The following is a 71,568-nucleotide window of genomic DNA, read 5'->3' on the forward strand; positions in this document are numbered from 1 at the left end:
GGTGGAGGTGTAGTAAGATGGCGCGGTGTGCACAGATGTAATGGTGAAGGTGTAGTAAGATGGCGCGGTGTGTGCAGATGTAATGGTGGAGGTGTAGTAAGATGGAGCGGTGTGCACAGATGTAATGGTGGAGGTGTAGTAAGATGGAGCGGTGTGCGCAGATGTAATGGTGGAGGTGTAGTAAGATGGAGCGGTGTGTGCAGATGTAATGGTGAAGGTGTAGTAAGATGGAGCGGTGTGCGCAGATGTAATGGTGAAGGTGTAGTAAGATGGCGCGGTGTGTGCAGATGTAATGGTGAAGGTGTAGTAAGATGGAGCGGTGTGTGCAGATGTAATGGTGGAGGTGTAGTAAGATGGAGCGGTGTGCGCAGATGTAATGGTGGAGGTGTAGTAAGATGGCGCGGTGTGCACAGATGTAATGGTGGAGGTGTAGTAAGATGGAGCGGTGTGTGCAGATGTAATGGTGAAGGTGTAGTAAGATGGAGCGGTGTGCGCAGATGTAATGGTGAAGGTGTAGTAAGATGGAGCGGTGTGCACAGATGTAATGGTGGAGGTGTAGTAAGATGGAGCGGTGTGTGCAGATGTAATGGTGGAGGTGTAGTAAGATGGCGCGGTGTGTGCAGATGTAATGGTGAAGGTGTAGTAAGATGGCGCGGTGTGTGCAGATGTAATGGTGGAGGTGTAGTAAGATGGCGCGGTGTGCACAGATGTAATGGTGGAGGTGTAGTAAGATGGAGCGGTGTGTGCAGATGTAATGGTGGAGGTGTAGTAAGATGGCGCGGTGTGTGCAGATGTAATGGTGAAGGTGTAGTAAGATGGCGCGGTGTGTGCAGATGTAATGGTGGAGGTGTAGTAAGATGGCGCGGTGTGTGCAGATGTAATGGTGGAGGTGTAGTAAGATGGCGCGGTGTGTGCAGATGTAATGGTGGAGGTGTAGTAAGATGGCGCGGTGTGTGCAGATGTAATGGTGGAGGTGTAGTAAGATGGAGCGGTGTGTGCAGATGTAATGGTGGAGGTGTAGTAAGATGGAGCGGTGTGTGCAGATGTAATGGTGGAGGTGTAGTAAGATGGCGCGGTGTGTGCAGATGTAATGGTGGAGGTGTAGTAAGATGGAGCGGTGTGTGCAGATGTAATGGTGGAGGTGTAGTAAGATGGAGCGGTGTGTGCAGATGTAATGGTGGAGGTGTAGTAAGATGGAGCGGTGTGTGCAGATGTAATGGTGGAGGTGTAGTAAGATGGCGCGGTGTGTGCAGATGTAATGGTGGAGGTGTAGTAAGATGGAGCGGTGTGCGCAGATGTAATGGTGGAGGTGTAGTAAGATGGCGCGGTGTGCACAGATGTAATGGTGAAGGTGTAGTAAGATGGCGCGGTGTGTGCAGATGTAATGGTGGAGGTGTAGTAAGATGGAGCGGTGTGCACAGATGTAATGGTGGAGGTGAAGTAAGATGGAGCGGTGTGTGCAGATGTAATGGTGGAGGTGTAGTAAGATGGAGCGGTGTGTGCAGATGTAATGGTGGAGGTGTAGTAAGATGGCGCGGTGTGTGCAGATGTAATGGTGGAGGTGTAGTAAGATGGCGCGGTGTGTGCAGATGTAATGGTGAAGGTGTAGTAAGATGGCGCGGTGTGTGCAGATGTAATGGTGAAGGTGTAGTAAGATGGAGCGGTGTGTGCAGATGTAATGGTGGAGGTGTAGTAAGATGGAGCGGTGTGTGCAGATGTAATGGTGGAGGTGTAGTAAGATGGAGCGGTGTGTGCAGATGTAATGGTGGAGGTGTAGTAAGATGGCGCGGTGTGTGCAGATGTAATGGTGGAGGTGTAGTAAGATGGAGCGGTGTGCACAGATGTAATGGTGAAGGTGTAGTAAGATGGAGCGGTGTGTGCAGATGTAATGGTGGAGGTGTAGTAAGATGGAGCGGTGTGCGCAGATGTAATGGTGGAGGTGTAGTAAGATGGCGCGGTGTGTGCAGATGTAATGGTGGAGGTGTAGTAAGATGGAGCGGTGTGTGCAGATGTAATGGTGGAGGTGTAGTAAGATGGCGCGGTGTGTGCAGATGTAATGGTGGAGGTGTAGTAAGATGGAGCGGTGTGCGCAGATGTAATGGTGGAGGTGTAGTAAGATGGCGCGGTGTGTGCAGATGTAATGGTGGAGGTGTAGTAAGATGGAGCGGTGTGTGCAGATGTAATGGTGGAGGTGTAGTAAGATGGCGCGGTGTGTGCAGATGTAATGGTGAAGGTGTAGTAAGATGGAGCGGTGTGCGCAGATGTAATGGTGGAGGTGTAGTAAGATGGCGCGGTGTGTGCAGATGTAATGGTGGAGGTGTAGTAAGATGGAGCGGTGTGTGCAGATGTAATGGTGGAGGTGTAGTAAGATGGCGCGGTGTGTGCAGATGTAATGGTGGAGGTGTAGTAAGATGGCGCGGTGTGTGCAGATGTAATGGTGGAGGTGTAGTAAGATGGAGCGGTGTGTGCAGATGTAATGGTGAAGGTGTAGTAAGATGGCGCGGTGTGTGCAGATGTAATGGTGGAGGTGTAGTAAGATGGAGCGGTGTGTGCAGATGTAATGGTGGAGGTGTAGTAAGATGGAGCGGTGTGTGCAGATGTAATGGTGGAGGTGTAGTAAGATGGAGCGGTGTGTGCAGATGTAATGGTGGAGGTGTAGTAAGATGGCGCGGTGTGTGCAGATGTAATGGTGGAGGTGTAGTAAGATGGAGCGGTGTGTGCAGATGTAATGGTGGAGGTGTAGTAAGATGGAGCGGTGTGTGCAGATGTAATGGTGGAGGTGTAGTAAGATGGAGCGGTGTGCAGATGTAATGGTGGAGGTGTAGTAAGATGGCGCGGTGTGTGCAGATGTAATGGTGGAGGTGTAGTAAGATGGAGCGGTGTGTGCAGATGTAATGGTGAAGGTGTAGTAAGATGGCGCGGTGTGTGCAGATGTAATGGTGGAGGTGTAGTAAGATGGCGCGGTGTGTGCAGATGTAATGGTGGAGGTGTAGTAAGATGGCGCGGTGTGTGCAGATGTAATGGTGGAGGTGTAGTAAGATGGAGCGGTGTGTGCAGATGTAATGGTGGAGGTGTAGTAAGATGGCGCGGTGTGTGCAGATGTAATGGTGGAGGTGTAGTAAGATGGCGCGGTGTGCACAGATGTAATGGTGGAGGTGTAGTAAGATGGCGCGGTGTGCACAGATGTAATGGTGAAGGTGTAGTAAGATGGCGCGGTGTGCACAGATGTAATGGTGGAGGTGTAGTAAGATGGCGCGGTGTGCACAGATGTAATGGTGAAGGTGTAGTAAGATGGAGCGGTGTGCGCAGATGTAATGGTGGAGGTGTAGTAAGATGGAGCTGTGTGCGCAGATGTAATGGTGGAGGTGTAGTAAGATGGCGCGGTGTGCACAGATGTAATGGTGGAGGTGTAGTAAGATGGCGCGGTGTGCACAGATGTAATGGTGAAGGTGTAGTAAGATGGAGCGGTGTGCGCAGATGTAATGGTGGAGGTGTAGTAAGATGGCGCGGTGTGCACAGATGTAATGGTGGAGGTGTAGTAAGATGGCGCGGTGTGCACAGATGTAATGGTGAAGGTGTAGTAAGATGGCGCGGTGTGCACAGATGTAATGGTGGAGGTGTAGTAAGATGGCGCGGTGTGCACAGATGTAATGGTGAAGGTGTAGTAAGATGGCGCGGTGTGCACAGATGTAATGGTGGAGGTGTAGTAAGATGGCGCGGTGTGCACAGATGTAATGGTGAAGGTGTAGTAAGATGGAGCGGTGTGTGCAGATGTAATGGTGGAGGTGTAGTAAGATGGAGCTGTGTGTGCAGATGTAATGGTGGAGGTGTAGTAAGATGGAGCGGTGTGCGCAGATGTAATGGTGGAGGTGTAGTAAGATGGCGCGGTGTGTGCAGATGTAATGGTGAAGGTGTAGTAAGATGGCGCGGTGTGCACAGATGTAATGGTGAAGGTGTAGTAAGATGGAGCGGTGTGTGCAGATGTAATGGTGGAGGTGTAGTAAGATGGAGCGGTGTGCACAGATGTAATGGTGGAGGTGTAGTAAGATGGAGCGGTGTGCACAGATGTAATGGTGGAGGTGTAGTAAGATGGAGCGGTGTGCGCAGATGTAATGGTGGAGGTGTAGTAAGATGGAGCGGTGTGCGCAGATGTAATGGTGGAGGTGTAGTAAGATGGCGCGGTGTGCACAGATGTAATGGTGGAGGTGTAGTAAGATGGAGCGGTGTGCACAGATGTAATGGTGGAGGTGTAGTAAGATGGAGCGGTGTGCACAGATGTAATGGTGGAGGTGTAGTAAGATGGAGCGGTGTGCACAGATGTAATGGTGGAGGTGTAGTAAGATGGAGCGGTGTGCACAGATGTAATGGTGGAGGTGTAGTAAGATGGAGCGGTGTGCGCAGATGTAATGGTGGAGGTGTAGTAAGATGGCGCGGTGTGCACAGATGTAATGGTGAAGGTGTAGTAAGATGGCGCGGTGTGCACAGATGTAATGGTGGAGGTGTAGTAAGATGGCGCGGTGTGTGCAGATGTAATGGTGAAGGTGTAGTAAGATGGAGCGGTGTGCACAGATGTAATGGTGAAGGTGTAGTAAGATGGCGCGGTGTGTGCAGATGTAATGGTGGAGGTGTAGTAAGATGGAGCGGTGTGCACAGATGTAATGGTGGAGGTGTAGTAAGATGGAGCGGTGTGCGCAGATGTAATGGTGGAGGTGTAGTAAGATGGAGCGGTGTGTGCAGATGTAATGGTGAAGGTGTAGTAAGATGGAGCGGTGTGCGCAGATGTAATGGTGAAGGTGTAGTAAGATGGCGCGGTGTGTGCAGATGTAATGGTGGAGGTGTAGTAAGATGGAGCGGTGTGCGCAGATGTAATGGTGGAGGTGTAGTAAGATGGCGCGGTGTGCACAGATGTAATGGTGGAGGTGTAGTAAGATGGAGCGGTGTGTGCAGATGTAATGGTGAAGGTGTAGTAAGATGGAGCGGTGTGCGCAGATGTAATGGTGAAGGTGTAGTAAGATGGAGCGGTGTGCACAGATGTAATGGTGGAGGTGTAGTAAGATGGAGCGGTGTGTGCAGATGTAATGGTGGAGGTGTAGTAAGATGGCGCGGTGTGTGCAGATGTAATGGTGAAGGTGTAGTAAGATGGCGCGGTGTGTGCAGATGTAATGGTGGAGGTGTAGTAAGATGGCGCGGTGTGCACAGATGTAATGGTGGAGGTGTAGTAAGATGGAGCGGTGTGTGCAGATGTAATGGTGGAGGTGTAGTAAGATGGCGCGGTGTGTGCAGATGTAATGGTGAAGGTGTAGTAAGATGGCGCGGTGTGTGCAGATGTAATGGTGGAGGTGTAGTAAGATGGAGCGGTGTGTGCAGATGTAATGGTGAAGGTGTAGTAAGATGGCGCGGTGTGCACAGATGTAATGGTGGAGGTGTAGTAAGATGGAGCGGTGTGTGCAGATGTAATGGTGAAGGTGTAGTAAGATGGCGCGGTGTGCACAGATGTAATGGTGGAGGTGTAGTAAGATGGCGCGGTGTGCACAGATGTAATAGTGGAGGTGTAGTAAGATGGAGCGGTGTGTGCAGATGTAATGGTGAAGGTGTAGTAAGATGGAGCGGTGTGCACAGATGTAATGGTGGAGGTGTAGTAAGATGGAGCGGTGTGTGCAGATGTAATGGTGGAGGTGTAGTAAGATGGAGCGGTGTGTGCAGATGTAATGGTGGAGGTGTAGTAAGATGGAGCGGTGTGCACAGATGTAATGGTGAAGGTGTAGTAAGATGGCGCGGTGTGTGCAGATGTAATGGTGGAGGTGTAGTAAGATGGCGCGGTGTGCACAGATGTAATGGTGGAGGTGTAGTAAGATGGAGCGGTGTGTGCAGATGTAATGGTGGAGGTGTAGTAAGATGGAGCGGTGTGCACAGATGTAATGGTGAAGGTGTAGTAAGATGGCGCGGTGTGTGCAGATGTAATGGTGGAGGTGTAGTAAGATGGAGCGGTGTGCACAGATGTAATGGTGGAGGTGTAGTAAGATGGAGCGGTGTGCGCAGATGTAATGGTGGAGGTGTAGTAAGATGGAGCGGTGTGTGCAGATGTAATGGTGAAGGTGTAGTAAGATGGAGCGGTGTGCGCAGATGTAATGGTGAAGGTGTAGTAAGATGGCGCGGTGTGTGCAGATGTAATGGTGAAGGTGTAGTAAGATGGAGCGGTGTGTGCAGATGTAATGGTGGAGGTGTAGTAAGATGGAGCGGTGTGCGCAGATGTAATGGTGGAGGTGTAGTAAGATGGCGCGGTGTGCACAGATGTAATGGTGGAGGTGTAGTAAGATGGAGCGGTGTGTGCAGATGTAATGGTGAAGGTGTAGTAAGATGGAGCGGTGTGCGCAGATGTAATGGTGAAGGTGTAGTAAGATGGAGCGGTGTGCACAGATGTAATGGTGGAGGTGTAGTAAGATGGAGCGGTGTGTGCAGATGTAATGGTGGAGGTGTAGTAAGATGGCGCGGTGTGTGCAGATGTAATGGTGAAGGTGTAGTAAGATGGCGCGGTGTGTGCAGATGTAATGGTGGAGGTGTAGTAAGATGGCGCGGTGTGCACAGATGTAATGGTGGAGGTGTAGTAAGATGGAGCGGTGTGTGCAGATGTAATGGTGGAGGTGTAGTAAGATGGCGCGGTGTGTGCAGATGTAATGGTGAAGGTGTAGTAAGATGGCGCGGTGTGTGCAGATGTAATGGTGGAGGTGTAGTAAGATGGAGCGGTGTGTGCAGATGTAATGGTGAAGGTGTAGTAAGATGGCGCGGTGTGCACAGATGTAATGGTGGAGGTGTAGTAAGATGGAGCGGTGTGTGCAGATGTAATGGTGAAGGTGTAGTAAGATGGCGCGGTGTGCACAGATGTAATGGTGGAGGTGTAGTAAGATGGCGCGGTGTGCACAGATGTAATAGTGGAGGTGTAGTAAGATGGAGCGGTGTGTGCAGATGTAATGGTGAAGGTGTAGTAAGATGGAGCGGTGTGCGCAGATGTAATGGTGAAGGTGTAGTAAGATGGAGCGGTGTGCACAGATGTAATGGTGGAGGTGTAGTAAGATGGAGCGGTGTGTGCAGATGTAATGGTGGAGGTGTAGTAAGATGGCGCGGTGTGTGCAGATGTAATGGTGGAGGTGTAGTAAGATGGAGCGGTGAGCGCAGATGTAATGGTGGAGGTGTAGTAAGATGGCGCGGTGTGTGCAGATGTAATGGTGAAGGTGTAGTAAGATGGCGCGGTGTGCACAGATGTAATGGTGGAGGTGTAGTAAGATGGAGCGGTGTGTGCAGATGTAATGGTGAAGGTGTAGTAAGATGGAGCGGTGTGTGCAGATGTAATGGTGGAGGTGTAGTAAGATGGAGCGGTGTGTGCAGATGTAATGGTGGAGGTGTAGTAAGATGGAGCGGTGTGTGCAGATGTAATGGTGAAGGTGTAGTAAGATGGCGCGGTGTGCACAGATGTAATGGTGGAGGTGTAGTAAGATGGAGCGGTGTGTGCAGATGTAATGGTGAAGGTGTAGTAAGATGGCGCGGTGTGTGCAGATGTAATGGTGAAGGTGTAGTAAGATGGCGCGGTGTGCACAGATGTAATGGTGAAGGTGTAGTAAGATGGCGCGGTGTGCACAGATGTAATGGTGGAGGTGTAGTAAGATGGAGCGGTGTGTGCAGATGTAATGGTGAAGGTATAGTAAGATGGCGCGGTGTGCACAGATGTAATGGTGAAGGTGTAGTAAGATGGCGCGGTGTGCACAGATGTAATGGTGGAGGTGTAGTAAGATGGAGCGGTGTGCGCAGATGTAATGGTGGAGGTGTAGTAAGATGGCGCGGTGTGCACAGATGTAATGGTGGAGGTGTAGTAAGATGGCGCGGTGTGCACAGATGTAATGGTGGAGGTGTAGTAAGATGGAGCGGTGTGTGCAGATGTAATGGTGGAGGTGTAGTAAGATGGCGCGGTGTGTGCAGATGTAATGGTGGAGGTGTAGTAAGATGGCGCGGTGTGTGCAGATGTAATGGTGGAGGTGTAGTAAGATGGAGCGGTGTGCGCAGATGTAATGGTGGAGGTGTAGTAAGATGGAGCGGTGTGTGCAGATGTAATGGTGGAGGTGTAGTAAGATGGCGCGGTGTGCACAGATGTAATGGTGGAGGTGTAGTAAGATGGAGCGGTGTGTGCAGATGTAATGGTGGAGGTGTAGTAAGATGGCGCGGTGTGTGCAGATGTAATGGTGGAGGTGTAGTAAGATGGAGCGGTGTGTGCAGATGTAATGGTGGAGGTGTAGTAAGATGGCGCGGTGTGCACAGATGTAATGGTGGAGGTGTAGTAAGATGGAGCGGTGTGTGCAGATGTAATGGTGGAGGTGTAGTAAGATGGCGCGGTGTGTGCAGATGTAATGGTGGAGGTGTAGTAAGATGGAGCGGTGTGTGCAGATGTAATGGTGGAGGTGTAGTAAGATGGCGCGGTGTGCACAGATGTAATGGTGGAGGTGTAGTAAGATGGAGCGGTGTGTGCAGATGTAATGGTGGAGGTGTAGTAAGATGGAGCGGTGTGCACAGATGTAATGATGGAGGTGTAGTAAGATGGAGCGGTGTGTGCAGATGTAATGGTGGAGGTGTAGTAAGATGGCGCGGTGTGTGCAGATGTAATGGTGGAGGTGTAGTAAGATGGAGCGGTGTGTGCAGATGTAATGGTGGAGGTGTAGTAAGATGGCGCGGTGTGCACAGATGTAATGGTGGAGGTGTAGTAAGATGGAGCGGTGTGTGCAGATGTAATGGTGGAGGTGTAGTAAGATGGCGCGGTGTGTGCAGATGTAATGGTGGAGGTGTAGTAAGATGGAGCGGTGTGTGCAGATGTAATGGTGGAGGTGTAGTAAGATGGCGCGGTGTGCACAGATGTAATGGTGGAGGTGTAGTAAGATGGAGCGGTGTGTGCAGATGTAATGGTGGAGGTGTAGTAAGATGGCGCGGTGTGTGCAGATGTAATGGTGGAGGTGTAGTAAGATGGAGCGGTGTGCGCAGATGTAATAGTGGAGGTGTAGTAAGATGGAGCGGTGTGTGCAGATGTAATGGTGGAGGTGTAGTGAGATGGCGCGGTGTGTGCAGATATAATGGTGGATGTGTAGTGAGATGGAGCGGTGTGTGCAGATGTAATGGTGGAGGTGTAGTAAGATGGCGCGGTGTGTGCAGATATAATGGTGGATGTGTAGTGAGATGGAGCGGTGTGTGCAGATGTAATGGTGGAGGTGTAGTAAGATGGAGCGGTGTGTGCAGATGTAATGGTGGAGGTGTAGTGAGATGGCGCGGTGTGTGCAGATGTAATGGTGGAGGTGTAGTAAGATGGAGCGGTGTGTGCAGATGTAATAGTGGAGGTGTAGTAAGATGGCGCGGTGTCTGCAGATGTAATAGTGGAGGTGTAGTAAGATGGAGCGGTGTGTGCAGATGTAATGGTGGAGGTGTAGTAAGATGGAGCGGTGTGTGCAGATGTAATGGTGGAGGTGTAGTAAGATGGCGCGGTGTCTGCAGATGTAATAGTGGAGGTGTAGTAAGATGGCGCGGTGTCTGCAGATGTAATAGTGGAGGTGTAGTAAGATGGAGCGGTGTGTGCAGATGTAATGGTGGAGGTGTAGTAAGATGGAGCGGTGTGTGCAGATGTAATGGTGGAGGTGTAGTAAGATGGAGCGGTGTGTGCAGATATAATGGTGGAGGTGTAGTAAGATGGAGCGGTGTGTGCAGATGTAATGGTGGAGGTGTAGTAAGATGGAGCGGTGTGTGCAGATGTAATGGTGGAGGTGTAGTAAGATGGCGCGGTGTCTGCAGATGTAATAGTGGAGGTGTAGTAAGATGGCGCGGTGTCTGCAGATGTAATAGTGGAGGTGTAGTAAGATGGCGCGGTGTCTGCAGATGTAATAGTGGAGGTGTAGTAAGATGGCGCGGTGTCTGCAGATGTAATGGTGGAGGTGTAGTAAGATGGAGCGGTGTGTGCAGATGTAATGGTGGAGGTGTAGTAAGATGGAGCGGTGTGTGCAGATGTAATGGTGGAGGTGTAGTAAGATGGAGCGGTGTGTGCAGATATAATGGTGGAGGTGTAGTAAGATGGAGCGGTGTGTGCAGATGTAATGGTGGAGGTGTAGTGAGATGGCGCGGTGTGTGCAGATGTAATAGTGGAGGTGTAGTAAGATGGAGCGGTGTGTGCAGATGTAATAGTGGAGGTGTAGTAAGATGGCGCGGTGTCTGCAGATGTAATAGTGGAGGTGTAGTAAGATGGAGCGGTGTGTGCAGATGTAATGGTGGAGGTGTAGTAAGATGGAGCGGTGTGTGCAGATGTAATGGTGGAGGTGTAGTAAGATGGAGCGGTGTGTGCAGATGTAATGGTGGAGGTGTAGTAAGATGGAGCGGTGTGTGCAGATGTAATGGTGGATGTGTAGTGAGATGGAGCGGTGTGTGCAGATATAATGGTGGAGGTGTAGTAAGATGGAGCGGTGTGTGCAGATGTAATGGTGGAGGTGTAGTAAGATGGCGCGGTGTGTGCAGATGTAATGGTGGAGGTGTAGTAAGATGGCGCGGTGTGCGCAGATGTAATGGTGGAGGTGTAGTGAGATGGCGCGGTGTGCACAGATGTAATGGTGGAGGTGTAGTAAGATGGAGCGGTGTGCGCAGATGTAATGGTGGAGGTGTAGTGAGATGGCGCGGTGTGCACAGATGTAATGGTGGAGGTGTAGTAAGATGGAGCGGTGTGTGCAGATGTAATGGTGGAGGTGTAGTAAGATGGAGCGGTGTGTGCAGATGTAATGGTGGAGGTGTAGTAAGATGGAGCGGTGTGTGCAGATATAATGGTGGAGGTGTAGTAAGATGGAGCGGTGTGTGCAGATGTAATGGTGGAGGTGTAGTGAGATGGCGCGGTGTGTGCAGATGTAATAGTGGAGGTGTAGTAAGATGGAGCGGTGTGTGCAGATGTAATAGTGGAGGTGTAGTAAGATGGCGCGGTGTCTGCAGATGTAATAGTGGAGGTGTAGTAAGATGGAGCGGTGTGTGCAGATGTAATGGTGGAGGTGTAGTAAGATGGAGCGGTGTGTGCAGATGTAATGGTGGAGGTGTAGTAAGATGGAGCGGTGTGTGCAGATGTAATGGTGGAGGTGTAGTAAGATGGAGCGGTGTGTGCAGATGTAATGGTGGAGGTGTAGTAAGATGGAGCGGTGTGTGCAGATGTAATGGTGGATGTGTAGTGAGATGGAGCGGTGTGTGCAGATATAATGGTGGAGGTGTAGTAAGATGGAGCGGTGTGTGCAGATGTAATGGTGGAGGTGTAGTAAGATGGCGCGGTGTGTGCAGATGTAATGGTGGAGGTGTAGTAAGATGGCGCGGTGTGCGCAGATGTAATGGTGGAGGTGTAGTGAGATGGCGCGGTGTGCACAGATGTAATGGTGGAGGTGTAGTAAGATGGCGCGGTGTGCGCAGATGTAATGGTGGAGGTGTAGTGAGATGGCGCGGTGTGCACAGATGTAATGGTGGAGGTGTAGTAAGATGGAGCTGTGTGTGCAGATGTAATGGTGGAGGTGTAGTAAGATGGAGCGGTGTGTGCAGATGTAATGGTGGAGGTGTAGTAAGATGGCGCGGTGTGTGCAGATGTAATGGTGGAGGTGTAGTAAGATGGCGCGGTGTGCGCAGATGTAATGGTGGAGGTGTAGTGAGATGGCGCGGTGTGCACAGATGTAATGGTGGAGGTGTAGTAAGATGGAGCTGTGTGTGCAGATGTAATGGTGGAGGTGTAGTAAGATGGCGCGGTGTGTGCAGATGTAATGGTGGAGGTGTAGTAAGATGGCGCGGTGTGCGCAGATGTAATGGTGGAGGTGTAGTGAGATGGCGCGGTGTGCACAGATGTAATGGTGGAGGTGTAGTAAGATGGAGCGGTGTGCGCAGATGTAATGGTGGAGGTGTAGTAAGATGGTGCGGTGTGTGCAGATGTAATGGTGGAGGTGTAGTAAGATGGAGCGGTGTGTGCAGATGTAATGGTGGAGGTGTAGTAAGATGGAGCGGTGTGTGCAGATGTAATGGTGGAGGTGTAGTAAGATGGAGCGGTGTGTGCAGATATAATGGTGGAGGTGTAGTAAGATGGAGCGGTGTGTGCAGATGTAATGGTGGAGGTGTAGTGAGATGGCGCGGTGTGTGCAGATATAATGGTGGAGGTGTAGTAAGATGGAGCGGTGTGTGCAGATGTAATGGTGGAGGTGTAGTAAGATGGAGCGGTGTGTGCAGATGTAATGGTGGAGGTGTAGTAAGATGGAGCGGTGTGTGCAGATATAATGGTGGAGGTGTAGTAAGATGGAGCGGTGTGTGCAGATGTAATGGTGGAGGTGTAGTAAGATGGCGCGGTGTGTGCAGATGTAATGGTGGAGGTGTAGTGAGATGGCGCGGTGTGTGCAGATGTAATAGTGGAGGTGTAGTAAGATGGAGCGGTGTGTGCAGATGTAATAGTGGAGGTGTAGTAAGATGGCGCGGTGTCTGCAGATGTAATGGTGGAGGTGTAGTAAGATGGAGCGGTGTGTGCAGATGTAATGGTGGAGGTGTAGTAAGATGGCGCGGTGTGCGCAGATGTAATGGTGGAGGTGTAGTAAGATGGAGCGGTGTGTGCAGATGTAATGGTGGAGGTGTAGTAAGATGGCGCGGTGTGCGCAGATGTAATGGTGGAGGTGTAGTAAGATGGCGCCCGCCGTGGTGACGTAGGACGTAGAGCGTGTGACGCAAACTGAGCCGCAGTGATCGGATCATCGGAGCCTTCGCCATGTACCGGACACCTCGGCGCCGCGCTCTCTCCCCGGACCCTCCGGCCCTGTACCGGGACAGTCCTCGCTCTCCGGAGGAGCGCTCCTGGTCCCGAGGCCACTCCCCCGCCCGCATACACCGCTCTCCCCTCAGGCGCAGCCGCTCACCTGACAGAAGAGGCCGCTCCCGCTCCAGACCTCGGGGACGGTCGCGCTCCAAGTCCCGGAGCCGTGCAGGCCGCTCCCGCTCCAGGCCCCGCCGCTCCCGCTCCAGGCCCCGCCGCTCCCGCTCCAGGCCCCGCCGCTCCCGCTCCAGGCCCCGCCGCTCCCCGTCCCCACAGCCCCAGCTCCGCTCCCCGGATGATGAGTACCGCCGTGAGGTGAGAGGCCGGGGGGCTGTGCAGTCATCTACTCGGGGAAGGGGATCCGGCTCTGCGCCCGTACGCTGCGTGGGATCCGGCTCTGCGCCCGTACGCTGCGTGGGATCCGGCTCTGCGCCCGTACGCTGCGTGGGATCCGGCTCTGCGCCCGTACGCTGCGTGGGATCCGGCTCTGCGCCCGTACGCTGCGTGGGATCCGGCTCTGCGCCCGTACGCTGCGTGGGATCCGGCTCTGCGCCCGTACGCTGCGTGGGATCCGGCTCTGCGCCCGTACGCTGCGTGGGATCCGGCTCTGCGCCCGTACGCTGCGTGGGATCCGGCTCTGCGCCCGTACGCTCCGTGGGATCCGGCTCTGCGCCCGTACGCTGCGTGGGATCCGGCTCTGCGCCCGCACGCTGCGTGGGATCCGGCTCTGCGCCCGGGCGCTGCGTGGGATCCGGCTCTGCGCCCGGGCGCTGCGTGGGATCCGGCTCTGCGCCCGCGCGCTGCGTGGGATCCGGCTCTGCGCCCGCGCGCTGCGTGGGATCCGGCTCTGCGCCCGCGCGCTGCGTGGGATCCGGCTCTGCGCCCGCGCGCTGCGTGGGATCCGGCTCTGCGCCCGCGCGCTGCGTGGGATCCGGCTCTGCGCCCGCGCGCTGCGTGGGATCCGGCTCTGCGCCCGCACACTTGCTGTCTCTTCCTTTTCTCTCCTGGAGATTACTTTGCTCTTTCCTCCTCTTGTTTTCAGCGTCGTCGCTCCCCCACTCTTCGCTCCAGTCCGGGCAGGGATCTCCGCACTTCTGGGCGCCGGGCTCAGGGCAGCCCACCGAAGCACGACAGGTAGGTGTGAGACCATTGGGTGGGGAGGTGCGGTCCATGCTGCTGCGCAGTCAGAGGCAGCCATTACAGCGGGGGGGACATTGTACTGGTGCATGGTCACATTGTGACACCGTTCTCGTCGATATGGTTACGGCACGTTGTGACACCGGTCCCCTCGTCGGTACGGTTACGGCAAGTTGTGACACCGGTCCCCTCGTCGGTACGGTTACGGCACGTTGTGACACCGGTCCCCTCGTCGGTACGGTTACGGCACGTTGTGACACCGGTCCCCTCGTCGGTACGGTTACGGCACGTTGTGACACCGGTCCCCTCGTCGGTACGGTTACGGCACGTTGTGACACCGGTCCCCTCGTCGGTACGGTTACGGCACGTTGTGACACCGGTCCCCTCGTCGGTACGGTTACGGCACGTTGTGACACCGGTCCCCTCGTCGGTACGGTTACGGCACGTTGTGACACCGGTCCCCTCGTCGGTACGGTTACGGCACGTTGTGACACCGATCCCCTCGTCGGTACGGTTACGGCACGTTGTGACACCGATCCCCTCGTCGGTACGGTTACGGCACGTTGTGACACCGATCCCCTCGTCGGTACGGTTACGGCACGTTGTGACACCGATCCCCTCGTCGGTACGGTTACGGCACGTTGTGACACCGATCCCCTCGTCGGTACGGTTACGGCACGTTGTGACACCGGTCCCCTCGTCGGTACGGTTACGGCACGTTGTGACACCGGTCCCCTCGTCGGTACGGTTACGGCACGTTGTGACACCGGTCCCCTCGTCGGTACGGTTACGGCACGTTGTGACACCGGTCCCCTCGTCGGTACGGTTACTGTTGTGAATTCGCTTTCTGGCCTACCTCTGATTACTAGTGAAGGTAGTGGAGCTGGTCAAATTGACAGAGGGTTTGCAAGTTCTCTTTCTGGGCTCCCTCTGGTGGTTGCTGGAGGTAGTGGAGCTGATCTGACTGACAGAGGCTTGGCACCTAATAATGAGGACAACAATTGGAGCTCTGGGGTTTCAGATTGGGATTTAAGACAGCCGACTCCCTCTATCCCTGCTGGTGAGTTTCTTCCTGCCTCCTGAGGTCTTAGTTTCCAGCTCAGTCCCTGCATGCTCAGCTAAGTGTTCATTTGTTATTCTGTTCACATTTGATCTGGTTTTGTCTATCTCAGTTTTGTGCGGGTCAGCCAGCTCCGGCTGGGGCTGTGCTGAATCACCGTCCATATGTTACTCCTTGTGCCAGTTTGTTTTTGTCCCTTATTAGATTGGCCTCTTTTTGCTTTGCTTTCAGAATATACCAGAGTCGTGTTGGACATTTTTGTAGGGTTTTGCGTGATTGCAGACAGTGCCTTTCCTTTCCTGTCCTTTCTAGTTCGTGTGGGCCCCATCGTTTGCTCAGCCTATTTTCCTACCTGCGTTTGTGTTTTCATCATGTCTCACTGATAATACATGTTGGGGGCTGTCTATTCCTTTGGGGTTTGCTCTGGGGCAGTTTAGATTTCCCCTTTCTTGCTTTAGGCTTATCTAGTCCTCCGGCTGTGCCGAGGCGCCTAGGATCATCGTAGGTACGCTCCACAGCAGCTGCCAGTTGTGTGGATAGGATTAGGGGTCTGCAATCTGCTTAGTTACCAACCTCACTGGTTTTCTGTGGCTTAGCTTGGGCCTGCTATCCTCCTCGGTGACCCAGTCATAACAGGTTATGGCACATTGTGACACCGTTCTTCTTGTCTTATGGTTACGGCACATTGTGACACCGTTCTCGTCTGTATGGTTATGGCAAAATGTGACACCGTTCCTCTCATCGGTATGGTTATGGCACATTGTGACACCGTTCCTCTCGTCGGCATGGTTATGGCACATTGTGACACCGTTCCTCTCGTCGTTATGGCACATTGTGACACCGTTCCTCTTGTCGTTACGGCACATTGTGACACCGTTCCTCTTGTCGTTACGGCACATTGTGACACCGTTCCTCTTGTCGTTACGGCACATTGTGACACCGTTCCTCTTGTCGTTACGGCACATTGTGACACCGTTCCTCTTGTCGTTACGGCACATTGTGACACCGTTCCTCTTGTCGTTACGGCACATTGTGACACCGTTCCTCTTGTCGTTACGGCACATTGTGACACCGTTCCTCTTGTCGTTACGGCACATTGTGACACCGTTCCTCTTGTCGTTACGGCACATTGTGACACCGTTCCTCTTGTCGTTACGGCACATTGTGACACCGTTCCTCTTGTCGTTACGGCACATTGTGACACCGTTCCTCTTGTCGTTTCGGCACATTGTGACACCGTTCCTCTTGTCGTTACGGCACATTGTGACACCGTTCCTCTTGTCGTTACGGCACATTGTGACACCGTTCCTCTTGTCGTTACGGCACATTGTGACACCGTTCCTCTTGTCGTTACGGCACATTGTGACACCGTTCCTCTTGTCGTTACGGCACATTGTGACACCGTTCCTCTTGTCGTTACGGCACATTGTGACACCGTTCCTCTTGTCGTTACGGCACATTGTGACACCGTTCCTCTTGTCGTTACGGCACATTGTGACACCGTTCCTCTTGTCGTTACGGCACATTGTGACACCGTTCCTCTTGTCGTTACGGCACATTGTGACACCGTTCCTCTTGTCGTTACGGCACATTGTGACACCGTTCCTCTTGTCGTTACGGCACATTGTGACACCGTTCCTCTTGTCGTTACGGCACATTGTGACACCGTTCCTCTTGTCGTTACGGCACATTGTGACACCGTTCCTCTTGTCGTTACGGCACATTGTGACACCGTTCCTCTTGTCGTTACGGCACATTGTGACACCGTTCCTCTTGTCGTTACGGCACATTGTGACACCGTTCCTCTTGTCGTTACGGCACATTGTGACACCGTTCCTCTTGTCGTTACGGCACATTGTGACACCGTTCCTCTTGTCGTTACGGCACATTGTGACACCGTTCCTCTTGTCGTTACGGCACATTGTGACACCGTTCCTCTTGTCGTTACGGCACATTGTGACACCGTTCCTCTTGTCGTTACGGCACATTGTGACACCGTTCCTCTTGTCGTTACGGCACATTGTGACACCGTTCCTCTTGTCGTTACGGCACATTGTGACACCGTTCCTCTTGTCGTTACGGCACATTGTGACACCGTTCCTCTTGTCGTTACGGCACATTGTGACACCGTTCCTCTTGTCGTTACGGCACATTGTGACACCGTTCCTCTTGTCGTTACGGCACATTGTGACACCGTTCCTCTTGTCGTTACGGCACATTGTGACACCGTTCCTCTCGTCGTTACGGCACATTGTGACACCGTTCCTCTCGTCGTTACGGCACATTGTGACACCGTTCCTCTCGTCGTTACGGCACATTGTGACACCGTTCCTCTCGTCGTTACGGCACATTGTGACACCGTTCCTCTCGTCGTTACGGCACGTTGTGACACCGTTCCTCTCGTCGTTACGGCACGTTGTGACACCGTTCCTCTCGTCGTTACGGCACGTTGTGACACCGTTCCTCTCGTCGTTACGGCACGTTGTGACACCGTTCCCCTCGTCGTTACGGCACGTTGTGACACCGTTCCCCTCGTCGTTACGGCACGTTGTGACACCGTTCCCCTCGTCGTTACGGCACGTTGTGACACCGTTCCCCTCGTCGTTACGGCACGTTGTGACACCGTTCCCCTCGTCGTTACGGCACGTTGTGACACCGTTCCCCTCGTCGTTACGGCACGTTGTGACACCGTTCCCCTCGTCGTTACGGCACGTTGTGACACCGTTCCCCTCGTCGTTACGGCACGTTGTGACACCGTTCCCCTCGTCGTTACGGCACGTTGTGACACCGTTCCCCTCGTCGTTACGGCACGTTGTGACACCGTTCCCCTCGTCGTTACGGCACGTTGTGACACCGTTCCCCTCGTCGTTACGGCACGTTGTGACACCGGTCCCCTCGTCGGTACGGTTACGGCACGTTGTGACACCGGTCCCCCTCGTCGGAACGGTTACGGCACATTGTGACACCGTTCTTCCTCTATGTTGACGTTGTAGTTAAATTCTTCAGTAAAATGGCGCTGGAGTCACCACATGCGCATCCTGTGATATCTGCTGCAATTTTGTTGAAGACACAGTCTGCGAATTCGCATATATGGTGGTGTCTTCAATAAAATGGCTTTGGTGATTACGGTATGCGCATGTGTCGACTCCAGCGCCGTTTTATTGAAGTAATGTACTAGAACAGTGACCAAGCGAACCTTTTAGAGACTGAGTGCCGAAACTGCAACCCAAAACCCACTTATGTATCGTGAAGTGCCAACACTGGGGGCAGCAGAGAGCAGGCAGGGGCAACAAAGTACAGCCACAGACAGGAGCAGGGGTGCCAGACTGCAGATAAAAAGCAATATGCCCCCCCATCCTGGTATATGCCCCCTGTGGTGATACAGGGGAGGGGTGTCGGTGGGTGCTCTTGTCCATTGGCTTGAGACCGCATGGACCAGGGATCGTCCCACTGCATGCCTGCTCTGCTTTTACCGTAGACATAACGCTACTCAGACAACACAGGGTGAGGACAAAAGTGTGGCTATGCTTTATTGAACCACGAAACAGGCAGATAACACACAGAACAGTCCCAGCTCAGTACCCAAGATGGTGACATTACAGGGTCTCACCCTTCCCTGAGTCGCCGGGATAATGGCGGCTGTGACTTCAGAGCTTCCAGGGCCGACTGCCCCACCTGTGGCACGCACAGAGAGGAGGTAACGACAGTGTAGGAAGATGACCGTCCATTGAGGTACAAGGCCAGGTGACCGGAGGGTCACAACCTGGCTTCTCCACAAACGTATCTATGGCGCTCATGCAAATGATGGGTCCAAATCCTGACTATCCCAAACGTATCCATGGAGTCGCGATGGTCAGTGGAGCAGATCCCCTAAGCTGGAACCCTGTAAAGTGACAACACAACCAAAGCTGACTCAGGCTGTGTGCACACGGTGCGGATTCTGCTGCGTTTCCGCAGACATGGTACAGTACCATGTTACCCTATGGCTTTTCAAAACCACTGTGCTCACGCTGCAGTTTTTTCTGTGCGGTTTTGCTGCAGTTTACAAACCGCAGCATGTCAATTGTTTGGCCGGTTTCACACCTTTAACATAGTAGAGGTGTGAAACCGCAGGGCAAAACCGCAGGTCACTTTACCTGCGGATCCGCGTGGAAAAACCCGCCGGTGAATCTGCAGCGTGTGCACATAGCCTCACTGTCCTTCACCCCATTGGCTTCTGCAAGGACCAAAATGCTTCCTGCGCAAACTCGTGCTGCCCGCGGTTGGTTTCTGACCCGATAAAAGCTTGGTAACGGACCAAGCTCAAATCCAACGAGGAACTGGTGGCAGCATACCGTCCTGGTGTTACTGGGGGATCCTGGCAGTGACGGATTGGAGGTTTATGTTTATATTCCCGCCCTCATTGCAGAGTGCCCCAATAACCAGTACATGACAAGGCAGCCTCTCCGGTGACTACTTATCCTAGGTGCAGTTCCCTGACTGACCTGAGGGTAAGGGGGCACCAGAGAGCTGCAAGTTCCTAACTGGAATCTAAAAGGGGTTTCCCTGACAAACGTTAATAAAGTTAACCATTTAAGTGCCCAGTACTTAAATTTCTCTGCATGCAAAGTGAAATTAAGAAAAAAAAAAAAAGTGTTCACCGCTCTGTTGTCACCAGGGCCGTGGGGTCTGTAGAAAATGCACCCACTCCAACTCCTATCATATATAACACATTGGGTGCAGGCTGTGCTGTAAAGGTTTCTATAATAATTGGTGAAAAGTCCTGAAATATTCCTGATCTCAGCTGTTAGAGGAGATGAATCTGTGCAGCACTTTATACACATGCTCAGTAGTGACCAGGGCAGTACAGTGTTATACCCCAGAGCTGCACTTTATGCTCATGCTCAGTAGTGGCCAGGGCTGTGCAGTGTTATACCCCAGAGCTGCACTTTATGCTCATGCTCAGTAGTGACCGGGGCTGTACAGTGTTATACCCGAGCTGCACTTTATGCACATGCTCAGTAGTGACCGGGGCTGTACAGTGTTATACCCCAGAGCTGCACTTTATGCTCATGCTCAGTAGTGACCGGGGCTGTACAGTGTTATACCCGAGCTGCACTTTATGCACATGCTCAGTATTGACCGGGGCTGTGCAGTGTTATACCCCAGAGCTGCACTTTATGCACATGCTCAGTAGTGACCAGGGCTGTGCAGTGTTACACCCCAGAGCTGCACTTTATGCTCTTGCTCAGTAGTGACCAGAGCTGTGCAGTGTTATACCCCAGAGCTGCACTTTATGCTCATGCTCAGTAGTGACCAGGGCTGTGCAGTGTTATACCCCAGAGCTGCACTTTATGCTCTTGCTCAGTAGTGACCAGAGCTGTGCAGTGTTATACCCCAGAGCTGCACTTTATGCACATGCTCAGTAGTGACCAGGGCTGTGCAGTGTTACACCCCAGAGCTGCACTTTATGCTCTTGCTCAGTAGTGACCAGAGCTGTGCAGTGTTATACCCCAGAGCTGCACTTTATGCTCTTGCTCAGTAGTGACCAGGGCTGTGCAGTGTTATACCCCAGAGCTGCACTTTATGCTCATGCTCAGTAGTGACCAGAGCTGTGCAGTGTTATACCCCAGAGCTGCACTTTATGCTCATGCTTAGTAGTGACCAGGGCTGTGCAGTGTTATACCCCAGAGCTGCACTTTATGCTCATGCTCAATAGTGACCGATGCTGTGCAGTATTATACCCCAGAGCTGCACTTTATGCATATGCTCAGTAGTGACCAGGTGTCAGGGATCCTATTTTACGATCCTACCTTCAGTTCCTGTTGTGGAACTTGCAGCTCTCTAGCGCCCTCCTTACCATCAGGTCTGTCATGGAACTACACCTAGGTTAAGTAGTCGCCGGAAAGGCTGCCTCGTCGTGTACTGACTATTGGCGCTCTGCAGGGAGGGCGGTATGTATATTCCCAGTCCCAAGCAGGAAATACACATGTAAAACCTCCATTCCGTCCCTGCCAGAATCTACCAAATACCCCAGAACACACTTTGCTGCCACCACCTCCTAGTTTTGATATTAAAATCAATATCAGGTCAGGAGTCAACTCAACAGTAGCGCAGTTTTAGCACAGAGGACGTGGCAATACTTTTAGAGCAAGGAAACTGAAGCTAGTCAATTTTTAGTTTTACTCCACAAAAGATAGGCAGTGTTTACAAAAATATAAAAAGATGTTACAAAAGAGACAATTACAATATATACAGGCAATTACAAAATAACAATAAATTAATAGAAGGAACTTACATATTTCCGTCAATGGCACGCCATGTGGAGTAGGGGGAGGGGACCTTCCCAGAGTGGCAGGTCAAAATGCACAGCTTGCTACAGCTGGTCCCCAGTCAGAATGACAGAAAGGCACTCTCCTAATTGGGCTTCATAGCCTTATACTCTGTTGGGTGTGGGCCAAGCTATGGCATGCACTTCCCTTTTCAAAAGTTAATAATACTTATAAGTGTTATAACTCTGGGCGCGAGGCTCGTAGGATGATGGCAGGACTGAGATTTTTCATATTTCGAAATTACCGTTCTTTCGATACCAAACATGAACCACCTGCGGGATAGTGGACGTCGGGACCTCTTTTCTCGACTCTGGATAGGTGCCAAAGCTTCAAAACCCACCTGTGGATAGCTCTAACCCTGCAGAAATAGCTTCCTGCTTCTATGAATATTCTGTGCCATTATATTTGATCAGAGAGACATAAAGGAACCATGTGCTTTTAGACAAAGGCTGGTTTCTAACCCTCCGTCAGGAACAATGGATCTGACTGGCGCAGCTCTTCTACTTTCATTTCTCCCTTCTCACCAGATTTTCAGGAAACCCCCTCCCTCTAGATAGTCTCCTGGCTCTAGCTGCTGTGTGAAACCTGATACCACAGTTGGTCTGCAGAGCTTCAGGAAGGAAGATATAGCTGTGCTGGCTTCTCAGGCTCATTGGTCCCGAACACATCACACTTTATAAGGTTGGTATGTAATGTTTTTAGTCATTACTATTGTTTATTTAGCTTGTTTTATGAATGGATAGAGAAAGGTTTGTGGATATTTCATATAAATAAGGCAGATTTTCTTACAAATGAAAGTGTGCTTCTCAGGCACATTGTTCCCTAATGCATATTCTCTCTCTTGCTTCAGATTATCTTCTGAAATGGAGAAGAAAATGTATGATCTTTCAAAACCCCATCATGTTGAGAAAGTGGGAAACATGATGATGATGCAGACCCCACAATGAATGAGGATTTTGAAGAAAGTGAGATTGATTCTCATGATGAGGTGGAAGTCTGTGAACTAAATTCTGAAACAGAGCAAGATGGTGACAGTGATGAGGAGGAAGAAGATATAGAAGCTTATTATATGGGAAACGATAAAAAAAACAAATGGAACAAGAATCCACCCATAAAAAAACGTATGGAACCTCATAACATTATCACTCACCTTCCTGCAGTTATGGGAACAGCACGAAATGCAAAAAATGCAGCTGAATGCTGGAATACTTTTTCACAGATGACATTCTGGACTCTATTGTCATATACACTAATCAATATATAGACAATATAAAGCACAAGTTCATCTGTGACAGAATCCTGAAGCCCACGGATGAAATCGAGCTGCGTGCAGTTTTTGGATTATTATACCTTGCAGGTGCTTATAGGGCAAATCGGCAAAGTTTGGAGGAACTTTGGGGTATAGAAAGTGATGGAATTGAAAAATTTAGCCTTATGTCTCTAAAAGGATTCAAGATTCCAATTCGTTGCGTTCGGTTTGATGACAGAACTACCCGAACCGAACGTAAAACATATGACCGGCTTGCTCCAATTCGTGATGTATTCCAAAAATTTGTGGAAAACTGTAAGATAAACTATCGCCCTGGGGCAAATGTCACAACTGACGAAATGCTCCCTGGTTTTCGTGGCAGATGCGCATTTCGTCAATGCATACCATCAAAACCTAGCAAATACGGAATAAAAATGTATGCCCTTGTTCAGGGCTGTGGAGTCGGAGTTAGTTTTGGTCGGAGTCGGTAAAAATGTACCGACTCCAGCTTTAAAAAAAAATGTATTAATATTTCATAATTGAACTTTCATATGAATTTTATAAATGTTACTCAGATATACATGTTCTATCAAACTATGAACAACAGTGATAAGCAGTTCTGCTGGAGATAGAGACATTTCTTACTTCTTGTGTGTCACTGTTCTCCACTGCCCTTATCTAATCTTATACTTGGTTAACCTCATGCTGCCCCAACCCCCCTACTTACAATGTATGAAACTGAAAGTGAAAATGTGTTGCAAATTCTTAGTAGTAAAGCTCCTCCTCTAGACTAGATCATACTAGGTGTGCGTCTTCCAAGCATCTCACAGCTGCCTTCTACTCAGAAGAGGAAGACTGTAAGAAGTATTATCCTTTTAACAAACTTTGCATCAGTTAACTGTGAGCACATGAGGAATAATAACAGTATTACTGACCACTATATCAGTTGTACGACCTGGCAATAATTTTGTACAATTGTTTTTAGGAAAAACAATTGTCATTTGGATTGTGAATGCAGAATGAAAAACCTGAGAATGTCAAAGAAGCATCACATTAAATCAGCTGTATTTGAACATTTCACCATCACTCAAGATAGAAAACATTATGTCTGTCAGTGTATGACAAATGATCCAGACGAAAACAAATGCTGTGAAGCCAAGATGAGTGCATATTCAGGCAAAGATAAAAATGCTCCTACCAGAGCTTCTAATCTAAAGAGACACTTACAGCGCTTTCATCCAGAAGTACTGAAAGCAGTGGATGAGAAAGACTGCATCCAAACCAATGAACCAGTGCCCAGCTCTTCCAGCCAAACAAAGGAGCAGAGAACTTTGCAGCCATCAGTTGCAAGATATTTTGTCAGTGACAAAGTTACTGTGACAATGACAGTAGATACATTTAAAAAACAGATCATAGAGCTTGTTGTAAAGGATAGTGTGCCTATTTCATTATTTTCACGACCAGCTTTTGTGTCTGAATGGGGAAATGGCCCGCAAGCTTGGTGTTTCTCTGGAGAGAGAGTATTAGAAAATTAGTAATCGAAGAAGCTTTTAAACAAAAGGAAGAACTTAAAAAAACTCTCAAGGGACGCTTTCTGTTTCTTAAAATGGATGCCTGCACACGTCACAGAGTGAACTATTTTGCCATCAATGTCCGATTTGTTTGTGACAAAAATGGAATAGTTACCAAGACATTGGCAGTAAAAGACACCAAAGCTCATCACACCAGTGAGTTTCTCCAGGTCTTGGTGGAAAAGGTTCTGCAAGACTATGAACTTAAAAAAGAGCAAGTTCTTTCTGTCGTAACTGACAATGTTTCAAATATGATAAGTCCTATTAAGCTAATGAATGAGAGTAATGATGGTGACCAGCAGCTAGAAGAACATTCTGGGTCCACAGACACAGAAATGTTTGAAGTAGAGGAACACAGTATTGTAACTGAGGAGCAAACTGAAGTTGCTTCAGATGAACAGCAACATGATAGTTTAGATGATCTTGTTGAAACTGTGTCAATATGTTCTTTCATTCATCACATGCGCTGTGTTGTGCATACGCTACAGCTGGCTATAAGAGACAGTCTGCAAGAAGGACATGCTGCTGCACTGATTGGCAAGGTGAGAAAATTAGGGGTTCTGGCAACAGTAGCCAAAGTTGACTCAATTTTGAAGAGACGTGCTGGAAAAGGGGCAATTATTGATCAAGCCACACGATGGGGCAGTACTTAATGATTCAGCGCTTGGTTGAACTGAAAACCTTTCTTGTAGACATGGCTAACCCTCAACTGACGCTAAATGAAAGTCAGTGGAATCAGGTGACTGAGCTGGAAAAATTGCTAGAGCACCCATTTACAGTGACTAAAAAATTACAAGCAGAGGACTTAACTCCAGGTATTTTCTTAAAGGGCAGCACGGTGGCTCAGTGGTTAGCGCTGCAGCCTTGCAGCGCTGGGGTCCTGGGTTCGAATCCCACCAAGGACAACATCTGCAAGGAGTTTGTATGTTCTCCCCGTGTTTGCGTGGGTTTCCTCCGGGTACTCCGGTTTCCTCCCACACTTTAAAGACATACTGATAGGGAATTTAGATTGTGAGCCCCATCGGGGACAGTGATGAAATGTGTGCAAACTGTGAAGCGTTGTGGAATATGTTAGCGCTATATAAAAATAAAGATTATTATTATTAAAGGAGTGGAAGAACCTGATGTTTCGCCTGTCCCAAAGAGGAGGGTTAATTGCAAGTGGCATTGCTACATCAATGAAACGGAGAGAGGAGCTACTATTACAAAATAACATTCTTTTGGCAGCTGTTTATGTAAACCCAATGCATCGGATTCTTCTAGATGATCAACAGCTAAGTAAAGGAAAAGAAGCTCTGTTTGAAATAGCAGTAAGGATGAAAGGGTTGCAGAACAGTCAGGAGGAACAAGAAGAATTTGGTCGTCCTGCCACATCTTCACCCTCATCATCAACTGATGAAGAATTTAATTTCGAAAAATATTTGGATCACAAGGACCGTGCAAAGCGTTCCCGCATAGAAGAAGAGTCATCCCCATCAAGGAACACAGCCAGTACATTTCAGCAGAATTTTTCATGTGCACTAAAAGAAATTGAGAAATTTGACCGTTCATCAAAAATAACAGCGCAACAAGCGATTCCTCTGTATCCTGACATTGTCAGAGATGTTGCCCGAGTGGTTACTGCTTTGCCACCAACACAAGTTAGTGTAGAGAGGTTGTTCTCTGCTCTCAAAATAATTAGATCAGATTTGAGGGCATCCATGAAGGAGGATCTGACAGAGGCAATACTTTCTCTGAGGACAAATTTATAGATTTCTTCTTATTAACTGCATAAAAGTGTTTATTGCATATTTACTTACAGTTTAGAAAAGTTTATAAAAGTTATTTGCTATATTCTAATTGTATTCTAATAAATGTAGTTTTTGCTCTAAGTGGTCTGATTACTTATATGATGGTGAGAAACTGAATAAGCACGATGTTTAATATTTTACAGCAGTAAATTTGTTATGAATTGGCCATTTATGAAGGAGTCGGAGCCTGATAAAATCCAGGAGTCGGAGTCGCAACTGTGGCTTACCGACTCCACAGCCCTGCACTTGTTGATGCCAGTAAGACCGACACATACAACCTTGAAATTTATGCTGGAAAACAGCCAGATGGTCCTTACTGTGTCAGCAACAAGCCCACTGATGTTGTGAAAATGTCTGAGCCCTTATTTGGATCAGGTCGCAATATAACTGCTGATAATTGGTTTTCAAATTGTGATCTTATTGATTATCTGAAAACGCAGAAGCTTTCATATGTCGGAACTGTAAGAAAAAATAAAAAAGAATTGCCGCCACAGCTTGTTACTGTGACAGGGAGAAAACAGTGCAGCAGTATGTTTGCATTCCATGATGGAAAGGTTTTGGTTTCCTATGTACCATGCGGAAAAAAAATGTACTTCTCTCAATGCTTCATAATGATGATGCCATCGATCCTAAATCTGAAGCACAACAAAAACCAGAGATTATTACATTTTATAATGAAACCAAAGGGGGTGTTGATGCAGCTGATCAGATGTGCTCAACTTTCAGCGTCAGCAGAAACACCAAGCGCTGGCCAATGGTCATATTTTTCGCTATGCTAAATTTGGGTGGTATAAATTCACAAATCATTTACCTTGAAAACCAGCTTGAACCACTCCGTAGACGACTGTACCTGAAAAAATTGGCCCATGAACTAATGCTTGGAGAGCTACGCAGGAGAAGTATGAAAACCATCGGTATCCCCTCTGGCATTCAAGTTAGGCTCAAAAGATTCCGCCCAGATATTGATACTGAAAATCCAACACCTGTACCACCTCCCAAAAGAAGGAGATGCACCACCTGCACCATGGAAAGCGGGAACAGAAGGCTTTCTAATTATGAATGTCTCAAATGTCATCATGCAATCTGCCTGACACATGCAAACATGTATTGCAATTCTTGCTCTTTGCTTTCCAAGTGCTTTTTCTGGGGAACCTTCAGGATCTAATTCAGATTAATTCTGTGTGTAATATTATTCTAGGTGCCTAGAAAATGTTTTTGTGCCAAAATTTTCTCTTTTTAATAGCCGTTACTTGATATCATTGGGGGCTATTTGGGAGTTTTGAAATTTGTGTATATCAAAGTTATTACTTTTATGTTGAGTAAATGGGTTTGTTTTGCACCTGATAATGTGTAGTCTCTTTTATTACATCCCTATGAAGGTCTCTGATCACTTTTAGATCACTGAAATTGAGAAAATTAGATATTCTAGGCATTTTTCTAGCCTGCGCTTGACAGGCACATTGTTCCATTACGAGTTAGTGCGAATATTGTTCCTGACGGAGGGTTAATCACTCCACATTCCTGAGGGAGGGGTGAGGAGAATCACACACCTTCCTGAGGGAGGGGGAAAGAGGGAGAATTACACAGGCACACTGAGGGGGCATGCAGCTATGAAGGAGGGGGTGAAGCTGCACTGTGGGTCGTTGCTGTAGCATGTCTTTGGCAAAACTAAGGAGATGTAGCAGAGCTCTATATGTGTGATTAGAGCAAATAAAAAAAGGTCATATTCCTGACACCAGGGCTGTGCAGTATTATACACCAGAGCTGCACTTTATGCACATGCTCAGTAGTGCCCGGTGCTGTGGAGTTGGAGGTTTGGCTTACCGACTCCACAGCCCTGGCAGCCACTATGTCCAGCTTGGCGTATAACATTGGGTGAAAGGTGCTCGTTATGGGGTTTAATTGATGTACAGCCGCTATTGTTAAAGGGGTTCTGTATGGGAAGGTTGGCTGCTCCAATGAGGTGACATCTGCTGATGGTGCTGGGTACTGTCAGGTATGTGTGGAGGTGATGTTACCACTGCCGCTCACCTCTCCGTGCTACATGATAGGTACCAGACCTCCCCTGTAACCTATAACTGCCCAGTGTGGTTGGATGGTTCAAGCCTCCCAGCATTCACTGCTCTTGGGTGCTGCAGGTTTTTGTTCTTTCCATGTTCCTGCAGCACATCACCATATTTACACATACTGTTATGTAAGTGATTAATTCGCAGCTTGCTGACTGTTTCCACCCATTGGCAGGAGATTTCACACTGTAAAATGACAGTTGCCCAGAAATTCCACAGATGGGGAGATAGAATTCAGAGCTGCAGGCAATGGCCGATAGCTGGGAACTGTAGATGATGTTCCCTGGTGCGGCACAGTGAGAGCTGCCCACATGCAGTCATGGTGTGCTTGTTGTTCCAGGTCCGGTGATGTGAAGCTATTGGGCAATGATTCCTCCTTACGTAGCTGCTCTCGGAACTTGCACGCTTCATCTCTGACCATGCCCAAGAAGTCCATCCTGAAGAAACGTCAAGATGTGGAGTCCCCCAGCTCTGACCAGTCTCCTCAGGTGCGTGTTGCCACTACTTCTGTGTCCTCCCAAGAGCCGGGTTATGGGTTTGAGCCCCAGAGGTTCATTGGTAGCTTTTTTTTTTTTTTTTTTTTTTTTTTTTTTTTTGCTTCTGACCGTATGTTGCCTCTGGCCTCATACTGTGGACTCTGCGCACAGTTTAGTGTTCTGGCCTGAGGTTGTGGGGCCCCTTGCTACAGACTCTCCACTAACGTCTTTGTCTTCCGGGGTTAGGATTTATGGCTCCATTCTGCCGACTCTTCGCTCACTTCTCTGTCCTCTGGGGTGACATGGTGGGGCTCCCATACTGCTGACTTTCGGTGCATTTCTCTGTCCTCCGCCCTGAGGTTGTGGATCCCCCATACTTTTGGCTCTCCTCTAACGTCTTTGTCCTCTGGGGTGAGGATGTATGGCTCCATTCTGCCGACTCTTCACTCACTTCTCTGAGGTGATGGGCTCCTGTACTGTTCACTCTGCTCATGTGTTATTTCCATATTTTTCCAGGTTGACATGCTCTTGAGCAGTAAAGATGGGACAAGTGTGAGTTCTGTGGGGGCAGGGAAGATCACAGAGAAGAGTAACCTGACCACAGAAAGCTCCCTCTCTATGGTGGTGAAGATGGGTCTCTTCACACCCAGCGCCTCCAACTCTTCTGCTTTAGCAGCTGCAGCACAGGGACCGGAGGTTCCTCTTCCACATGGCACTACCCCACTTACGGTAGTGCCGACAAACTGGACACTAAGCAGAAGTGCAGATTTTGTGGTGAAACCAAATGTCACAAGTAAAATCCCTCCATGTGATCCAAAGGACAGCTCCACTATAGGAAACCTTTTTACCAAGAGCTCCCCTAAATCTCAGACTGCCCCGTCAGGTGATGGGAATGTCTCCCCTAAGAAGGCAGCAGCTGATGTGGCAGGCAGCGTCTTGTTGCCTCATAACCAGGATTGCAAATTGTCTTCTCTCCTAAGTAAATCTCCAGATATCAAACAGTGCGGATCTGCCGAGATTGATGATGAGGAGCGTTTCCTATATGGAGACGAGAAGGCAGAGCAGAAAAAAGTTCAATCTGACCAAACGGCCTCCACTCCACCAGTCAAGAGCTCCGCGAACAAGCAAGAGTTTGAGAAGATCCACGACCTACTGAAGACCATTGGCCTGGATATTGGTGTTGCTGAAATCGGGAAACTTGCCATCAGAACACAAGAGCGGCTTCATGGGAAGAAAATGGCACCTAAGATAACGCAGCCTACAACTGAGCAGCCACAGAGCGGGCCCATGGTCAACTCTGCTGAGCTCAAAGCTAAAGTGTCTGAACCCAAAGAGCCTGAACCTCAAGTCAAAGCAGAAAGGAAAGAAGAAACCGCAATGAAGACTGAGCCAGTTGTAAAACCAGTCGCTAAAGAACCATCCCCCCCTGTGATGCTGCCGAGCCCGGCCCCCATCCCTGAAGAGAATCCTCAGCTTATTTTGAGTAAGCCATTACCCAAAGATACAATTGCAGCACCGAAAGTAGAGGTCCCTGTTCAGCTGCCCATCCCCTGCTCTGTGTCCGAACCCACACTTACTCCAATAAGTCCCTCACAAATCCCGATCTATCCTCCATACCCACATTCCCCAATGGTCTCTGCATATAGCATGCCACCTAGCTACAATCCCTATACTCCCTATGTGTCGTATCCCACATCCAGCTGGACTATGTACTCAGCAGTGCCCCCCCAACCACCACCCGCACACATGCCGCCACCTCATATAAGTGTCCCTGTCAGTGCACCCGCCACAGTGTACAACCCCCGCAGCAACCTGCGTGTCATTGAAACCACTGAAGATCTTACCGAGGCCAAAGCCACTGTCAAAACAGATGCCAAACCCGCAACTTCATTAGCAACGATGCTGGCAGAACGGGAAGCCGACCGCAAAAATAAAGAAGCTGAGAAAATGAAAGTAAGTCAGACCGCATCCCCGGGACATGCAGCCGCATAAAGACTGCAGTGTTCCTCCTTCACCTTGCATTTTCTTAGCTCTTGGGGTCATAGCTCCAGTCATCCAGCAGGGTTTTGTGAGAAACCTACAGTGTGTGCAGTCTTTTCATTTACTATCCCATAGTGATGTAATACCTGTAAACCTCATATCAATATAACCACGACCCAATGGTGTGACTGATAGGCGCAGCCTTCACCTGCTTCCCATCCACCATCATTGTTCATCCTGATTCATAGTATTTCAGCACTGATGTGAAGCCTGACCCATGCGAGAAGAGGAAGTGTAACCATAGTAGGTACCTCAGAGTGCGCCTTTCCTCTTATAGACACCCAGAAATGGATGAATAGGAGAGGAAGGTCATGGACCAACATACAGACTGTCTTGTGATGCTTCTGCTGTATGATAGTGAGCGCATGGGTGGCTACCAGACGTGTGATCCTTCTTCTGTGTGATAGTGAGCGGGTCAATGCCGACCAGACTTGTGATCCTTCTGCTGTGCAATGGTGAGCGGGTCAGTGCCGACCAGACGTGTGATCCTTCTGCTGTATGTTAGTGAGCGGGTCAGTGCCGACCAGACGTGTGATCCTTCTGCTGTGTGATAGTGAGCGGGTCAGTGCCGACCAGACGTGTGATCCTTCTGCTGTGTGATAGTGAGCGGGTCAGTGCCGACCAGACGTGTGATCTTTCTGCTGTGTGATAGTGAGCGCGTCAATGCCGACCAGACGTGTGATCCTTCTGCTGTATGATAGTGAGCGCGTCAATGCCGACCAGACGTGTGATACTTCTGCTGTGTGATAGTGAGCGGGTCAGTGCTGACCAGACGTGTGATCCTTCTGCTGTGTGATAGTGAGCGGGTCAATGCCGACCAGACGTGTGATCCTTCTGCTGTATGATAGTGAGCGCGTCAATGCCGACCAGACGTGTGATACTTCTGCTGTGTGATAGTGAGCGGGTCAGTGCTGACCAGACGTGTGATCCTTCTGCTGTGTGATAGTGAGCGGGTCAGTGCCGACCAGACGTGTGATCCTTCTGCTGTGTGATAGTGAGCGGGTCAGTGCCGACCAGACGTGTGATACTTCTGCTGTGTGATAGTGAGCGGGTCAGTGCTGACCAGACGTGTGATCCTTCTGCTGTGTGATAGTGAGCGGGTCAGTGCCGACCAGACGTGTGATCCTTCTGCTGTGTGATAGTGAGCGGGTCAATGCCGACCAGACGTGTGATCCTTCTGCTGTGATAGTGAGCGGGTCAGTGCCGATCAGACGTGTGATCCTTCTGCTGTGTGATAGTGAGCGGGTCAGTGCCGACCAGACGTGTGATCCTTCTGCTGTGTGATAGTGAGCGGGTCAGTGCCGACCAGAAGTGTGATCCTTCTGCTGTGTGATAGTGAGCGGGTCAATGCCGACCAGACGTGTGATCCTTCTGCTGTGTGATAGTGAGCGGGTCAGTGCCGACCAGAACGTGTGATCCTTCTGCTGTGTGATAGTGAGCGGGTCAGTGCCGACCAGACGTGTGATCCGTCTGCTGTGTGATAGTGAGCGGGTCAATGCCGACCAGACGTGTGATCCTTCTGCTGTGTGATAGTGAGCGGGGGTCAATGCTGACCAGACGAGTGATCCTTCTGCTGTGATAGTGAGCGGGTCAGTGCCGACCAGACGTGTGATCCTTCTGCTGTATGATAGTGAGCGGGCACTGACCAGACGTGTGATCCGTCTGCTGTGTGATAGTGAGCGGGTCAGTGCCGACCAGACGTGTGATCCGTCTGCTGTGTGATAGTGAGCGGGTCAGTGCCGACCAGACGTGTGATCCGTCTGCTGTGTGATAGTGAGCGGGTCAGTGCCGACCAGACGTGTGATCCGTCTGCTGTGTGATAGTGAGCGGGTCAGTGCCGACCAGACGTGTGATCCGTCTGCTGTGTGATAGTGAGCGGGTCAGTGCCGACCAGACGTGTGATCCTTCTGCTGTGTGATAGTGAGCGGGTTAGTGCCGACCAGACGTGTGATCCTTCTGCTGTGTGATAGTGAGCGGGTCAATGCCGACCAGACGTGTGATCCTTCTGCTGTGTGATAGTGAGCGGGTCAGTGCCGACCAGACGTGTGATCCTTCTGCTGTACGATAGCGAGCGGGTGAGTGCCGAGCAGACTTGTGACCACGGTGTGATGTACGATAGCGAGCGGGTCAGTGCGGAGCAGACTTGTGACCACGGTGTGATGTACGATAGCGAGCGGGTCAGTGCCGAGCAGACTTGTGACCACGGTGTGATGTACGATAGCGAGCGGGTCAGTGCGGAGCAGACTTGTGACCACGGTGTGATTTACGATAGCGAGTGTTCTAAATTTTTGACCTGTATGAATATGCTATTGAACAAGCCAAGAGCTAATAGTTGGCTGAGTGATTCACATCGCCCCTTGTATGACAGATGTGCTACTGAAAACGTAATGCTATTGGGGACAGAACCATTAAACAGCATTCTGTCACCATACCTTATCGGCCAGTATGAACAGGTGCCTAAACGGAGCGCTCATTGAAATGCATGTGGTCGATCAGCTCTTGTTATGGGCAAAAATCTACAGTGGAAATGGACAAGAAATGCTTATAGTAATGTTCCTGGCAGAAGTCGGGCCGTGCGTCTGCTGTTCCAGGTAAGTGCGATCAGGGAGTACCCATGTTGTGATGGGGCGTCTGTATTGCAGTGTACAGATGCTGCTTACAACCCTAAGAAAAAGCCTTTCATTTATTGAAGGTCTTGGAGGAGCTGGGATCTATAAGGAAGGAGCACAAGGCCAAGAGCAAGAGCCTAAAGACCCTCCGCACCAAGGTGGAGCAGCTGCGCAGCCACCAAGGTGAGTTATGGGGGCATCCGTGGAATCACGAACAGTCTTAATCCATGGCTGCAGATGACCCCTTCTCATTGTCTGTCACAGGTCTACTCCTACGGAAGAAGCGACGGGAGAAGGACGGACACAAGGATCCTCTGCTGGAAGAACTGAATAGTGTATTGGAGACTGCCCAGAAGCAGATCAACTCCCTCTCTGAGGAGATGAACACAACAAAGCAGAAGCAACTGCAGCTCACTAAGGTGGCGGAGATCCTGGGCGTCAACCCCACGGAACTGGCCGAGAAGAGCGACCGTAAGGAGGAGAAGGGAAGCCCAGGTTCCCCTGCGCCGACCAAGGTGAGCACCGGGTCTACACAGCGGCTGCACACAAGTATAAGTCTGTCTGTTAACCTGTCATGAATTTTAGAATCTGATTCACGTTATCAAGCACTTACTGACTCCATTGCTGTTGTGAACGATGTTACCTGAGCTGTGCTCCACTCATTTGTCTTCTCCATGCACTTGTCAATTTTGCGCTTAGACCTTTCTTGTTTCTTATTCAGGACTCTGAAAATGAGTCGAGAACCAGTAGTGACTCCTCAAAGTCCGCAAATGATCTGAAATCTAGAAGCAACCCAGTGTCTGATGCTAATGCCAAGAGCAGCTCTGTATGTGGAGCTGACGCAAAGATAACGGTGGCCACGCAGCGGTCCAGTGTCACTGAGAAGTCAGAAGTCCAGTGTAAAGGCAGACCACCCATGCCGAGCCCTGACCCTGAGAACTCCCCACCGCCCCACTCACCTCGCATATCAAAATCAAGAGACAAGTCGCAGTCACAAAGCCCACGACCCACGACACCATCATCCAAGACACCTGCAAATTCTGAGAATCCTCCGCCTTTTGAGATATCTGAAATCTTTGTATATTCTGACCCTGGCTCACATTGGTGTGAGGACTGTAATGAAATCTGCATGACGCTGCGCGAATTCCTGCTACACATGCATGATAAGAAGCACAAGCAGGTGAGAAACCGAGCTTTGATTTTGTGCCATGAGCGGGTGATGGCTACGTCTATTGTCGCTGGCTATGGCAGGAGTCGGTCACCTGTTGAATCCATAGATCCGCTCTAGATGCTGTTCAGCTTTCACAGATTTCTGTTATATTTTTCATATTATACAGAGTTTAAAAGAGGTGAGGAGACCATGGGTGAAAAAGAAACCTCAAGAACCGAGCTTTACAAAGAAACCGAGAGTAAATGTTCCCCTGCAAGGTAAAGCTGTTTCCTTCACGTTGACTGTGTGGTAAATGGGGCTTGTACAATTCCTTATGGTACTGGTGTTGCAGGTGCAGAATTCCTAGTCCCTGTTAATGGCCACTACTGTGAACTATGTGAGGAGACGTTCCCGGATCACATTGCTGCCGAAGAGCATTTGAGAACATATGCCCACAATGATAAGTACAAGGTTTGTCTCATTTATGTCAGTCTTAAAACCAGTATCAGTCCTGGTAGTTCTTACAGGAACGGTTTTGGATGTCTGGTGAAGTGTTCTTAGGCTAGTTTCACACTAGCGTTTCTGCCGTCTGCGCACGGCCGCCGATAAGCCCCGCCCCCTGCTGCGCCCCCTTCTGACATTATCGCACATGGCCGCATGCGATCTGCGCACCCTATCTTTAATATAGGGTGTGCTGACCGTGCGCTAGTAGGATTTTTGAGTGCGCTGCGCACTTTTGTAGATGCGTCGGCATGCGCCGAACGCAGCATGTTGCATTTTGGCGCGCTCGGCGCACCTTCAAAAGTGCGCACCGCACTCAAAAATCCTACTAGCGCACGGTCTGCGCACACTATATTAAAGATAGGGTGCGCAGATCGCATTCGGCCATGTGTGATAATAGGCGGTGATGTCAGGAGGGGGCGCGGCAGGGGGCAGGGCTTATCAGCGGCCATGCGCAGACGGCAGAAACGCTAGTGTGAAACTAGCCTTAGACAATCTTTATGCTTAAAATCATAGAATCTCTGGACATTCATTGATTGATATTCCTTTACAGAAATACACTGATGTGCACATCAATTATAAAGTAATACGTCGGGAGAAGAAGAAGGCGAGCTTGACTGCTGCTCAAGATTTGGATCGGAGAATGGCAGAGCACAAACGCAAGATTGCAGAGCAGAAAATCGAAGTCCAAGACTACAGCAAATCTAAGAAGCCAAAGAAGGAAGAAGAAGAAAAGAAATCCATACCCAAACATCGCACAACTGCCTCTCCACCGTTCTCTGATCAGAGGCGGAATAAAACACCAGAAAAGGAGCCTGCAAAGAACACCACGTTTGGGAAGTTTGTGTGGAAAACGACAGAAAACAAAACCCAGGCAGTTGTCAGCTCTGCAAAAGTGGAAACTGCACCCGTCAAACCGAAGGAAGAGGATTCTAAAACTCTCAGTTGGAAGCAAAAAGCTTTTGCCATAAAATATCTGGGTAATCCCAGTACCCAGCCTGGAAAGGCCTTTACTCCTTCCCATTCCACTGCCTCCACAACTATCACCTCTACTACTTCACCTGCATCTACTTCCACTGCACAACCAAAAGTTCGACCCAACCTGCCAAGTCTACTGAATCTCCATTTACCGATCCCTCAGTTAACAATGAGTAAACCTGCACCTCTAAGTACTTTCCTGTCTATAAGGTCCTCAAATGCAACATCAAAATCTATCCCAGTAGTGACAAACAAACCCACAGGTGTCTTCTCTGAGAACTTGGTCTCCAAAGCTTTTAGAGGAGAAATGGTTATACTTAACGAGAGTGCACAACCAGAATCCAAGGATAAAAGTCCAAATATGGAGCTCAAGAAGACAGATGGACAAAGCATGAAACCTGTACAGGCGACAAAAGGACAAGACCTGTTCAATGTCAATAAAAATGAGACTGTAGAAAGGAATGAGGCAAAGAATGAACAGGAAAGCTTAGTCTCTAAGTTACCTTTAAGTTGGCTTTGTCGGAAATCCAATCCCATCAAACCAGCAGCAAGCACAGGACCTGCAAAGGTTCAGCCCACCCCAAACACCAAGTCTCCTGTTACAAATCCAGCTTCATCTCCAATTAGCAGCACATCTGCTAATTCATCCTTAAACAACTCAACCAGTGGTTTATCTAACAATGCCAAAATAGAAAGCGCCATCAATCCCACTAACCCACAGGAGTATTTACCTGCACAACAAACTAAAGCCAAGGACACAAATCTCCAAAACTTTCAAGAAACTAAACCCTTGTCTACAGCGGTTACTTATATCAACTGTGATGATGCAAACAAACCAGTGTCTGCTCCTCTGCTACTCTTAGAGAAGGCAAAACCAACGTTCAACGCTACTACCAAACTCAATCAAAAATTTAAGAAAGCTCCACTGTCTCTGCCCAGTTCTTTGTTTGGTTATGTACAAGATGCTGGATATAAAGAAATCAAAATCACATCAATTGATGCCCAGAAGCCCAATAATGGCCAAAACCTAACAGAGACTCTTCTGATTCCACCTTCTGGAAATGTTACATCCAGTTTGCCTACTAAACACAGCCCTGCCAGCCCTAGAGTATTGCAGCAAGAACTTGACTCGTATTATAAGATGATCGCATCTGAGGATGATCCTGAAGACTTAACCACGTCTGAAGACCAAGACTCGGAATTTGCCCCTCAGCCCACAAATGTAACTAGAACTCTCCTCCAGACAAAGTTAGAAAGTCCACCTGAGAAGAAAGTCAAATTAGAAAGGGCACATGCTCTTGTGAAAATACCGATCAGACCAATTTTACCAGAGGTTTCTGGTGAAGATTTTGATGACGCCGACATGGCGTGTGAAGTTCCTGATGCCATTTCAAGTTCTATTTCCCAGACATCTGGCTGGAACCTCATGCAGTCCAGTTATGCATCAAGTAACAGCCAGCAGCTATCCAGTTTGGCATCTGGAAAAGTTTCAATGAACAAAGACCTATCCCATACACCTGTGACCACAGTGGCTGCATCGGGAAATTCCATGGAAGATATGTCTGTATATGTTACGTGTGATTCTGATTAACTCCTTCATAAAGAGAAGATGATGCACTGTCCATCAGACCTAATCTAAGTGAGCTTTATCTGTAAAAGTAGTAAAGGATTTGGGTCGGCATAGCACGGCTTCCTCTGGGGCCTAGGTTTGTTCATTGTGAAGTTCTCTGAGGGTCAGTAGTGAGGTGTTGTGTACAGTGCGTAGTAGATCTCTATACTGACACATCAGTTACGTGAATTGTTCACATCTATTGGGAGCATGATACCAGTCATCGGTGGCTCTGCCGCTGTTCCCCCTCGATGTAATGTGATCATTTCAGGCCTGATACTCAGAAGATATGGTGGCACAGAATTGACCATGCTCATTAAGCAAACCTGGCCTCTGATACGACTACCCGTCGTGGCTTTACTGTTGTAAACATTTTCTGTTGTATTTTTACGTTGACATTCCAATTTTTCACATGTGAGGTTTGCATCCAGCGTGGGTGACGGCACTATGTTGTAGTGATGTAATTACATCTGTTCTTCTGTTGCTAATTTAATTCTAATATTAATCTTGATGCATCTTGCAATCAACTTCCATCAAGGTCTTCCCCAAGGACTGCGAAGTTGAGCCTGGAGATCGCGACTGGGTAAGAGATGTTTGGACATATTAACCCTGCTTTTGGGTCGTTGCCCGCTGTGTTTTTTTTTTTTTTCCCGTTATATAGTATATGAAGGTCACAGAAATGTCCCAGGAGTTTTATTCCAGGTCTCTGATGCAGATTCTGAATAATTCAATAAAAGTCGGTGCCTCCATTCTTGTTCGTTTCATCTATTTCTTGTCCTTTATATGTACCTTGCAGGATGTTTGACCCTGCGATTATTCCTCTCTAAGGTCCAGTGTGTCGGGCATTGTCATGCTGTAGACGACTTCTGGCCATCATGTCTGGAGATTTTCTACATACCAGTAGACAGGATTGCTACATGTTGCCCTCTAAAATCTGCAGCCTCTTGGCATTGGGAATGTGCAAATGGTGGCGTAGCAAGCATCAGTCCGGTCTAGAAATAAACGGGTCTTCAGGGGAAGGTGAGGGAAGACTTGGTGTGTGTGGTCATATTCTTGGCAGCTGTGCAACTCCTGAAGATGTGTAATTGACGAAAGCTGGTGGAGCTGTAATATCTCTGCTCCATTTATCAGTATCTGACTTGTGCAGAAACGCTCAGTCATCAAGTATATATTCTAGGTAGACCACAAGAACAACTACTCTATTGTGTTCGTTTCTATCTGTTGGCTGTGTCCAGCTCACCAGGAAAGTCCAGTTGTATCAGGTGTGTAGAACTCCATTATGGTCATACGAGTAAACCAATGCAAAGGAACGGATTTTTTTCCAGATCCTTTGTAAAAATCCAAGCTTTATTGTAACATGATTAATATCCCATGGCCTTCCAATGATTAAAAAAAACAAGAAAAGCGACGCTTTTCTATCATCCAGGTGCGATCAAGTCTCTTGCAACAGTGCTGAACTCCTAGTAATACTCTGGTGTGACGACACAGCATTTTATTTTAACCCCTTCGCACCCGAGCCTGTTTTTGCCTTCGTGACCGGGCCAATTTTTTCAATTCTGACCAGTGTCACTTTGAGGTCATAACTCTAGAACGCTTCAACGGATCCTACTGATTCTGACATTGTTTTCTCATGACATATTGTACTTCATGATGGTGGTAAAAAAATTTAGATATGATCTGCACTTATTTGTTAAAAAAATCAAAATTTGGCAAAAATGTAGAAAATTTTGCAATTTTCAAACTTTTAATTTTTATGCCCTTAAATCAGAGAGTGATATCGCACAAAATAGTTAATAAATAACATTTCCCACATGTCTACTTTACATCTGCACAATTTTGGAAACATAATTTTTTTTTTTTTAGGAAGTTATAAGGGTTAAAAGTTGACCAGCGATTTCTCATTTTTACAACAAAATTTGCAACACCATTTTTTTTAGGGACCACCTCACATTTGAAGTGAGTTTGGGGGGTCAATATGACAGAAAATACCCAAAATTGACACCATTCTAAAAACTGCACCTCTCAATGTACTCAAAACCACATTCAAGAAGTTTATTAACCCTTCAGGTGCTTCACATGAATGAATGGAATATGGAAGGAAAAAATAAACATTTAACTTTTTTTCACAAACATTTTACTTCAAAACCATTTTTTTTTTATTTTCACAAGTGTAAAAAGAGAAAATGAACCACTAAATTTTTTGTGCAATTTCTCCCGAATACGACAATACCCCGTATGTGGGGCTAAACCACTGTTTGAGCACACGGCAGAGCTCAGAACGGAAGGAGTGCCGTTTGACTTTTTCAATGCAGAATTGGCTGGAATTGAGATCGGATGCCATGTCGCATTTGGAGAGCCCCTGATGTACCTAAACAGTGGAAACCCCCCACAAGTGACCCCATTTTGGAAATTAGACCCCCCCAGGGACTTATCTAGATGTGTGGTGAGCACTTTGAACCCCCAAGTGTTTCACTAAAGTTTATAATGTAGAGCCGTGAAAATAAAAAAAAAATCATTTTTTTTCCACAAAAATGATCTTTTAGCCCCCAATTTTTATTTTCACAAGGGTAACAGGAGAAATTGGACCCTAAGAGTTGTTGTCCAATTTGTCCTGACTACGCTGGTATGCCATATGTTGGAGAAAACTACTGTTTGGGCACACGGTGGGGCTCGGAAGGGAAGTAGTGACGTTCTGAAATGCAGACTTTGATGGAATGGTCTGTGGGTGTCATGTCGCGTTTGCAGAGCCCCTGATGTACCTAAACAGTGAAAACCCCACACAAGTGACCCCATTTTGGAAACTAGACCCCCCAAGGAACTTATCTAGATATTTGGTGAGCACTTTGAACCCCCAAGTGTTTCACTAAAGTTTATAATGTAGAGCCGTGAAAATAAAAAAAAATCATTTTTTTTCCACAAAAATGATCTTTTAGCCCCCAATTTTTATTTTCACAAGGGTAACAGGAGAAATTGGACCCTAAGAGTTGTTGTCCAATTTGTCCTGAGTACGCTGGTATGCCATATGTTGGAGAAAACTACTGTTTGGGCACGCGGTGGGGCTCGGAAGGGAAGTAGTGACGTTCTGAAATGCAGACTTTGATGGAATGGTCTTCGGGCGTCATTGCATTTACAGAGCCCCTGATGTACCTAAACAGTGGAAACCCCCAATTCTAATTCCAACCCTAACCCCAACACACCCCTAACCCTAATCTCAGCCCTAACCATAACCCTAACCACAAACCTAACACCAACACACCCATAACTTTAATCCCAGCCCTAACCCTAGCCCCTGCATTTTTTTTTTTTTACTTTTGTTTTTTTACTTTTTTTTATTTTTGTCACAAGATCGCTGCACTGCGATCTGACTCATAGTAACGCCACTTCACCTCTGATCATCTGTCAGTGTGAGATCAGAGGAGAAGCAGCGTTACTATGTGACAAAATCGCTGCCTGGCACATAACGCGACTTCTCCTCTGATCTCACAATGACAGATGATCAGAGGTGAAGCAGTGTTACTGTGTGACAAGATCGCTGCCTGGCACAGCTGTGCCAGGCAGCGATCTTGTCACACAGTAACGCTGCTTCACCTCTGATCAGCTGTCAGTGTTAGATCAGAGGGAGTAGCCGCGTTACAATGAGGGAGATCGCCGGGAAACAAGCAGCTTTCCCAGCGATCGCTCCCATTGGCTGCTGTGACGCTAACGTCATCGGGACCTGAACCAATCAGGTCTTGATGACGTCGGGGGTCCCAGCATGCATTGCGCACCGGGATCCCCGCGTTGGAAGGTATGTGGGGGTCCCGGGGGGCACAAAACCGCCGACAGTAGATAAACGTCGGCGCTGCACAAAGCCCAGCAAGCGCCAACGTTTATCTACTGTGGGCGGTCGTGAAGAGGTTATTCAGGCATCTATTTTCAGCAAGCCCGGGAGTCATTGACGGTTATCTCTCTGGTGACTGTTGAATTTGTGCTGCTTTCTGGTTGGTCAAGAAAACAGACTTTTGTTCATGTAAGTCTGTAATATTGACTTGTAAGTAGACAATTTGTTGTAACATATTGTGCTGTTATCCTGGATGCTTAGTGGTGAGGACGCGTCACTGTATCGTAAGTAACCAGACGTCGTATTTTCAGCAAGCCAGGAATAATAGACTATATGTTGACTTTTGAATTTGTGTTTCTGGTTGGTCAAGAAAACAGACTTTTGCTAGTGTAAGCCTGTAATATTGTTTTGTAAGTTGACATTTCATGTAACATATTGTGCTCTTATCCTGGATGACTAGTAATGTTTGCTGATATGCTAATTATGCTAGCGAACCAGGGCACATGCCGACCCCTTGTCTCCACACTAGAAATACAGGGTCATGGAACACTGATGTTTGCTGTTATGTTGATTACACATTGTCCTGTCCAGCCATTTTGTTGACTTGCAAATTAGAGGAGGATAACCTAAGCAAATAGATTATGTAATCAAGCAATGCGAGTAGGTCTTATTACCATTCTTCCCCTTTACCTGCGAATACTGATGGACAGTTGCTAACTATAAAAAGGTTATATGCCTCTGTATGAGGAGACAGATTCAGCCAAGACATCCAAAAATAACCAGAGACTCTACAAGACAGCAGCCAAGACATGGCTCCATAATGAGGGACACAGATTTGTCTTTCTGCAGGATGCCAGCTTAGGAGACCATGGCCACAGCTGAAAGAACACATACGCTCCACTGACCATTAATCCAGGGATACGATTGGGTTAGTCAGGATTTTGACCCACCGGTCGACTGAGCCCCATGGAGATGTATGTAGAAGCCAGGTTGTGACCCTCCGGTCAACTGGTCTTCTACCTCAGTGGACTGTCTTTTTCTTAATCTTGTCGTTGCCTCTGGACAGTGCATGCCACAGTTTGGGTAATCGGCCTGGAAGGTCTGAAATCACAGCTGCTGTTATCCTGGCGTGTCAGCAGAAAGGTGAGACTAATTTGCACTATCTTGGGGACTGTGTTGGGACTGTTCGATGTGTTATTTGCCAGTTCTGTGTTTCAATAAAGTATCGCCACACCGTTTTACACTCACCCTGTGTTGTCCGAGTAGCATTATGCTACGTTAATAGGAGAGCAAAGAGAAGGCTGGTAGTGCAATAAGAGACTGAGCTGCTGTGGTAGAATTCAAGATATCTTTATTGGCAATAAAGATATCTTGAATTCTACCACAGCAGCGCAGTCTCTTATTGCACTACCAGCCTTCTCTTTGTACCAAGTCCTTGGACCTCATGCGGATTGCTGCAGCTGTTTTATGCGATTATAGGTGTTGTGACTCTCACAACCCTATCAGGTGAGCCTAACACTTGCTGTGCACTCATCTACTTTCCATACAGACCTACGCATTGGAAGCGCCCTGTCTCCCCCTTTTCTTTTCACGTTAATAGGAGAGCAGGCATTCGGTGGAATGATTCCTGGTCCATTTTGGCTACCGGACCAGGGCACCCGGTGACCCTGTGTCTTTATATCTGCTTTTTCTCCAACTCATTTGAGGAATTGTAGTCAGGCCTGTTCTTTAACCCCTTTTTGACATCAACGTACTATCCCGTCCACGGTACCCAGGCCCGTATGACCGGGGACGGGATAGAACGTCACCGCGATCAGCCGGGCTCACTAGGGTGCGCCGCTGATCGCGGCCGGGTGTCAGCTGATTATCACAGCTGACACCCGGCACTATGTGTTATCGGCAGTGACTTATGCCCCCGGCACATTAACCCCCCTGGCACACTGCGATCAAACATCGCAGTGTACCGGAGGCATAGGGAAGAATCGGGCAGGAAGGGGGCTCCCTGCGTTCTTCCTTGAGACCCTCGGAGCAGCGCGATGTGCTCACGCTCCTCTGAGGGTCTCTTCCCTGCAGGCCCCCGGATCCAATAATGCCGCGGGGGCCTTCGAGGTCCTGCAGGGAGGCGGCTTCAGTGCCTGCTGAGAGCAAGCAGTGAGGAAGCCTGTGCAGCGATCTGACCATTTATTGTAATGTCCCCCCTGGGACATTACTATAAAGTGAAAAAAAAAAATCGTGTAAAAATAACTAATAAAAAAATCCAAAATTAAAAAAATTCCCTAATAGTTTTTTTTGTTAATAAAAAAAATAAAAGTACACGTTTAGTATCGCTGCGTCCGTAACGACTCGCCCTATAAAACTCCCACTAGTTAACCCCTTAAAGCATTGTTTTTTGCTTTGTTTTTTATTTTTTTTTTATCATACTGCCGAACAAAAAGTGCAATAACGCATGATCAAAAGGATGGATATAAATTAACATGGCACTGCTGAAAATGTCATCTTGTTCCGCAAAAAATGAGCCGCCATACAGCGTCATCAGCGAAAAATAAAGTTATAGCTCGCAGAATAAAGCAATGCAAAATTTTTTTTATATAAAATTGTTTTTATTATATAAAAGCGCCAATGAGGTATCGCTGTAATCGTACTGACCCGAAGAACAAAACCGCTTTACCACATGCGTAACGGTGTAAATGCCCCCCCCCCCCAAAAAAAAAAAATAAACATGAAATACTGGTTTTTACTCATTCTGTCTCCCAAAAATCTGAATGGCGGGTGCGGAACTGCATAAGGAAGCGCGCCTCTGACTGTGGAGCCCATGTAACAAACAATAAAATACTGCCAGTGCCCAGTCCCCACCTCACACCAATCCCCTTGGTGATGCACTAATTGGGATGACCCTGCCGGCCAATGGTTCTTCAAGGGGAAGGGTTCTACGGCCACACCTACAGAGGTTACTACCAGGTGTTGTGCCATTAACTTCCTCTTTTACCCCCCGGCGGACACCTGTAAGCTATTGTGTTCAGCATGTCCGACGATTGGATTCGAGGCACTGCGGTGGAGAGCAGCACAGGAAGGTGAGCACTGGACCCGAGCTTTGATTAGCAGCCTTAGCGCTCACCTCCCTGGGCTCTCTGCCGTCCCTGCCACGGCAGCGCTGCCTGCTTCCCCAGGGGCAGTACTTCCCCCTGGGCTCACCGGCAACCCCGCATGTAGTCCCAGCACGGCGCGGGTGCCAGCCTCCCCTGCTTGGGTCCCTGTCCCTCGCACCTCCACCCCCGTTGCATTCACTCACCCTCCGGCGCAGACCGCGGTGTGGGGTAGATCTGCCCCAGCGCCGGGAAGCCGCCGGTCCGAGCGGCATTCCCGGTATCCAGAGCGCCTTCAGGTCGGGGATGCGGGACTCCTCCTTGCCGCAAGCTCCCCGGAAGCAGGCTGGATAACGCCAGCGCTAAAAATTAACTTTTATTCCAATATTAAAAACCTGGATAGTACCAATATAGGGAGCAGGGTACATAATATTTTAGATATACAAATTGTGCAATATATCAGGGCACTACACTCGCCCTAATAAGCCCTAGTGCGTCCCTTCCTTGCCGCGGAGGTTGGCACCCTAATATATGCGATATGGCGCAGTCCTCAGCGTCATACATCCAAGCCCCGCCCACTATTACATCACTTCCGGTCCCCGGAGATGCAGCGTCAGAGAAGTCCTGGACAGGTCTCCACGCTACCCCCGGCAGGCGCAGCCACTATGCCTGTACAGGGGTACCGAGGGACCTGCAGGACCCAATGCAGCAGCTGGGGAGCACCCTGTTCGGTCAACCAGACCGATCAGAGCGCTCCACAGCTGCAAAATGCAGATTATTTTAACTTCATTAATGGCACCAAATACACTGACATTTACACCTCCCCCCACAGCCCAATTAAATAAAGACGTACCATTAACCCCTGCCCTGCCATATCGCAGCAATGGGATTGAGAACTTTAATCCCACAACCACCCCCTTACTAAGCAGCAGGACGGGACCCACTACGGCCAGTAACTCCCCGCCTGTAACTGATATAGCCCCCACGAGACACAACATAGTAACGGCGGACGCAGGCGTAGATGCCACACATCCTCCCAATCTACCTCCAGCAACTCCCGTCACCATTCTTGCTACCCCTCTAAACGCCCCTCCCGTTACCGACGCAGCTCGCATAGGAGCAGCCGCAGATCGCGGGCCTCAGGATGGCTTTCATCAGTCACAACTGAAGGGTCCGACACATCCCAGTCCCAGAGGGCTGATATCAGTGCGTTTGCTGCGCACCCAAGTCGCGCGCACCCTCCAGGGCTATCAGCCGGGGAGAACCATCCCCCACGTCTTCCAGCCACACCAGCTGCCATGTAGTCGCACAAGACCGCCGTAATTCCGCCATCACATGGTTGTACTCAGGCTCGAGCGTACGACAATCCGTCATGCGCTCCATCATTGGCTAACAACCAGGAATACGCTTCTCAAGCTTCCCTGGTTTCCAGACAAAACATCGGCCAGTCCATCGCGTTAGCGGGAGCCAGAATTTCCCCATCCTGTGACATCGCCCAGTCAACATCAGCGGGAGCCGGGGTTCCTCCAGGATCTGTGATCACCCCTCCAGAGTAACGCAGCGGTGAGTGTTCAAAAACTAGCGGGGAGCTATTACTCTACGGGGATAACCTAAAAGAAAGGGAGCTAACCTCAGCAATAAATGACCTAGTTCTACACCTATCGCATCCAAGCGTGACAGTGGCGAATACTACAACAGTCAGCAAGTCTACATAAAGACACCTGCGGGATAGAATCGTAGAGTTGGAAGGGACCTCCTGGGCCATCTGGTCCAACCCCCTGCTCAAAGCAGGATTCGCTAAATCATCCCAGATGTCTGTCCAGCCTCTGTTTGAAGACTTCCATTGAAGGAGAACTCACCACTTCTCGTGGCAGCCTGTTCCACTCATTGATCACTCTAACTGTCAAAAAGTTTTTTCTAATATCTAATCTGTGTCTCCTCCCATTCAGCTTCATCCCATTGCTTCTAGTCTTTCCTTGTGCAAATGAGAATAAAGTTGATCCTTCTACAATGTGACAGCCCTTTAGATATTTGTAGACAGCTATTAAGTCTCCTCTCAGTCTTCTCTTTTGCAAACTAAACATTCCCAAATCCTGCAACCTTTCCTCATAAGACAGGGTTTGCAGACCGGTCACCATTCTGGTCGCTCTTTTCTGAACTTGCTCCAGTTTGTTGATGTCTTTTTTAAAATGTGGTGCCCAAAATTGGACACAATATTCCAGATGAGGTCTGACCAAAGAGGAGTAGAGGGAAATAATTACTTCACGTGATCTAGACTGTATGCTTCTGTTAATACATCCTAGAATTGCATTTGCCTTTTTTGCTGCTGCATCACACTGTTGACTCATATTCAGTCTGTGATCTATTAGTATACCCAAGTCTTTTTCACATGTGCTGTCACTTAGCCCTATTCCTCCCATTCTATATATGCTTTTTTCATTTTTATTGCCCAGATGTAGTACTTTGCATTTCTCCCTGTTAAAAACCATTCTGTTAGTTGCTGCCCACTTCTCCAGTTTATTTAAATCTTTTTGAATCTTCTCTCTCTCTCTTCTCTAGTATTAGCTATCCCTCCTAGCTTTGTGTCATCAGCAAATTTAATCAGTTTACCCTCAATTCCTTCATCTAAATCGTTGATAAAGATGTTGAACAATACAGGGCCCAGGACAGAGCCCTGTGGTACCCCACTTGAGACATTCTTCCAACTGGATGTGCAGCCATTTACGACCACTCTTTGGGTCCGATCACTAAGCCAGTTATGAATCCACCTAACAGTTGCCTTGTCCATTCCATACTTAGTCATTTTTTCAATAAGGATTGTATGAGAGACTTTGTCAAATGCTTTGCTGAAGTCAAGATATACTATATCTACAGCATTTCCTTGATCCACCCAATCAGTGATACCGTCATAGAAGGAAATTAAGTTAGTCTGACATGACTTATTAGTTACAAACCCATGCTGACTCTGTTTAATCACTTCATTCTTATCCAGGTATTGACATACATGTTGTTTAATAATTTGTTCAAAGATCTTTCCTGGTATAGAAGTCAGACTCACCGGCCTATAGTTGCCTGGGTCCACCTTCTTCCCCTTTTTGAAGATAGGAACAACATTTGCTCTTCTCCAGTCTTCTGGCACTTCTCCTGTTCTCCAAGAATTTTCAAAGATTATGGAGAGGGGTTCAAAAATTTCTTCTGCTATCTCCTTCAGTACTCTGGGGTGTAATTCATCTGGACCTGGAGACTTGAATACATTTAGGTTAGCTAAGTGTTTCCTCACTATCTTTCTGTTTATAGATATCCTGGATTCTTCTATTCCCTTAATAGGACAGTGAATAACAGTTGATGTTACATTTCCTTTCTGAGAGAAAACAGATGTAAAATAGGAATTTAAAAGTTCAGCCTTCTCAACATCCTGTCTTACCATTTCATCATTTTCATCCTGTAAAAATCCTATAGCATCTTTGACTTTTCTTTTACTTTTGACATATCCCCAAAATCCTTTATTATTGCTTTTGACATCTCTTGCAAGCCTCAATTCATTTTCAGCTTTAGATAATCTGATTTGTGCCTTGCAGGTTCTGCAGACAGCAGCCCGCTCGGCGCTCCAGATCAGGAGACTAGGCAAAAAATCTGGAACAATGATTATGTTGACATATGGTTGCTGTTATCAGCTGACCAACAAATGGTGGATAAAACTAACGACTGGGGATATGATAAGAATAGATCAAAAATAGCATTAACTATGAATAATTGGCTTCAGGCCTTCGCTGTATTATGGGCCAGAAGCATCCGGAACGCTGTTCCGAATTATTTACATATCAAGACACAATATATAGTTCATAGAAATAGCATGGCGGTTCAGTCTGGCGGCGGTATGACAAGGAGTTCCGCAGGCAGCTGGCCCTACAGCCCGATCTAGGTTGGGGAGTTAAATCGACAGGCGTGTGGCTGCGTCTCATGCTGTCACAGAAGCAGCCCCCCTTTTCAGCTGCAACCACTAATTACTCTGCAGGTGGTTATACGAAAACTCGGGGCCTGATGGCTGTTTAACGAGGGAAACTGCTGTTTCCACGCGCTATGCAAATTCAGACATGATTGCTCACCTTGCAGGGGGAACACCCAGCATCAAGGTGCACTCAGCAGTCAAACAGAGCACCGGCAAGGCAGAACCCCAGTGAGCATAAACGCGATGGCCCCCTGGCTAGATCTCTACCCCAATAAAAAAGCAGCACAGCAACTACTATCAGGTTTTATGGATGGCTTTTTTTTTATCCCTTTCAAGTTTACAAGAACGCCATCCCTATCCGAGAACCTAAAATCTGCTCGTGAATTCCCCAAAATCCTAAGACAAAAAATACAAAAGGAGGTGGAATTAGGTAGAATAGCGGGCCCCTTTCAGTCACTGCCATTTTAAAATCTCAAAATATTGCTGTAATGTAAAATGTCTATAAAGTATGATGTTTCTAGAACCTAGAAATCTCCCACTTCACTCTGATGAGAAATTCAGCCTGTCAGCGCCTACAGCTTCCCTCCTTCCCCCTCCTTAACAGCCTGTGCCCGCACTGGTAAAAGGATACTTCCCCTATAGCATTTGGCCCATCACAGAAAGGAATGTTAATAAGTTAAGCTAAAGGAAGTCCTTTGTTTTCTGGGACATGGGTCTGAAATAATACTATGAGAGATATTAAAATAGGCTAGCATGGGCTCTGATCGCGACAGAAAAACGAAACGGACATTTCTGTGATCTGCGCGGACCCGGCTTCCCTCCGGTGGCTCTTGCAAAGTTCTATCACCGCCAGAACCTGAGATATGGATTGCTCCCAAACGGAGTGTCCTAAGTATGGCATGTCTGATGTTGCTTTATTACATTCAATGAACTACAACCTATGAGGCCCTCAGGTTATCATAAGTTTTTTAGTTAACTGGCAACTTGGAGAAAGGGGGGATGAACTTCTGCAGACTGCCCCTTTTGTGATGTCACAGACCCTGGGATATAAGGCACCCCTCCCTTACAATGAGTCAGCGGGAGCTACAGTGTCCGTGCCAAGCAGAACCCAGATGAGTGGAGACATGTGGCTCCGCCTTCTCTCCCCAGCCACATGGTCTGCCTAATACTAACTACGCACATGTGAGTGTATCTTTCTGTTCTTTCATCCACTTTGTTTTATATTTGTATTTGTACATATGTAATGTCTCAACTTTATAGCAACTTTTATCTATGTAATCTTTTGGGAATAAATGAGAAACTCTATTAGCTCTGTCTCTATGCTCTAAGAAACGAACTATGTGCCTTTTTTTAGATAATTACGCTACTGTTCGGGTTGGCTTCGAACCCCTCCATTAAGTCTAGGAGCTGGTGGCAGCGTGGTGTGCGCGGCTGGCGAGGCTAGCTGGCAGTACAGAAGGGTCTTATAGTGCTGAATGAGTGGTTGAGGCCAAAGCATTGATAATTCCCTTACTGCAGTAGTCTAATTGCCCATGCACAACAAGCAGCCTGTCCGGCGACTAATTATCCTAGGTGCAGTTCCCTGACTGACCTGAGGGTAAGGGGGGTGCCGGAGAGCTGCGAGTTCCAAAGTGGAACTGAGGAAGTGGGATATACATAAATCCCCGCAGTTCTTGGAAGGTTGTTAGCAGTGGTGGGGAAACCAAAATACCCCCCTGTAATAAATATTTAGAGCAAGTTTAGCTTGCTGTGTTTTTGTCACATGGTGCCAGTGGTGGGATAACTAAGATAAGCCCCCACTGTGCCTGTGATAGCCATGTGCCGGCAGTGCATCGTGTCCCTCCGTCCGCTGACATACCCGTGTCAGTGGTGGGACCGTGGCGTATTGGTGGTACCGGCCATGCTGTTCGTCACATTGGTGGCAGCGGTGGGATCGTGACATTGGTGGCACAATGTCCGCTGTCCGTCGCAATTTGGTGGCAGTGGTCCACCGTTCACATATTGGTGGCAGAGCGGTGGGATTATCATAGTGCATTAGTGATTTGGTTTGCGCAATCATTCCTCTCACTAAAAACCCGCACGGTTCCTGCGGAAATCCTGCATCATAGGTTTTGGAGAACAGACTCCGTGGTTACTAGTCCTGAGACATTTGTGTGTACGTGCGAGTATTCCCTTCCTTCTCTCCGTTTTTCTTTTCTATCTTTTATTTGGCAACCATGGCTACAATGGGAGCAGAGTGGTATAAGCAGCATAACAAGGCATCTCATTGCCCTCTGTGGGGTGTGGCGGATCGACACCACGAACAAAAGCAAAGCCCAACTGATCGCTGCTCTGGTGCAACGGGAAAACGACTAGAGCCCAGCCAAGGCAGAAGCGGTCCCGAGTAACAATGGGACTGCAGCAGAGGCTCCACTCCTGAGCGCTGGCTCCACATACAATCAGGACAGATTGGACCCCTACTTGCAAGCGGCCTTGGACGAACTCCCCGCCGAAGACAGTGAGGGGCGGGTGAGGCTAAACCAGCAATATCGTCAGGAGGTCCGAGCCGAACGCCAAGCTGAGGCTGAGAGCCGAGCGCCAGGCGCAGAGGGCCCATGAACTGGAGGTGCTCCAGCGTGGGGGGAATGCCCCCCACAGCCCAAAGCAGGGAGCCCAGCAGCGTCCAGAGTCCTAAACCCCAGCCAGAGCATTTTCCCGTGATGGAAAAGGATGGGGACTTGGATACGTTTCTGCGAGCTTTTGAGAAAGCCTGCCGACAGTACAGGCTGGATAAGGTCCAATGGGCCAGGTACTTGACCCCAGGGCTAAAAGGCAAAGCTCTGGAGGTGTTTGCTTCTCTGCCGTCAGAAGGCGACGATTACTATGATGCCATCAAGCAGGCTCTGATCGCCAAATACCGGCTGACACCTGAGGTAAACCGAAAGAAGTTCCGGAACCTCCAACGTGGCCCACACGATAGTTATAGCGATGTGGTGGAAGGACTTAGGACCCACTTTGACCAGTGGATCCATGGACTGTCCGTTGATTCCTTTGAGCTGCTACGGGACCTGATGATCAAAGACCAGTTCCTGCATCTTTGCCCACCTGAGGTCCGACAGTTCATCCTGGACCGCGAACCAGCGAATGCGGACAAAGCGGCAAAGATTGCCGACAACTATGAGGCCAAACGGAAGCCAGAGACGCGGAGGCCCGTCACCACCAGCTGGAGAGGGGGTAAGCCTGCAACCAACCCCAGTGACCCAGCTAGCCGTCTCTCCGGAGGCCCTGTCCCTGTTGCCAACACCAGGCCTACTACTGACAGTCGCCTGTGTTTCCACTGCAAGTGGCCTGGTCACCTCATTTACACCTGTGCGGAAAAGCCGAAGAACCCCCCCAGCCAAGGCCTCTGGGCCCAACGCCTCTTCTTTTGGTGGGAGGTGTGGTTGGGAGGATTGACGACAACGTTCAACCCATCCAGGTGGGGGTCCGTCTTGCTACAGGCCTTAAGGACACCGGGGCTGAACGAACCCTCATCCGTCCTGGACTGGTGACCCCTGAAGAGTTTGTTGAGGGGAAAACCCTGACTGTCACCGGGATCGGGGGTACCCTCTGTCCCTTGCCAGTGGCCCGGGTATTTCTTGATTGGGGTGCTGGGAGCGGAGTGAGGGAAGTGGGAGTGTCTGAAAACCTGCCCACTGATGTTTTATTGGGGACCGACTTGGGGAGGATGGTTGCATACTATGTCCCTGACACCCTTCCCCAATCTGATAATAAGGGTAACGTTAACCCTGGTGATGATGATGGGAAACTGAATGTGTTACCTGCTAATGTCTTGAAGAGTAATGATGCAACTAACAACCATTCTTTCCCCAGGAATGTTGCTGATGGTGAAGTGAATGTACCAAAGCAATCTGATAACCATTCTATTCCTAGGAATGATGATAATGATGATGTTGATGTATCTGTGCCGACTGAACCCGTTAACCCTTTCTTTGAAGCGGTAGATGTGTCCACAGGTACTGAAGTGCTCAGCCCCGTCACTCTGCGGAGTGAGACGGCTGAGGAACCCCTGGCAGGAGCAAGCAATGGTGCTCAAGGAAATGGGGAAGTTCATGGGGACCATGAGGAAGGTAATGCCATGCAACTGACCAGTGCCACCGAGGAAGGTAACGGGCCCATATGTAGCACTGCTCCAGAAGTGTTGGGGGTGGATGGGGAAGTAGGGCCCATAGCAGCACCGATTGGTGGGTCTGTAGAAATCCCCAGGGAGACAGCATACATAGCAGCTGTTACACACAGTCAGAGTGCCCAGATCGCAGGTAGCGCCCTGTCTTCTGGACTCTCTTCTGCTACAGGAGAGACTGAACCAGAGGTGAACCCAGAGCAGGTTCCAGAGGGTCCCAGTAAGGAAGGAACCCTGACGTCACTTCTGGCAGCCTCCAGCAAGGAGTTCCAGGCTGCTCTGCACTCAGATGCAAGCCAGGAGAAATTGAGACACCTCGCCGAGATGCCCACCTCCGAGCCTGATAAGGAGAGGGTGTTCTGGGAACGAGGAAGGTTGTACCGGGAGACAGTACCCGGAGATTCCCGAAAGGAGTGGTTGAGGGAAAGACAGCTAGTCGTCCCCCTACAGTTCAGAACTGAGTTGTTGCGGATTGCCCATGAGATTCCACTTGCTGGACACTTGGGGATCAGCAAAACAAAGGCATGGCTGTCTCAACACTTCTATTGGCCCAAGATGGGGACAGATGTAACACAATACTGCCGCTTCTGTAACACCTGTCAAAAAGTGGGTAAGGCGGGGCCTGCTCTTAAGGCTCCCCTTATTCCTTTGCCAGTGATAGAGGAGCCTTTCTGTTAGGAATGGGTCACCGAGGAGGAAAAAACCTAAACATGCTAAGCTCAGAAAAACCAGAGAGTTGGTAACTATGCAGATTGCAGATCCCTGATCCTAACCACACAACTAGCAGCAGCCGTGGAGCGTACCTACGATGAACCTAGACGCCTCGTCACGGCCGGAGGACTAAATAAGCCTAAAGCAAGAAAAGGGGAAAACTAACTGTCCCAGAGCAGACCCCAAAGGAATAGACAGCCCCCACACATGTATTGACGGTGAAACAAGATGAAAACACAAACACAGGCAGGAAAATAGGCTGAGCAAACGATGGGGCCCAAACTAACTAGAAAGGAGAGGAAAGGAAAGACACTGTCTGCAATCTGCCCAAAACCCTACAAAATAATGTCCAACACTTCTGATAACAAAATTAACCTTGAAGTCACTAGACTTCTCCCACTATATCAGCACTCTGAAATATTCTGAGACAGAGCAAAAAGAGGCCAATCTAATAAGGGACAAAAAGCAAATTGGCAAATACAGATAAATAAGAGTGGAAATTCAGCACAGCCCCAGCCGGGACTGGCTGACCACACAAAAAACTGAATAGACCAACAAAATCAAGTGTGAAACTTAGCTTGAGCTGACTGGAACAGAGCTGAGAACCAAGACCTGACAAGCAGAAGGAATCACCAGCACCAGAGTAGGGCGTCGGCTGTCTTAAATCCAATCTGAGATTCCTGAGGTCCAATCGTCATCCTCATTATCAGGTGGCAAATCTCTACTGATTAAATCAGCCTCACTACCTCCTGTTACCACCAGAGGGAGCCTGGAAGGAGAACTCACAACTGGTAGACCAGAAAATGAACTCACAACACCTTTCCAGAGAATCGCGGTGGACATTGTAGGCACGCTGGCCGACCCCAGCAGCTCTGGACTACGCTACCCGGTACCCAGAGGCAGTAGATCTGTCTTCAACCAGGGCAGATAAGGTGGCTGACGCACTGGTGACCATCTTTTCAAGGGTAGGATTTCCCAGGGAGATGCTTACCGATCAAGGGACCCAATTCATGTCTCGCCTAATGGAGGCTCTCTGTGAGAAAATTCAGGTGAAGCACCTGGTATCGAGTGCGTATCACCCACAGACTAATGGTTTGTGTGAACGCTTCAACGGTACCCTTAAACAGATGCTCCGCATGCTGGTTGAGACCCAAGGGCGCGACTGGGAGCAGTATCTCCCACACCTGCTGTTCGCTTACAGAGAAGTTCCGCAGGCCTCGACTGGGTTCTCCCCCTTCGAGGTCCTGTATGGCAGGCGAGTCCTGGGACCCCTTGGGTTGATAAGAGAATCCTGGGAAGATGAGCCAAACCCCACAGGAGTGTCCATCGTGGATTATGTCATGCGCTTCCGTGACAAGATGCAGACCTTGACGCAGTTGGTGCATGACAACATGACGCAGGCTCAGGCTGACCAGAAGCAGAACGCCCGGGAGCGGACCTACCAAGTGGGTCGAAAGGTGTGGGTGCTGGTCCCCATACCAACGGATAAGCTTCAGGCAGCCTGGGAAGGCCCATACGTCGTCCACCAACAGCTCAACCCAGTCACCTACGTGGTCACGCTTGACCATGCTTGGGGTAGGCGCAAGGCCTTTCACGTCAATATGCTGAAGGCGCACCACGAACGTGAAGCTTGCGTCCTACCGGTCTGCAACCTGCCCAAGGATGGGGAGGAAGATCCCCTCCTGGACATGCTGGCCCAAGCCAAGGCCAATGGGTCCATTGAGGACATGGAGATAAGTGGTTTGCTAACCATATCCCAGCGGTCGCAGTTGGTGGAAACCCTGGAACCCTTCCGGGCGGTGTTCAACCGACCTGGGAGGACGGAATTAGCGGTTCATGAGGTGGACACCGGGAATCACGCCCCACTACAGCGAACACCTTATCGGATCTCTGAGGAGGTGCAACAGGTCATGCGCCAAGAGATCGATGAGATGTTAAGGCTGGGGGTGATTCGACGGTCAAAAAGCGCATGGGCTTCACCTGTAGTCCTCGTGCCTAAAAAAGATCGAACCACCCGGTTCTGCGTGGACTACAGGGGGCTCAACGCCATCACAACCTCTGATGCCCACCCGATGCCGCGCATCGAGGATCTGCTTGAGCGGTTGGCGAAAGCAAGGTACATATCCATCATGGATTTGAGTCAGGGATACTGGCAGATTCCCCTGAGGCGCAGGAGAAATCTGCCTTTATCACCCCCTTTGGACTGTACGAGTCGACAGTCATGCCCTTCGGCATGAAAAATGCCCCTGCCACTTTCCAACGGATGGTCAACCACCTGCTCCGGGGACTGGAGGAGTACGCGGTGGTGTACTTGGACGATATTGCCATCTTCAGTTCCACCTGGGAGGAACACCTTCAGCATCTCCAGGAGGTGCTCAAGCGTCTTCACCAGGCAGGCCTGACTATCAAGCCGGGAAAGTGCCAGATGGGCATGAGCGAGGTCCACTACCTGGGGCACCGGGTAGGCAGGGGTTCCATGAGTCCGGAGCCAGAAAAGGTGGACGCAATCGCCTCCTCGCCCACCCCCAGGACCAAGAAACAGGTGAAGTCCTTCTTGGGCACTACAGGGTACTATAGGCGGTTCGTGCAGGACTATAGCACCCTTGCAAAACCCTTGACCGACCTCACCAAGCAGAGGCTACCCCAAACAGTCAACTGGACATATGACTGTGAGGCAGTCTTTCAAGCTTTGAAAGCAGCCCTGTGCAACTCTCCAGTGTTGAGTAGTCGACAGCAGTCACCCGTTTCTGGTACATACCGACGCCAGCGAGTTTGGCTTCGGTGCTGTGCTCAGCCAGGTCGACTCAGGGAACCAGGAGCCTCCCTTGTTGTACCTGAGCCGGAAACTTTTGCCAAGGGAAGTGGCATACTCGACCATTGAGAAGGAGTGTCTGGCCATGGTGTGGGCACTGCAACATTTGCAGCCCTACCTGTATGGGCGCACCTTCACGGTGGTAACCGACCACAATCCTCTGAGCTGGTTGCACACAGTATCCGGAACCAATGTAAGGTTGCTCCGCTGGAGCCTTGCATTTCTACAGTACGACTTTACTGTACAACACAAAAAGGGCAGTGAACATGGCAATGCCGATGGGTTGTCCCGCCGGGGTGAACCCGCTGAGGTGTGCATGGCCGATTACCGAGAGGTAATGCCTCCGTAGTGCCCTCTAAAAGGGGGAGGTGTATTGTAAAATGTCTATAAAGTATGATGTTTCTAGAACCTTCTAGAAATCTCCCACTTCACTCTGATGAGAAATTCAGCCTGTCAGCTCCTACAGCTTCCCTCATTCCCCCCCTTAACAGCCTGTGTCCGCACTGGTAATAGGACACTTCCCCTATATCATTTGGTCCATCTCCACAGAAAGGAATGTTAATTAGTTAAGCTAAAGGAAGTCCTTTGTTTTCTGGGACATGTGTCTGAAATAATACTATGAGAGATATTAAAATAGGCTAGCATGGGCTCCGATCGCGACAGAAAAACGAAACTGACATTTCTGTGATCTGCGTGGACCCGGCTTCCCTATGGTGGCTCTTGCAGAGTTCTATCACCGCCAGAACCTGAGATATGGATTGCTCCCAAGCGGAGTGTCCTAAGTATGGCATGTCTGATGCTTTATTACATTTGATGAACTACAACCTATGAGGCCCTCAGTGTGTTGATACGAGCTTCCCTCGTTGAGCTATGGTTATCAAAAGTTTTTTAGTTAATTGGCAACTTGGAGAAAGGGGGGATGAACTTCTGCAGACTGCCCCTTTCGTGATGTCACAGACCCTGGGCTATAAGGCACCCCTCCCTTACAATGAGTCAGTGGGAGCTACAGCATCCGCGCCGACCAGAACCCAGATGAGTGGAGATGTGTGGTTCCACCTTCTCTCCCCAGCCACATGGTCTGCCTAATACCAACTACACACATGTGAGTGTTACTTTCTGTTCTTTCATCCACTTTGTTTTATATTTGTATTTGTTTTCTTTTGGGAATAAAAGATAAAATCTATTAGCTCTGTCTCCATGCTCTAAGAAACGAACTATGCGCTTTTTTTTTAGATAATTACGCTACTGTTCGGGTTGGCTTCGAACCCCTCCATTAAGTCTGGGAGCTGGTGGCAGCATGGTGTGCGTGGCTGGCGAGGCTAGCTGGCAGTACTGAAAGGTCTTATATTGCTGAATGAGTGGTTGAGGCCACAGCATTGATAATTCCCGTACTGCAGTAGTCTAATTGCCCGTACACAACAAGCAGCCCGTCCGGCGACTAATTATCCTAGGTGCAGTTCCCTGACTGACCTGAGGGTAAGGGGGGCGCTGGAGAGCTGTGAGTTCGAAAGTGGAACTGAGAAATTGGGATATACATAAATCCCTGCAGTTCTTGGAAGGTTGTTAGCAGTGATGGGGCAACCAAAATACCCCCTGTGATAAATTGTTAGAGCAAGATTAGCTTGCTGTGTTTTTGTCACATGGTGCCAGTGGTGGGATAACTAAGATAAGCCCCCACTGTGCCTGTGATAGCCGTGTGTCGGCAGTGCGTCGCGTCCCTCCGTCCGCTGACATGCCCATGCCAGTGGTGGGACCATGGCGTATTGGTGGCACCGGCCGTGCTGTTCGTCACATTGGTGGCAGTGGTGGGATTGTGACATATTGGTGGCACTGGGTCTGCTGTCCGTTGCAATTTGGTGGCAGTTGTCCGCCGTTCATCACAATCACCATTAGGTATTATCCCAAAAAAGGAACCAGGTAAATACCGCCTAATCCATCATTTGTCTCACCCAAAGGGCGAATCTGTTAACGACGCCATCTCCCCAGAAGAAGCATCTGTCACATACACGTCTTTCGATAAGGCGGTAGACCTTGGCCGGACCCGGCGCCCTGCTAGCTAAATCCGACATAGAATCGGCATTGTGTTTACTACCTGTGCACCCCGAATGTTTTCACCTCCTTGGCTGCAAAGTGGACCAGCACTATTTTGATACTAGCTGAAGAGCCCGGCGCTGCACGGGCATAGTAACTAACTGTGGTTAGTTATAGCAAATTATAATTATCCTCCATCCCATAGTCCCGTGCCCATATACCCATCATACATATCCTCCATCCCATAGTCCCGTGCCCATATACCCATCATACATATCCTCCATCCCATAGTCTCATGCCCATATACCCATCATACATATCCTCCATCCCATAGTCCCGTGCCCATATACCCATCATACATATCCTCCATCCCATAGTCTCATGCCCATATACCCATCATACATCCTCCATTCCATAGTCCCGTGCCCATATACCCATCATACATATCCTCCATCCCATAGTCCAGTGCCCATATACCCATCATACATATTCTCCATCCCATAGTCTCATGCCCATATACCCATCATACATATTCTGCATCCCATAGTCCCATGCCCATATACCCATCATACATATTCGCCATCCCATAGTCGAGTGCCCATATACCCATCACACATCCTTCATCTCATAGTCCCATGCCCATATACCCATCATACATATCCTCCATCCCATAGTCCCGTGCCCATATACCCATCATACATATCCTCCATCCCATATTCCAGTGCCCATATACCCAGCACACATCCTCCATCCCATAGTCCCGTGCCCATATACCCATCACACATCCTCCATCCCATAGGCCCGTGCCCATATACCCATCATACATATCCTCCATCCCATAGTCCCGTGCCCATATACTCATCATACATATCCTCCATCCCATAGTCCCGTGCCCATATACCCATCACACATCCTCCATCCCATAGTCCAGTGCCCATATACCCATCATACATATCCTCCATCCCATAGTCCCGTGCCCATATACCCATCACACATCCTCCATCCCATAGGCCCGTGCCCATATACCCATCATACATATCCTCCATCCCATAGTCCAGTGTCCATATACCCATCATACATATCCGCCATCCCATAGTCCAGTGCCCATATACCCATCACACATCCTCCATCCCATAGTCAACCATTATGACATCATAATGAGCGGCGGGGCTTGCAACCAATGATGACATCAGCGTCACCATGGCAACCATTATGACATCATAGTGAGGGGCGGGGCTTGATACGCACACACTTTTTCCCCAGTATGCAAATAGGGGCATTATGACATCATAATGAGGGGCGGGGCTTGACGCACACACACTTTTTCCCCCAGTATGTAGATAGGGGCAAAATTGTTTGGTGAATTGGAACGCGCGGGGTTAAAATTTTGTCTCACAACATAGCTTAGGACGCTCTCGGGGTCCAGACGTGCGACTGTGCCAAATTTTGTGGCTGCAGCTGCGACGGTGCGGATGCCTATCCCGGACATACACACATACATACATACATACATACATACACACTTTGAGCTTTATATATTAGATGTGCTTACCAATGGGATATTCCATCTCATGTCACGAATTCAAGTTATTTAGTACTGTTAGCGTGGGTAGTCTGGAGCCGGAAACTCCAGGAGTGGACCCTCTGGACCGTGGCACCGAGGGGCCCCGGGCGAGCTGCCAGGTGGAACCGACCCCTATACAGGGACCGTTAGGAGCAGGTCCAGGGGTTCGAGTATAACGGTAGCCGGTACCTAGAGGGGCGGCTCAGGATGGACCGGAGTAGGACTGTGGGAATGAAGTATAGATGACAGAACAGAAACACTGGAGGCAGGACTGGAGTAGGATGGCAGGACTGGAGCAGGATGGAACAGGAACACTGGAGGCAGGACTGGAGTAGGAAGGCAGGACTGGAGTAGGACAGAACAGGAACACTGGAGGCAGGACTGAAGTAGGACGGCAGGACTGGAGTAGGATGGCAGGACTGGAGCAGGATGGAACAGGAACACTGGAGGCAGGACGAGTAGGAAGGCAGGACTGGAGTAGGACAGAACAGGAACACTGGAGGCAGGACTGGAGTAGGACGGCAGGACTGGAGTAGGACAGAACAGGAATACTGGAGGCAGGACTGGAGTAGGACGGAACAGGAACACTGGAGGCAGGACTGCGGAAGAGAGCAAGGAACCCGAGTAGCAGGACTGAGAGGCTGCTGCGGAGAGCAGGCAAGAACGGAACTGCAGGAGCCAAGAGCACACGATGCAGCGAGGCCAGTGTGCTAGGAAACACAACAATCAGGCACCTCCCTCAGGGGGAAGCGGCCTGATATGCTCCTGTCTGGTCTGCCATTGGTCAGGGAGGTGCTTCCGGGTCAGGGCATAGCCGGAGCACAAGAAGCAGGAGGGAGGCGCAGCCGCGGCCTATGGCGCATGCGCATTGCATGCAGGGACGCCGCCGGCCGCGCACCTGCCAGAGGTGACCTCCGTGGATGTCGGGCGGTGGGAGGCTGCGGTGTGGGAGCGATGGCCGGGTGAGTACGCAGGGACGGCGTAACAAGTACCTTGGTTTTTGGTAGTTCGGTATGAAACAGGCAGCGAATCCCTAATTCACTACCTCGACAATTTTTTGTTCGTCGGCCCCAGAAAATCAAAACTCTTCTCCTACCTACTAGAAAAATTCAAAACTATCTCATGGCAATTCGGCGTACCATTGTCGCCCGAAAAAACAGAGGGACAATGCAATATTTTGCCCTTTTTAGGCATCGAGATAGACACCAATTCAATGGTTTTCCACTTACCAGCAGATAAAATACAAAAAACACAGCAGATGTTGGAAGGCATCTGCAAAGTTAACAAAGTAACACTCCAGCAAATGCAGGCATTATTTGGTCTACTGACGGTCGCCTGCCGCGAAATGCCGGTCGGCAGGGCATTCTCAAGCAGACTATCATTGGCAACTAAGGGCGCTTCTCAGCCCGGCCATAGAATTAGGCTCACTCGCGCGTTACAAGCAGATTTACTAGTATGGCAGACGTTCCTGCAATTGTACAACGGTCACACGTGTCATGGCTAGTGAGACTGCAAGCAAGGACTTTGGGCTGGCAATAGGGTGGATCAAAAAAGAGGGATTTGCGGCAATCTACAAAAACCAATAGTGCAAAAATGACTGGCCGGAGCTATGGACCACATCGAGCTGGGGTCGCGACCCAGCCCTATGGGAGATATTTGCAATAGTGGTGGCTGTGGAGATATGGGCTAATCAGTTGAAAAATAGCAACATTCATTTCCAAACAAAAAAAACGAAAACTGCAAGGTGTCTAAACCACGTCATCTTCATCCTTGCCCATACTTGCTCTATTACGTCGTCTAGCGCTGCTATGCCTGCAAAACAATATTTGGTTTAGAGCCGTCGTGGCGGAAATAGACGACAATATTATTAACGCATTGTTATTTTCCAATTGGCAGGCTTTCAGAATCCAGCATCCCAACGCGCAACCACTATTCCTGTGGGATACAGTGGCCAATCACTGATGCCCCTAATCCGTGCCTCCGTGTCGCCGGCTACCTGGCAGGTTTATGGTAAGGCTTGGGAGGAGTGGTGCTCATTAATTCGGGGTAGGCCAGTCGATAAAAGCGACCGAACACAAGGTTCAGTGATGGAGTAATTTCTAGTACGGCTGAAGGAAAGCGGGACGTCGGCGCAACGGAAATTATCGGGGTTAGCCTTTTTCTTTCAACTAATGGGATGGGCAGACCTAACAAAGTTCTTTTTTATTAAGCAAGCCATTAAAGGATGGAAAAGGCTTCAACCGAGCCAAGAATGCCGCCGCCCCATATCGCTGAGACTATTGCATGACATTATTTCGATATCCCCATCAGTCTGCACATCGCAATACGAGGCGGTCCTCATATCTGCAGCTTTTGCGATCGTCTTTTTTGGAGCACTGTGCATTAGCGAATTACTACCACAGTCAAAAAACGCGTCGGAAGGTGGCTTAGATAACGGGACATAGTTATATGCAGCGACGTTCTGCGCATTCGGGTGAGGAAATCAAAGTGCGATCCCACTGGTAGGGGCTCATGAGTTCTGGTTAACGCATCAAATGGCCCAGTTTGCCCGCTAAAGATCGTCGAGAGATGCGCTGTAATAAAACACGCAAGTAGATTTTTCTTCACTCATACAGACGGGTCCCCTCTGACAAAGTACCAATTCCAAAGCAATTTTCAAGCTATGCTTGGAAAAAACCAGCACAAATCTAAGAGTATGGGACACATTCGTTCCGAATCGGGGAAGCCACAGAAGCAGCTAGGGCAGGAGTGTCAGAGGCCAAAGTGCAGAGAATGGGTCGTTGGAAATCCGCATGCTTCGCCAGATACATAAGACCTGATTTGCTGAATTAACATATGTTATCTCTTACAGGAGTTGAAGTTTGGGTTGTAGGACATTCCTATGTCTATTGGGCAGAAAAAAGGGCCAAACTGCATCCAGGAGGAAGGAATCTTGGCCTCCCGGGCCTAGAGGTTAACTGGAGGGGTATCAGAGGCCTTCAATGAAAACAGGTGTTCTAAGAGATGGTTGGCATTTCAAGGAGGGCAAAGCGCCCAGTGATAATGGTGTTACACACGGGAGGCAATGATCTAGGCAAGCAAAAGGTGGCGGATCTGTATAAATGGAAGACAAGGGATATAGAACGGTTCACCTGTTTATTCACAGATATGATACTCGTGTGGTCAGAGATGATACCACAGGCATTCTGGCGAGGCGCAAGAGAGAAAAAAGCCATACAGTGCACAAGGAGGAAATTTAACGCCCGGATGGTAAAATTTGTGACAGGAAAAGGCCGTATCGTCATCCGTCACCACCAGCTGCAAGGGGATAACACGAGACTATTAAGACCAGACGGAGTTCACCTGACGGACATTGGCCTCGATATTTTTCTGTCTGATTTACAGGATGGGGTTGAACAGGCCCTAATGCTGATGGGTGGGGGTCGGAGTCCCGTGTAGGTTATACACAGGATCCTCCGTGGCGGAGGAGGGCAAAGGTTCGTAACCGCTCGTTGGGTCAACTCTCCTGTCGATCGTGGACAGGATCACAGGTATGAGCCGCCCGTTACGAAGTGTAATTGCCTTTCCCTGCTTATGGAATTAATAAACTGTGACCGACCTGTTCAACCCATCTAGGATTGTCGGTGTTTTCATTACAGGATTGGAAGGCACTGGTTACGACAAAGGTCTCCAGTCTTAAAAAGCAATCAAAAAATGTCACGTGCCCGAAAATGGTACCAATAAAAACGTCAACTCGACCCGCAAAAAATAAGACCTCACATGACTCGGTGGGTCAAAATATGTAAAAATTATAGCTCTCAATATGTGGTGATGCAAAAACTATTTTTACAATAAAAAGCGACTTTTAGCGTGTGACAGCCGCCAAATATAAAAACCGCCATAAATAGTAAATCAAACCCCCCGTTATCACCCCCTTAGTAAGGGAACAATAATAAAATGTGTTTTTTACCCTTTGCGACGACAGCACCCACCGGAGAGAGGGATCCACCTATAGAAACAGGAAACCTACAGAGATAAAAGAGGGCGGTCCGCCTCTCCTCCTCAGTTGGTTTCCTGTTCCTATGGGAAACCGCAGGATTCTCCTACACAACCGTACCTGGGCCAGGGCAGCCGCCTGTGCAGTCTCAGTGGGAACGGCAGGGGCTCCGGTCCAGAAGCAGTGTCGGGGGAGTGCTGTAGTCCAGCTCCCCCTCATCTGAGCAGCAGTGGCATAAACGATGGGTCCAGGGAAGGCCGCCCACAGTTTCCTGCAGTACACACGCCGCCGGGGTTCGGATATGGTGGTCACGGCCCGTGTGGGAGTGCGGGTCGGAGGAAGAACATGCAGCCTCCGTTCCCCCCCCCCCGTATGGCTTCGGCGCGGCCCCAGAAGCGCATATCTGAACAAGCAGGGTGGAACTCGATCGGACAGCCTGTCTTCCGCAAGAAAAATCATCCTTAGCCGAAAAACAATTTTTTTCTCTTTCAGCTCGCCACATAAGAGGAAGAGACAATTCAGAAGCAGACTTCCTAAGTCGCCACACGTTTCGGCAAGTAGAGAGTGGTGCCTGAGCCGGCAAATATTCAAACACATCATGTCACTGTGTGGCCTTCCCCGGATAGATCTCTTCTCCACAAAAGAAAACAGACAAGTGCGAAGGTTCGCCTCCCTGAATGTGATAAACACAGCTGAAGATGGTGAGTGATACTCCTGGTGGGGATAATGTGTGCAAGTAAAGAATAATAAAAGTGAAAATAAAATTGCTATATAAAAAGGCCTTTAACAAATTAGCACAACAACATATAAAATCTATATACATATACACAAATATTAATAATGCAATATTGGTGTAAAAAGGCAATTGAACCGGATATAATAAAGGGAGAGTATAGAATGTTGCAACTACAAATAATAGATTCACTATTATAACAAAATAATCCCTGTGTCTCACAAGCCTGGTGCAGGAAGAAAAATAATATACAAAAGGCAAAGGTTTTAGCAGCAATGGAGTGTAATGACCTCTGTTATGCTGGGAATGCAGAGATATATGAAGTGCAAATAATATGGACCTGTGGTGTAAACTCGCAATATAATATAATTAGTATCTGTGCAAAAAAATGCAAAATGTGCAAGGTAGTGCAAAAACTAAACCATAAAGGTATGTATAATATTGTAAAGTTTGCATAAGGTGCAAAACTATGTGTAATACACAAATAGTGCAAAAAAGTGCCAATTAAACAATAAAAGATAAAAAATATAGTGCATATAAGGTGCAAACTAAATAAGCCACAGGTATCAATTGTGCAAAAAAAGCTCCATAAAAGATATGTGAGTTATAATAACTAGTAAGCAATCCTCATTATAGAGGTCACATGTACAAAGAAAGAGCACTAACAGCCAAGCCTAGAATAACACTAATAATCGCGGTGGAACACCACTACCTGCTGGCTCAGGACATGGGAGAGAAGCGGTGTGCCGGTATAACGCGTCCCGACGCGCGTTTCAGAAGTCTCCTTCGTCAGGGGGATGGTGAGTGATGAAAAGCAGAGGTTATTTATAGAACAGTGCATCCGGGGTATGAGGCAAAGCGGCGCATGCGCTGTCGGCGTGGATGAGGAAGCGGCATAGCGGATGGCGTCATACAAACACACACCGCCTACAAGGCGTGCTGTTGCATAAGAAGACGTCGCTGCCACGCAACAAACCAGCACGCTAGGCTGCTCATGCGCACAGCTCAACCCAGGAAGCAATGAAATACAAACAAGCCGCAGATAGCGGCTGAGGGTGTAAATAATGGCAGAAACAATTCACAAGCACAATAATGAATGTACTGGCCAGCAGATTGGGTGCATTACTAATATAAATCATATTTATGTATTATTTAGCAATAACGTGAAAAAAATATGTATACATAGTTATTGGTATAAATAAGCTCAGGTGCAATTAGTAAGCCAGAATCAAAGAATGCATATATATAGTGCAGAATATAGAATAATATATAGGAAAAAATTAAATGAATGTGCCAATCTAGCTATAATTATAAATAACCAATATAGTAAGATATCGTGGTTACTCAATCAAAATATACAGAGATGGGTATGGACATCTGTTAAGGAAGGAATTGTATTCATCCTCTTCTTACACGTCATTAATCGCATTCATCATGTAGAAGGCCATAGATAAAAATCCATGTATAAACGATAAACCACAAGAGCTAAAAATGTAAACAAAAAATTAAAAAAAAATTAAAATTAAAAGCATTATAAAATGGTATGAAAGATTCTCATTGAGACCCAAAGGGGACACCGTACAAAGTGTCCAAATCCATTGGGTCTCAAGCTGGGCTAGTTTTTTTTACTAATGTTGCCACCCCTAATGTTGCTTTGTACCATATCAATGTGACGAGGTCAGCTTACGCTGAGTCGACTTTTTCTTTAGAGCTGACCCTCTGGATCGTGGCACCCACTCACCGAGGGCGAGCTGACCTTGTGAGGAACCACCCCCTATACAGGGAGTGTCAGGGGCAAGACCAAGGGGGTGAGCCACCACTGCAGCTGGAACAGACAGCCGGCTCAAGGAAGACACAATGTGAGTGTCTGACGACCAGGGACGAGCAGGAAACAAGTCAAGACGTAAGTTCAAGGTATCTTCATTAAGGCAAATTCAGGATAACACTAGGTGCAAAACGTGATTGTCATGATCCAGGATGGGGTTTGTCTTTGGCCCATCCTGGTCAGACAGGGGTTAATTGTTTCTGCCTCTCTCTGGCAGAGGGCGGCTATTTAATGCTCACTTGACCTAGGTCCGGTGTCAGTTATACTCCTGCCCTCGGCTGAGTTAGTTGACCTCGTGCGTACGTGTGCCTTGTGCCTGATATCTTGCTTTCTTGTTTGGTTTTGATCCGGTTCTGTCCCTGTTACGAGTTCTGCCTGTCCCTCTTGTACTGCGCTACCTCTCTGTGTATGACCCTCTGCCTGTGACTTGACTATTCTCTGCTCGTCCCTCTGGTACCGCACAGCCCTCTCAGTGTACGAACCCTCGCTTGTCTGACCTGCGTTTTCCTCTACTTCAGTTTCCCTGCAGTAGGTACATTATATCATCTGCAGCAGTAGGACGCTAAGCCCTGCCCCCTGCAGTCACATGATCTAGGACCTGGGACTACTTACTATTTTCAGTGCCGCAGGTCCTGTCTGCTTGAACCGTCACTACTGTATTGGACCCCGCGCTCTCCCATAGTGGGGGTAAGTCACCCTGCTCGGCGTGGCAGTTTAGGGTTAGGGTTGTCTAGGAGTCAACCTTTTAGCTGACTCAATGTAAGCTAGGTTCTTGTGGTCTGTAATTACGGTTATAGGATGGACAGTCCCCTCCAAAAAATGCCTCCATTCTTCAAAGGCCAACTTCACGGCCAGAAGTTCTCAATTCCCAACATCATAGTTTCTCTCCGCAGGGGAGAATTTCTTCGATAAAAAGGCGCAAGGTCTCAAATTAGTCAAAGTGGCAGGTCCCTGGGACAATACCACCTCCACCTCCACCACTGAGGCGTCCACCTCAACAATAAATGGTTCAGACGGGTCCGGTTGAATAAGAACTGGAGCAGACATGAAACATTTTTTTAAACACTGAAATGCCGCTATCGCTGCGGTTGACCAATTCTTGATATCGGCCCCCTTTTGAGTCATGTCTGTGAGGGGTTTAACCACCTGTGAGAACCCCCTTAAAAATTTGCGATAATAATTGGTGAATCCTAGGAAACGCTGCAGAGCTTTTAAAGCACAAGGTTGGACCCAATCGACAATGGCTTGCACCTTATTAGGATCCATGTGATACCCTTCAGCAGACACAATGAACCCCAGAAAAGACAGTTCCTGTACAAAAAAATAAACATTTCTCTAGTTTAGCAAAGAGACAGTTTTCCCTAAGCCTTTGGAGGACTGCTCGAATATGACCAATGTGAGCCTGTTTATCAGGAGATTAGATCAGTATGTCATCCAAATACACCACCATAAAACGTCCAATAAAATCAGAGAACACGTGAGTGATGAAATTTTGGAAGACCGCTGGGGCATTGGTCAGACCGAAAGGCATGACCAAATTTTCAAACAACCCTTCAGTAGTGAGAAAAGCAGTTTTCCACTCATCTCCTTCCCGAACTCGGATAAGGTTATACGCTCCCCGTAGACCTAATTTCGAAAACCACTTAGCTCCGGACAACTGGTTGTACAAATCAGGAATAAGTGGGAGGCGATACGTATTTCTCACAGTTATCTTATTTAAAGGGGTTGTCCGGGCTTTTCACATAATCTCAGTACATATCTGGGCTGCAGAATTATGACAATAAGTAATTTACTTTCTGTCACTAGTTTACATGGTTTTCCTTGAACACTTTGAATTCCCTTTTATCTCCAGAAAAGGTATCTGGTAACTCAACAGGAGACTCGGGAAATTAATGTAACATCCCGAGCCCCCGATGATAAAACCCCCTGCACAGTGTCAGCGATCAACTGCTGAGACTGAGCCAGGGCGAGTTGTTCCCCCAGGAGTCTCTGAGACATCTGAGTCAGATGCTTTACCTGCTCAGAAAGAGCGTGCATAGGATTCATCACACACAGGAGAAAGGGAGCAGAGAAAAAAAAATGGTACCGGTCAGTTATAATGTCAGGACTCATATGTCAGGACCCAGTCAGCGTCGGCAAACTGCCACGCCGAGCAGGGTGACTTACCCCCCCTATGGGAGAGCGCAGGGTCCAATACAGTAGTGACGGTTCAAGCAGACAGGACCTGTGGCACTGAAAAGTTATGAATGAGTCACCGGAGGAGGAAAAAAACAAAAATGCAAGCTAAGTCCAGAAAACCGGAGAGGTTAGTAGCTAGCGGATTGCAGACCCCTGATCCTATTCACAACAACTAACAGTAGCCGTGGAGCGTTCCTACGGTGGTCCTAGACACCTCTTCAAGCCGGAGAACTAAATAAACCTAAAGAAAGAAAGGCAGAGCAAACGATGGGGCCCAACTAACTAGATATGAAAGGACAGAAAAGATGCTGGCTGCAAACCGCAAAAACCCTACCAAAAATGTCCCAACACGTCTGATAGGAAAAACGGCCCTGAAGTCACTAGATTTCAAAATCCCTATATCAGCACTCTGATATATTCTGAAGACAGAGCAAAAGAGGTTTAACCGATCAGGGACAAAAATGGAAATTCAGCAGAGCCCCAGCCAGGGCTGGCAGAACACAAAACTAAGCAAATCAGACAAAATCTCATGGAACGATAACAGAGCAAAACTTAGCTTTAGAAGACAGGAACTGAACTGGAGGCCAGAGCTCAGAGCAGAGAAATCACCAGCAACCCTACAGGGCGTCAGCTGCCTTATATCCACTCAGAGATTCCGGATGTCCAATCACAATCCACCTGTTCAGGTGACAGGTTTCTCCCATTCAAATCAGTTTCACCACCTCCTTTCACCAGCAGAGGGAGTTCATCGGACATCAAAGGTGAAAGAGAAAATGAGCTCACAACAGTACCTCCCCCTTGAGGAGGGGTCACCGAACCCTCATCCACGCCACCAGGCCGATCAGGATGGGCCCAATGAAAAGCACGAACCAATCTTTCGGCATGAATATCAGATGCAGAGACCCAAGAATTATCCTCCTGGCCATAACCCTTCCCCTTAACCAAATACTGTAGTCTCCGTCTAACCAGACGAGAATCCAGTATCTTCTCAACCTCATATTCCACATTACCTTCAACCAATACAGGGTCAGGAGTTGCCACCACAGGAACTACTGGCTCAACAAACCTCTTCAACAGAGACTTATGAAACACGTTATGGATCTTAAATGTAACAGGAAGAGCCAATCGAAAAGAGACCGGATTAAGAATCTCCAAAATCTTGTAAGGTCCAATAAATCTAGGTTTAAACTTTGGAGAAGCCACCTTCATAGAGAAATTCTTTGATGACAACCAAACCATATCACCCACCTTAAACCGGGGACCAATGGTCCTATGCCGGTTGGAAAACCGCTGGCCCTTTTCCTGGGAGAGAGACAACTTATCCACCACTTGGTACCAAATCTGGTGCATTCTCTCCACGACAGTGTCAACACCTGGGCAGGCAGAAGACTCCACCTGCCCTGAAGAGAATCGAGGATGAAACCCAAAGTTACAAAAAAAAGGTGACATCAAAGTGGCAGAACTAGCTCTATTATTTAAAGCAAATTCAGCCAAGGGCAAAAATGAGACCCAATCATCCTGATCAGCAGAGATAAAATATCTCAAATAAGACTCCAAAGTCTGGTTTGTTCTCTCCGTCTGCCCATTGGTCTGAGGGTGAAACGCAGAGGAGAAGGACAACTGAAATCCCAGCTTGGAACAAAAAGTCCTCCAAAATCGAGAGACAAACTGAACTCCTCTGTCAGATACAATGTTCTCAGGAATCCCATGCAAGCGAACCACCTGTTGCAAAAACAAGGGCACCAACTCTGAGGAAGATGGCAACTTAGGGAGTGGTACAAGATGGACCATCTTAGAGAACCTATCACAAATCACCCAAATAACAGTCATTCTCTGAGAGACAGGCAGATCAGAAATAAAATCCATTGAAATATGGGTCCATGGCCTCCTGGGCACCGGCAAAGGCATCAACAACCCACTAGAGCGAGAACAAGGTTTAGACCCGGAGCAAGTCCCACAGGACTGCACAAAATTCCTGACATCACGAGATAAGACCAACTCACCAAATCTCTAGTAACAAAAATACCTTGATGACCAGCCAATGCGGAGCAATGAACTTCAGACATTACTCTCTTCCTCCACTGGTCAGGAACATACAATTTTCCAATGGGACAACACTCAGGTTTGTCCTCCTGAAACTCTTCCAGAGCACATCTCAAATCGGGCGAGATGGCATAAAGAACTACTCCCTCACCTAAGATTGTAGCAGGCTTGGTCACAATAGGAGAATCAGCAAAGAAACTCCTAGAGAGGGCGTCTGCCTTGACATTCTTAGTGCCCGGAAGAAAAGAGACCACAAAATCAAAACGTGTGAAAAACAAGGCCAACTAGCCTGTCTAGGATTCAAGCGTTTGGCCGACTCAAGGTAAATCAAATTCTTGTGGTCAGTGAGGACCACGACTTGATGTCTAGCTCCCTCCAACCAATGTCTCCACTCCTCAAATGCCATTTCATGGCTAACAGTTCCCGATTCCCCACATCATAGTTGCGTTCAGATGGGGATAACTTTCGGGAAAAGAAAGCACAGGGATTCATTTTAGATGTTACCGGATCTTTTTGGGACAAAACAGCTCCTGCACCAATCTCAGAAGCGTCCACCTCTACCTGAAACGGGAGTGAGACATCAGGTTGCCGCAAAACCGGAGCAGAAGTGAACCTCTGCTTCAGTTCCTGAAAGGAAGAAACAGCCTCTGGAGACCAATTCAGCACATCAGCTCCCTTCTTAGTCAAATCAGTCAATGGTTTGGCAATACCAGAAAAATTAGCTATAAATTTACGATAAAAATTAGCAAAACCCAAAAACTTCTGGAGGGCCTTCAAAGAAGTGGGCTGAACCCAATCATAAATGGCCTGTACCTTGGCCGGGTCCATTTCAATAGTTGACGGAGACAAAATAAATCCCAAAAATGAAATCCTCTGTACACCAAAAAGGCATTTCGACCCCTTAACATACAGGGAATTCTCCCTCAAAATCCGGAACACAGTCTGAACATGTTCCACATGAGAGTCCCAATCCCTGGAAAAGATCAAAATATTATCCAAATAGATGATCAAAAATTTATCCACAAAGTCCCGGAAAATATCATTCATGAAGCACTGGAAGACAGAAGGGGCACTAGTGAGCCCAAAAGGCATCACCAGGTACTCAAAATGTCCCTTCGGAGTATTAAACGCCGTCTTCCATTCATCCCCATGCTTAATGCGGATAAGATTATATGCCCCCCTGAGGTCAAGCTTGGTAAACCAGCAAGCACCTTTAACTCTGGAGAATAGATCAGAAATCAGGGGTAACGGATACTAATATATAACAGTAATTTTGTTGAGGGAACGATAGTCAATATAAGGCCTTAA

At 48.6% G+C, this 71,568-nt stretch overlaps 2 protein-coding genes across 2 annotated transcripts; both read left to right on the forward strand.

Annotated features, from left to right (window-relative positions):
• The first annotated feature begins 12,738 nt into the window (after positions 1-12,738).
• On the forward strand, positions 12,739-38,122 carry LOC141076167 (uncharacterized). The gene is made up of 10 exons (XM_073563502.1): positions 12,739-13,141; positions 13,869-13,960; positions 28,351-28,498; positions 29,003-30,439; positions 33,219-33,318; positions 33,400-33,650; positions 33,857-34,315; positions 34,473-34,563; positions 34,638-34,756; positions 35,340-38,122. Exons 1-10 carry the CDS (start codon positions 12,782-12,784, stop codon positions 37,353-37,355), a joined length of 5,073 nt encoding a protein of 1,690 aa, XP_073419603.1. The 5' UTR covers positions 12,739-12,781; the 3' UTR covers positions 37,356-38,122.
• Positions 38,123-54,170: 16,048 nt separating this feature from the next.
• On the forward strand, positions 54,171-63,396 carry LOC141076164 (uncharacterized). Its single transcript, XM_073563499.1, has 2 exons — positions 54,171-61,515; positions 62,357-63,396. Exon 1 carries the CDS (start codon positions 54,226-54,228, stop codon positions 55,333-55,335), a length of 1,110 nt encoding a protein of 369 aa, XP_073419600.1. The 5' UTR covers positions 54,171-54,225; the 3' UTR covers positions 55,336-61,515; positions 62,357-63,396.
• The last annotated feature ends 8,172 nt before the right edge of the window (positions 63,397-71,568 follow it).

The sequence above is a fragment of the Dendrobates tinctorius genome, unplaced genomic scaffold (genome assembly GCF_039654945.1).
Source record: "Dendrobates tinctorius isolate UK_male_01 unplaced genomic scaffold, ASM3965494v1 ptg000393l, whole genome shotgun sequence".
Lineage (NCBI taxonomy): Eukaryota > Metazoa > Chordata > Amphibia > Anura > Dendrobatidae > Dendrobates > Dendrobates tinctorius.

What these genes read in the sequence shown, in the direction of transcription:
- LOC141076167 (XM_073563502.1), top strand. Translation starts at nt 12,782, where the DNA reads ATGTACCGGACACCTCGGCGCCGCGCTCTCTCCCCGGACCCTCCGGCC. An exon ending in GCAGCTGCGCAGCCACCAAG is followed by an intron (nt 33,319 to 33,399) that starts GTGAGTTATGGG and finishes TGTCTGTCACAG; the next exon opens with GTCTACTCCTACGGAAGAAG. An exon ending in AGTAAATGTTCCCCTGCAAG is followed by an intron (nt 34,564 to 34,637) that starts GTAAAGCTGTTT and finishes CTGGTGTTGCAG; the next exon opens with GTGCAGAATTCCTAGTCCCT.
- LOC141076164 (XM_073563499.1), top strand. Translation starts at nt 54,226, where the DNA reads ATGCTCCGCATGCTGGTTGAGACCCAAGGGCGCGACTGGGAGCAGTAT.